The 72089-nt window shown below is 42.8% G+C and overlaps 2 protein-coding genes across 2 annotated transcripts in view; one reads left to right on the top strand and one right to left on the bottom strand.

The window, feature by feature from the left end:
- Positions 1-16826: 16826 nt before the first annotated feature.
- On the bottom strand, positions 16827-26384 carry RIMKLB (ribosomal modification protein rimK like family member B; the record flags this gene model as incomplete). The annotated part of the gene is made up of 5 exons (XM_080914962.1): positions 16827-17293; positions 18076-18279; positions 19906-19992; positions 20938-21168; positions 26210-26384. 5 exons carry the CDS (start codon positions 26382-26384, stop codon positions 16827-16829), a joined length of 1164 nt encoding a protein of 387 aa, XP_080771088.1.
- Positions 26385-66581: 40197 nt separating this feature from the next.
- The window catches only part of MFAP5 (microfibril associated protein 5), a 13474-nt gene continuing 7966 nt past the window's right edge, over positions 66582-72089 (top strand). The window contains exons 1-3 of the mRNA XM_080914187.1: positions 66582-67019; positions 67618-67677; positions 68666-68701. Coding sequence (XP_080770313.1) covers positions 67620-67677; positions 68666-68701 — 94 coding nt within the window. The 5' untranslated portion in view covers positions 66582-67019; positions 67618-67619. The remainder of the gene's footprint in view (positions 67020-67617; positions 67678-68665; positions 68702-72089) is intronic.

Below are 72089 nucleotides of genomic sequence, written 5' to 3'. Positions count from 1 at the left end.
AGGACTATCCCATTGCATTCAGCTTGGGGTTTGTTCTCTGGGGTATATTCATATCTTCTTTGAGTTGTCTGAGCAGAGTTTAACTCACTCTTTTTAATTCTTCGGAAGTTCTTCCAGGTCATTTCCATTGGGTGCCATTACTGTGGAGTTAGCAGTTTGGGGGAGGGACACATTATTATGGTGTTCCATGTTGCTTTTGGTTCCAGTGCTGGGGCTTGCACATCGGGGGCATTTTGTTAGTTGAGCACTTCTGTTCAAATCCCTGCTGTTGTCTTTAATGTTGCAACTCTTAGTCATTTGCATGCGTCTTAGTTAGGATTTTATTGCTGGGAAGGGACACCATGACCAAGGACAACATTTAATTGGGATTGACTTACAGGTTCAGAGGTTCAGTCCATTATCATTATGGCAGGAAGCATGGCAGCATCCAGGCAGGCATGGTGCTGGATCAGCTGCTACCCCAGATTGACACACTTCTTCCAACAAGACCACACCTGCTCCAACAAGGCCACACCTACTCCAACAAGGCCACACCTCCTAAAGTGGCACTTCCTGGGCCAAAAATATTCAAACCACCACAGCATGTATTATCAGAGCTCAGAGAGGTGTCCTGTCCCCATAGCTGGCTGGAGTTACATGCTGTTGAGAGCCACTCAACACTGGTGCTGGGAACCCAAATCAAGACATCTACAGAGTAGTACCACTGTAACTGATAAACCATCTCTTCAACTCTCACATTTCTTTCAGTGGGGGTGTAATTGGTGTTTAGGAGAAGACTAAGTTGAAGGGTAGATGAAATGTTATTTTCTTCTGTGGGGCTGGTACTGAGGGTTGCAGTTTCATCTTTTGAGACTCTACTGTGGGTCCTCAAGATCACCAGATCAGTACAAACCTGGTCCTCTCACCCACTGTATTCTGGTAGGACACTTCAGTCATTTCATTTAATTTTGATTTGTCTACTTTTCATATTTGGTGTAGTTTGCCAGAAACCTAAAAATATTACCAATTCCCCTGAGTCTAGGGCTTCTCCCCTGAGTTCTCAAAATCCAGCCTATATGCATCCTCTGACTAGCCCTGGGTTCATTATTTTGTCTAGCCAGAATGTAATCCGGCTCCAGCTCTGACCTTCTCTGAGTCTATAGTGGCTTTTTTTATTTTTTATTTTTTTATTTTTATGTATGTAAGTACACTGTTGCTGTCTTCAGACACACCAGAAGAGGGCATCAGATCCAATTACAGATGGTTGTGAGCCACCATGTGATTGCTCTGGAAGAACAGTCAGTGCTCTTAACTGCTGAGCCACCATGTGGTTGCTGGGAATTGAACTCAGGACCTTTGGAAGAACAGTCAGTGCTCTTAACCGCTGAGCCATCTCTCCAGCCCTATAATGGCTCTCTTTTTCAGACTAATAGTAGTCTTTAGAACAGAATTTAGATCATTAGACTGTTGAAAAATCAAACTCAGGGACTGTAGAAAACTTCAATGTTGCATCATTTCCTTAAGCATTGTGCCAGAAACTGTCTCCTACCCTAACTGACAGCTCTTGGGAGTTAACAAAGTATCTGACCCTGACTTCTGGGAAGTTTTATACTGGGCCTGCTGGTACAAAGTCAAACAGTCCTCTGCATGGGGAGTGAAGATGATTATAGGAAAGACAGAAAGAAGACTCAGAGACAAAAGTTAGAAATCAGGAGGGCTGCAGGTCAATACCACACCAGCCTCAAGTTTACTTCTCTTAGTCATTTTATACTTTGCAATTCCATAGGAAACAATGTTACAGGCTAGCAGAGACAATGGCTGACATGCATAAGCTATCTGAAACCATCCAGAGCCCTCCCTGTTCCTTCCATCAAGATTAATAAAACATTCAGCCCCTTGCTTTAAGCCTCAAGTGTAGCCCCTCTTACCATTCCCTGTGTCAACAGGCCAAGAAATCTGTCTGCAGACCCTGATCTGCCTTGACTCTGCCTGACAGGCAGGCTTTTACAGAAGCAGGCAAAAATGGCTCCAGACATCATTTCATCTCTGCAGGCAAGGGCAGAACATGGGTATTGTCTGCTTCCATTTGGGGGGATGTGACTTTATACTACTCTTAATTTATCTTTCTCTAACCAAACTTCTCATGAAGTCCCTGGAAATCAAACATACAGGATGTAGTGTTGAAGAGGGACTGGAAGGTGCAGTGTCCAGTTCTGCCCACGGACACTGGGGCATGTCCTACTTCCATTTACTTTCTCAGCCTGATGAATTCAGGGCAGATTAGGACAGAGCACATCCCGTGGGTAGGCTCTTATCCTTTTGTTTGTTTGTTTCCTTTTTTCTTTCCTTTTCTTTTGTGAGAAGTAGTCCTGGCTGGCCTGGAACTTACTCGCAGACCAGGCCAGGCTGAATTTGGAGACCCACCTGCTTCTGTCTCCCAAGTACTGGGATTAAAGAACCACTACCACCAGGTGAGAAGGTGATCTGCCTTGATCTCTGCCAGCACCCAAATGACTCCATGGGACCATCTGTAATTCCAGTTCCAGGAGATCCGATGCCCTCTTCTGGCCTCCTCGGACTCTGTATACGTGAGCTTTTTAGACACGTGGGGTCAAAACAAACACATAAAATAAGAATAATTTCTTTTGTAATGAAATGTTAATATAGAGGAAAAGGTGGAAGGGCATATTGGTAACTAATCATTAGCATGATCCAAACAGAATTTTTCTGTCACTGCGCCTCTGCAAAACTGCACTTCTCTTATTTTCTTTCTTCAAATCTACATCCCTTTAACTCTAGAATACAGCGAGTTTCCTACTGGTCTTCTACAAAGGTGTGCCCAACTTTCTAACTTTTGTTAACCCTCTACATGCCACTTATCATGTAGCGAGGTCCATTTTTCCCCTGCAAAGTGCCTTTGGTTCTATTGTCTTATATGTGCCTGGGTGTTCTTTATTTTTCAGACAGGCTCTCTCTCATTGTGTGGCACACAGGCTGTCCAAGCACTTACTATTGTAGAGCAGGCTGGCTTTGAACTCAGAGATCTGCCTGACTTTGCCTCTGGAGTGCTGGGATTGAAGGTGTGTCCCACCATGCCCAGCTACAAAGCTGAAATTTAGATTTAACTCTAACTGAAATTTGCTTACTAGGTCTGTTAAACAATTAGGTCAGATATTAAAGACTTGTGTGCAGAGACTATTGATTTTATTGGCTTCATTACAGAGTCCTTGAGCAGGGTCACCTGCATAGATGTACTCCGAGAATGATGTATTTATGCTATGTGTTTATATGCTTCAATCAGACTGACAGCCATTTAGTTTTTCATACAGGAAGTGGTCTAGGAGTGTGGTGACCCCGAAGCGAAAACATAAACTGAATCTGTTCCTTGTGGTCAACAAATATTTAACACAAACACATGTTGCTTTACTATAGGCTAGCTAATATTAGCGTTATGTTTTCACTTAAATGAATTATCTTGTAGATTTAGGAATGAAATAGGGGAACACAGTGAAAATATTTAGACATGGCTTTGGGACTGAGCAGCACTGAATTCTTGGCAGACTCTCTTTCCTTCGGGCTTCTCCTTATGATCTCACGCCCTCGTTAACTAAACACGGGGTTTGATTATATTCCCCAAGTGTGCGTTCAGATATTCAATTGATTTTATTAATCAAGTGCAAATGACTTTGCTCCTTAAGTTGGTACTTTGCAGGCTCCAGATGTTCACTGGACCCGGCAGCTCCTTACCCTGTCACGTTCATTCTCCTCCAGCTGCCTTAGGCCAGATCCCAGGAGAACTCCTATGTTAAAAAAGCAATCTCATGACCACATTTGACGTCCCCTTGAGACCTAACTACAGTGCCATTCCTGTTGCTCTCCACCGCTTTCCAGGTATTTTCTTTTTCTTGTGTTTAGCCTTGGCTGTCCTGGAACTCACACTGTAGACCAGGCTGGCTTCAGACTCTGAGGGACCCACCTTCTGCCCCTTAGGACTGGGATTAAAGGCACGAGCCACCACTGCCTGGCCAGGTGCTGATTTTCAAAGACAAGTATATAGAGTCCCAAACCCAAGGATTACTTACTTTTTCCAGAAATGGGAATATGTTCAAATAATTTTCTATTGGTCACCCTAATTAAAGATGCTAAATAAAGTAAATGTCCTTTCTTATATTAGAATCCTTTCGATGCATCTAAAAATAACAAGATGTAGTGAAAAGGGAGATTTTTTAAAACAGAACCAGTATGGTATTTTTTTAACTACGCCAAGGTACATTATATAGAAGCAAATACAGACTACCACGTGCTATTTGAAAATGTTGAGAGAGAAGTATACTTGCTTATATGACAAAATATCAGGATACAAGCTGCAGAACATTGCTTCTGTAATGATCCAGTTGGGTCAAGAAACACTATACACAGGTGTGGGGCACACCTGCAATCCCAGGTCTTAGGAGACAGAGGCAGAAAGGTAAGATGTGCAAGTGTATTCTCAGCTACACAATGATTTGAGGCCAGCCTTGGCTACATTAGAGCCTGCCTCAAAAACAAGCTCACATGCAAAAAGTAGTTTACAAGTGAGCCAGGTATGTCATTCTAGTACCTGAGACATAGAACCAGTTGAATCAAGAGTTCAAAGCCAGCCTCTGCTATACAGTGAGTTCAAAGACCAGCCTGAGATTGCAAGAGATACTGTCTTCAAATGAGAGAAAAAGATAAACATAAATATGCTAAAAAATAAGAAAGAAAATGCCAACCTTCCTTTAGATTTCCTTTAGAACAGTGGTTCTCAACCTTCCTAATGTGTAACTCTTTACTCTGCTTCCTCTTGTAGTGGTGACTCCCCAACCATAAAATTATTTTCGTTGCTACTTTGTAAGTGTAATATTGTTACTATTAGGATTCACAATGTACATATCTGTTTTCCATGGCCTTTTCTTAGATTGCCTTTGAAGAAATGTCTACTCTCAAAGAGGTCGAGACCACAGGTTGAGAACCACCGCTTTGGAGCATGGCCAACAGGAGGCAAGTAGCAGCGATTTGACTTAATAAGTTTTCTCCTATTGAAAACAGTCTACCATAGATACTGATGATTTCCTGCAATAAAATTCATTAAGAAAGAGTGGGGCTACAGTGTAGAGTCCCCTTGCCAACTCCCATATTAAAATTACAGCTACCAAATGACCCAGCGATTGCACTTTAGGATATTGACCCAAAAGAACTGAAATCAGTTTTCTTAAAAGATATATCTGTTCTCCTGTTTCTTGTACAATCTTTCAGTATAGCTATGGGACCAGTCTCAAGTTCAGTGACAGAGGACAAGAATGAGATGAAAGGTGATTAAGTTTTAACTTTTTTATTGTTTGTTTTGGGGGACAGGGTTTCTCTGTGTAGCCCTGGCTGTCCTGGAACTCACTCTGTAGACCAGGCTGGTTTCGAACTCAGAGATCCGCCTGTCTCTGCCGGGTGAGATATAATTAAGCTTTTAAAAAAGGAAATGCTTGCTTCCTTTCGGCCGCCGCAGCCATCTTCCAATTAACTCTCCAAAACGATGAACACAAAGGGAAAGAGAGAAGAGGCACTCGCTATATGTTCTCCGGGCCTTTTAGGAAACATGGAGTTGTTTCTTTGGCCACATACATGCGAATCTACAAGAAGGGTGAAATTGTAGACATCAAGGGAATGGGCACTGTTCAGAAAGGAAGGCTGCGGAAGTGTAACTACGGCAAAACCGGAAGAGTCTACAATGTCACCCAGCATGCCGTGGGCAACGTCGTAAACAAGCAAGTTAAGGGCGAGATTCTGGCTGAGAGGATCAATGTGCGGGTTGAGCGCATCAAGCACTCGAGGGGCAGAGACAGCTTCCTGAAGCGGATGAAGGAGAACGATCAGAAGAAAAAGGAAGCCAAGAGAAGGGCACTCGGGTTCGGCTGAAGCGCCAGCCTGCGCTACCCAGAGAAATGCGTTTTGTGAGCCGAAAGGAGCCTAAGCTGCTGGAGCCTGTTCCCTATGACTTCATGGCCTAATGTACAAAGAGAAATAAAGGACACAGACTGCAAAGTGTTTTCCCTAAAAAAAAAAAGGGGGGGGGGGAGAGGAATGCTTGGGCTGAAGAAATGGCTCAGTGGTTAAGAGCACTGCTCTTTCAAAGGTCCTGAGTTTAATTCCCAGCAACCACATGGTGGCTCACAAACATCTGTAATGGGATCTGATGCCGTCTTTGGTGTGTCTGAAGACAGCGACAGTGTACTCACATACATAAAAGAATAACATTCAAGAAAGCAGAGGCAGGTAGATCTGAGAGTTAGAGGCCAGCCTGGTCTGTGGAGCCAGTTCCAAAGCAACCAGACACACACAGTGAGACGCTGTCTCAAAAATAAATAATAAAGAAATGTAGTTGGCTAGCTGGCTTCCAGCTGCCACTTTTGGGATCCACTTCAGACCCAGAGAACAATTTGTTGATATCAGACCAGATAATACTGCACAGACTAGGCAATGCTCAGTTATACAATACACACACAATCCCTGATTGAGTAAATGTGGGTTCTCTTCTACCAAGAAAGAGAGACAGAAGTGCTCCCACAGAAGTGCTCCCATCCCTGGGGAGTAAACATTTAGCTTTGCTCTGGGGAATGGTTTAATCTTTGATATTCAAGTAGCTCCCACTTATTATTATATTCAAGAATATCCCTCAACCATCTACACAGTTTTAATCATAATCAAGTGTAGTCTGAAAATATAAAATGGAATATTCTAAGAGTCAACAGTTCCTACGTTTTTTTATTATTATTTTTTGAATGTGAAGGTCCTTGCACCTTACCACAGAGCCACACTCCAAACCCATTTCCTAAGGTTTAAGTAGCACACCTTTGTATCAAGACAGAACCCTGTGCGGTACTGCTGTCCAGTCTTCTGTCCTGCGCACCCACCCTGTGGACTACGTGCTTGCTCAGGCGGTAGCCGTCTTGGTTACTAAGCTGACTGCTTTATCGTTTACTGCTTGTTCCTTGGGAACCTTGATTTCATTTGAGAATGCCCCAAAGCTCAAGAATGATGGTGTACAGAAGTATCATGACAGGAGACACAGAAAGACAAGTCTGGTGCTGGGAGGCATCTGATTATACTCCAAGACCAGAATGCACAGTAATTAGTACTATCTGCTGTCTCAGCCATTCACTGCAGTTCTTGGGACATGATTAAGCTGTTTGGATAATGTATTACAGAACCCATTTTATCTGTGGTGTGCTAACTGGCTGAACATAAGGTAGCTACCACAAATCCCTGCTATGGTGTATTCTTGGTAGTTGCAAAATCTACACAGATGTAGGATTCTGCCATTGTTCTAATATTTTAGGAGGCTGGTGGTCAAGGGTATGCTGGGAAATGGCCTACAAATCAAAGAAATATGACTGCACTTTTCATCACGTGCTACTGGGAAATTAACAGTACTTGGTGATCACTCCAGGCGCAGAGGTAATCCAATGTACCCAGAAACAGCGCTTTAACCTTTCTTTGTACTCAGTGATTGGGAGACACTGCTAGGATTGAGAAAGGGCAGGAAATTCTAGGCGAGATGCCAATGGCTTTGAAAGTGGACTGTATGCAGCAAATCCTAAGAGCATGCAAGTGTCAGTGGTGATGGCACAGGGAATTTCAGGATTACGAAACGATGGGGGTTCCCTAAGTGTGAAATGTCTGTAGTATTCAGGGGCGAGACATCGTTGCCATGGCAAACCCCACCCAGGTCTCTTCAAAGTGGATAGGACTAACACCTGGCTGACAGCCTCTGGCACTCCTGCCCGATTGCACCAGGCTTCCTATGGCACGCCAGTCAGGCCATTTCTTCCCAAGCAGTACTCGAGCATCCTAATGGGGAACCTGCTCAGACTGGCAGGCTTACATGTAGATGACGTCTGTCACCCCAAAAAGCATTCCTGTTTTCCCCTCTCCTTTGTATCTTTTTCTCAAAATTGTTATCTCCTGACTATTCCATTTTTAAGAGCTTTGATTATCAGCTCTTACATGGTCTACACTGGGAATGGACTTTATAAACAAGGGCAAGGGCTGTTGCTGACTATAGGGAACCACTAAAACCAAACCCAATCAACCAAAAAAAACCAAACCCTGAATCTGTCAAAGGTCATGCATTTCTAATAAAGTTTGACATTTACTGATGTCTTTTGCTTATACTTGGGCATCTGAGTGGATTTCTATTTACAGGTCCAATTTGACTAATTTCCTGAGAGCAACTCCTACTCCTTTTAGCCTATGTTACCACCAGAGTCGTTTCATAGGACATTCAATCTACTCATTCAACAGATTTGTTCTACAAAACAGCACCTAAAATGACTTTTGCACTCCCCTCGGAATTTCAGCGCTGTGATATTGCTGAGTCAGGGATGCTTTCCATGGACTGATAACGGCCTGCTACCCGAGGGGCACTCTGTCTATACTGATGGGCGTGACAGGCAAACCTCCTGTACACCGATGAGGCATCTATCAGATTGGGTGAACTGAGGCGATAAGCCCCCCACCCTCACCCTTCACCTCAGATACTAGGTAAGCGCAGCCCTATCCCAACGGGTCCTGAACTGAAAACAAGTGGGGCAGCACGCATCGCTGCTTCCTGACGAGGATGTGCTATGAGCGGCGCTCCTCCCCTCCATGCTGCGGTGAGCTGCCACGGTTGGGTGGACTCTCACAGCAATGAAGTAACTAGAAGTACACCGGGTGTTCCACTATCCCGTTGTTTCTCCAGAACAATAAACATGCCTCTATCACGGACTTTCCAGACCTTGTTCTGGCCTTGTTTTATTTTGACTTTTTTTTCCCTTTGTGGCAGGATTTCTATGTGTGTCCCTGAACTCAGATCTGCCTGCTCCTGCCTGCTAAGGATTAATTGAATGGCCTGGCTTAAAAGAAGTTTTTCTGAAACAATCCAGATAACAATATGTGGAAAAAAATTTGAGTCTTGAAAAAAAAAATGTAAACCAAAGTCCCATCTAAGCAGAAGATCTTCTAAGAATTTAGACAGAAACACCAGTGTTAGGAATACATTTATTTCAGTAGAGTGCTTACCAACATGGGTAACACCCCATGTTGACTTTCTAATTCAGTAGTTCTGAGAAAGTTATCAATGACTAGATGCATAAGAGTGACAGTGTTAATTAATATTCAACTATGGGGGATACTGTTCCATTTATTGTCCTTATATGTTAACCTAACAAACTAAGTTCATTTACTGTCTTTTGAAAAAAATACTATGGAGACAGATGTGTCCAAAGATGTGAAATCTGAGGCCACAGCATTTTTCTTTTTCAAAAGTATTCTCCAGAGATTAACATACACCAACAGTTGTTCGGCAAGAGTACTCAGTGTGTGCAGAAAGGGACTGGGGAAATCATCCGACATTGCTGTAGTGCCTGCTTATGTAAAAGGAGTGCTCACCTCACTGGAGAGGCTGAGCCTCGCATCCTGGACCACGGTGACTAACATGATGCAGTGGGTACAGATGCTAAGAGAACAAACCACACAATTCTATTTCCATTCAGTGTTTTAATTTAGAAAAAGAAAACACACTGAATACATCAAGATATAAAGAACTACTTCTTTCTTATTCTGTATTCTTGCTCCACTCTACAGTGGTGGAGATCTGTCTTCGTCCAGAAGATTACTGGTCACTTGGAGAGAACCTGCGGGGTGGGGTAGAAACCAAAATTCATTAATGGGTAAAAGGGGAAGGAGAGAAAATGACAAAAGCCAACCAACATTATCATGTTACAAACTTCCGGTTTTATTACTGTCATTCTTTGACATGGTGATGTTAGTTAAAGATATTTAATGGTCATGATTTTTAAAACTAGAACCACAGGTTGCATTATGGTATTTCTTAAAGATAATAATAAATGTCTTAACATTTCTACATACTAGCCAAAATTGCTGATTGGTACTTAACTGTGTAAGGCAGTAGAGTATTTTTCAACATTTCATGTCTTTGACAGACTGTTTTCTGAGTCAAGGATGGAATGTGCAGAACAGAGGCAGGCTTCATGGTGGAAATGTCTTCTTTTCAACAGATATTCTAGAGAGCACAAAGGCATCTTTGCATCTTTCCTTACTCAAAAGATTTAGTTTTTTATTATGCATATGGTGTGGGTGTGTATGTGCGAATGTAAGTGCTGGGGAACGCCAGAGTTGGATCTCTGGAGCTACAGTTAGAGTTGACATGGGTTTGGAAAGAGCAGGAAGCACTTTTACTGTTGAGCCAAGCCAAAGTGCACTTAAACAACAAAAAACATGCATGTAAAACAAGTAGAGGGCATGTAAGCAGTAAACATGCATGTCAGTTACACAAAACTGCATTCACTATAGTTCTGACAGCATTAAAGGTCAGCATGTTTCCATGTATTGTGGGAATCTTAATTTTGCATAGTGCTAAATTTTTCAAAGAAAGAATGATGCACCAGTAAGGTCAGACTCAACCCAAGCAGAAAGTGACACCACACGGCAGTCATTGCTCCTCTGGGTTGGAAACACCTTACCATTCAGCAAAGAGGCAGCCTTCCTGAGTCCAGCTTTCATTGCTGCTGCTCTCGCTTCACTCGGTATGTCACATGCTGCCTCTTCTCCTATGTAGTTTAATGTCAACAGCCATCAGTCTGAAGAATTCCTTTCTCTGCTGCCACCTACCAGTCTATCTCTCTGCTGCAGCAGAAGGGTATATAGAAAGAGGTCTTGCTTACTGTTCAAATTACACAAACACCTTAGCATTTTCATATGTGAATCAACATGTCCGTATCTTGCCCATCCCACCTCAATAATCAGCAGAAAAAACCCAATCACAGAAAATAAGCTAGGAAAGTTAAAAATGGAAAGAAAGGAAGAGGACGATTATGCACTCCGTAGTCACGTGGTCATCGCCTCAGAGCCCGTCAGTTCTGCTGTTTCCCTTCCTTGCGTATTATATTCCTATGAACTATTAATATTAAGATGCAAAGTTCATCTAGGTAGTCTACAACTACAAATTTCAAATTCAGAGACTACCCAAAGAACACACAACGTAAAGTATTTAAAGTATTCTAGAAACTATGGGTATTAGGTGCTTTACCTGCTTGAGATTTCAATGTTCTGGACTGCTTATTGCCCAATGGCTCTGAATACATTAAAACACGAACACATACGCCACCTACATTTAAAATAGGGTAGCATTTGTATGCCCATATAAGTACTGGGTATTTTTTTTTTTTTTTTTTTTGGTAAGATTTAATATTCAATAAGTCCTTTAGAAAGGACTGACCATGAATGTATTTTCCTTAACTATTTACAAACACAGCAAAATTCAGGGGAGGGAAAAGAATGACAAAATGTGGTTCTAAGAGAGCTGAGAGTTAAACACAGGTTGATGCCGTCCACCTTTAAAAACCTAGTACTCACTGCTAGTCCCATTCTTTGTCACTGGAGTCTACATTTGAAAAGTTTGACATTACATACTGAGGAACTACCCCAGGACTGACTAGCAATAAAGGTTTATTTTCCACCCTCCCAAATGAATGTATGTACAGACTTGCCAACTTAAAACGAGCAAACACACTGACAGAAGCACCGAAAGCTGGTCAACAGCGGCACTGCAATGCCATAGCTTCTAAGTTCTCGTTCCTTCCCCCATCTCAAGCCCCACCCTTTTGACCTCTGCATATGGGATGAGCCTGAGCAGGAGAAGTTGGTGATGCCAGGACTGCGCCATTCCCACGGATGCTCCTAGAGGCCTGCTGTGCTTCTGGGAACTGAGGCGCAGGGATGTCTGTCTGACTGAAACCTAAAACAACAACAGTTCACCCCCCCTCATGTTCCCCAACCCCCAAATAGCAGCCAGGTAAACATACTATATAAGGTCCACCTAGTAAACATACTATATAAGGTCCACCTAGTAACTTTGAGTACAATAAAATCTAAAGCAAGATTCCTTACAAGTCAGTAGTATTTAACAGGGCAGCAGAATAGAGGTTGTTTAAATAAACTCTGCACACCCTATGCTACGCAAACATTGTAACGGTAGTCATTCTCATCCAGAACAAGGGTCTCCTGACTCCTCAGAACACTCCATACATCCCTAAGGGATTCCTGGACAAGTAATTATCAGTTCAACAGATAATTATCTTAAGGTGCTAGAGGATGTCCCTACCTCACGTGTCAACTGAAGCATAGAATATGCCTAATGATAATTTATTGCACACCTCTATTTAGATGTAGAAAGCACCAAGGGTTGTGTGCTTAGGTTTCTTATTCACTAACTAGTGGTTTGCTGAATGCTTACTCTTTGTATAGCACATTAGATAAAATGGTACTGGATAACATCTGTGAGATTCTCTATTATAAAGAGATCACTGTAAAATACAGGGACTAGCTTTTAGAGTGGAAACCTTAGAGAGGACAGGAAGGGAGGAAACAAAGTAGACAGTGAGACTAAAGGGAAGAGATGACTAATGAAAGACTACCAGATCATACAGCTACACTCTATTCTGCCTGGCTGTGCTTCAGAAACATCCCTTTTCAGATTCAAGTCTATATAATGGGTATGCTTTAGAATCTGGCAGTCTTTACTAGTCCCATTTATCCTGTTAGGGCTAGTGCATCAGGCTACAAGGATTACTTCTGTATACATTAACTCTAAAATAACTGCTTCACAAGTTCCTTGCACTTCACTATGGCCAAATAAACACTAAAGAGTATTTAAAAACAATATATATAACCTAAAGCCTAATTTACCTGTACACAACTCTAGTTTTCCATACCTGTCAACTCCTAATTGATGTCTTTAAACTGTGAGCTCACTGTGTATTCGGAAACACCAAGCCCTGAAAAAGCTTAAGCCAGAGTAGCACAATGGAAGAAACAAACAAGCCCACAACAAAACAAAGCCAAAAAGTCACACTCTGAAAACTTAATTAGACATATATGCAAGGAATGGAGAATCTAAATGGCTAAACAAAATCCCCACATCCTGAGTTCATCCCAATCAATTCAAACTTTACCCCAAACTCTTTACAATACTTGCTACCATATTTATGCATTATTTGTAAAACCCAAGTTATGATAAACTTGATGCTTACTTTGAAAGTGTTACAGAAAGAAAACTTTAAAAGTAAGATGTTAGCCTTCTGATAGAAATTAGGAAAAACCAATTACCTGCCAACAGGCTGGGCTGGGCATGGTCCAAGACACTGCACTGAGCACACACTGCGCAGCTGCGTTACTGGGGGAGGGGAAGTTTAGAAGGGCACTGACCCCAAAGCTCTCAAAACGTCTCACTCATCAGCAGGAAGGGGGAAGAAGGAAAGTATTTTCTCTGAGTATTTTTTGTTTGTTTGTATTTGTATATTTTGGCTCCTGAAAAGGCTGGCAAAGAACAGTAACAGTGCAAAATATTAGAATATTTCTTGAAAAACAATTTAAAAAATGTAAACATTTAGGAAATTTTAAGAACCAAATTTTTGTTAACATAGAAATAATACTTTCACTAGAGTTAGACAGCCACCCCAAAAGGCATGGCAGGTACACTGGGATAAAGAAAATAAAATACTGCAGAAACCCCAAAACAAAAGGAAAACATTTCAAATCTAATCTGGAAGACTAGATGATTCCAACAGCAGACTTCTATCCATCACTAAAACATTCCAAGGCGCCTACATTAAGTGAAACTTTTCTTTCTTAAGAAGCAAAAGAAAGCAGTGAACCTGGTTATAAATCCTGCAATATATTACATTAAAAAAAAATCCTAGCACAACAAAAGTAAATTGTAAATAAAAGCCAACACACAGACAGACAAACAGCAGCAGAGGTTACCTGTCTGAGCACCTACATGTTCTTAGGAGGGGACCGTGTCTCACCAGCCAAATAGCCCACAAACCTTCTCAAAAACAGCGACCAGGAGAAAGATACGACACAAGATTTCATTTCACAGTGTCTCTAAGACCCCCCAACCCCAAACTGGGGTTCACTGAATGAAGAGCTTTTCTGTTTCCGCTCTTCTCCTTGAGAAGATGGTTGATAGCCAGAGGCCTTTTCCAATGCTGCCAGTGCTTTCTCTCAAAGTCAGATCCCGCGCTCGATGGAAGCAAGTCTCTTGCTGGGTTTTTTCCTAACGTTCCAAGGTAGTTTCTTATTGATAGCATAGAGAAAGATTTCCAAGTTCATTGGAGAAAAGCCAGCAGAAATGAGCAAAGTATCAAAAAGTAATTTACTCAAATTAGAGTTTAAGTGGCATAGTTCATAATGCATGGATCTGAGTCCAATAACATAAAAACAATATCAGAATCAAAATACAATTAACAATTACAATTTTAACAGTGTTCAAAAATTTACAGTAATTCAGATTTTTGGCACGATTACACAAATTTGATACATTTTCTCACAGTCGTGATGAATACTATACAAAAGTCAACTCTCACTTGTTTTCTTAGTTCTTCCAGAACAATTGGTTTAACTTACTTTGAGAGAATTCAAGATGAGCACCCTTCCTACTTTCAATGTGATGTGAGTGTGATGCCCAGAGGGTGGCTGTCTTCAACACAGTGGCTGCATGACCAGGCGTGAAACTGCTGGGAAAACTTCTTATAGTGTTTGCTTTAGAAAAATGGCTAATTTTCCTGTTTCTTTATTATTCCACCATAAAAAGTGCATTTTCAACAAGTGAAGATGTTCCATTTGTTTTCAAATGCATTAAGTTACATACATGTATATCATAATGTATGTGGCAACCAGATGGTCTTAGGATCTGATTACACAGCTGTTCATTTATTTGTCTCTACCAAATAGTATGTACCCTCCAAATATGATCACTCAGCAAAGTACCAAGTACTTTTATTCTGTTAATAAATCAGAGGTATATAAATATATGACTCCCAATAATCCTGTGCAAATCAGAACGTGCAGATGAAATTAGAGTACCCTAAAGATAAATTAGAAACTTTTTATGTGTCTCTTTTGAGGTGAAATGAGAGTGCACAGATTACAGGTACTATTCTATTTGTCAATAAAACCTTTTACTCCATTTTAATATTATTTAATTCTATGGGGAAAACCAAGTTTTATTACATTCCTTTTTAAAATGGGAGAACTATATATACAGTTAAGCATGATCAAAGCTCTGTTACGCTGGATAATACTGATGTTTTATTATCACCTTGAAGTCTCTAAGTCGTGTCCAAGAAATTATGTTAAGGTCCATCTGAAGAAAATCAGCACTGGAGAAGCAAGAAAAGCTTGGGGAATTATGTTGACCCCTGAAGCATCTCCACTTCTCAAACATCTTCCAGACTCATCACTAGATTGTTTTATTCCTCATCTTAAAATAAAGGCTCATATTATATGCAGTTTGGGGTTTTCATCAATTCAAAAAAGGAACAGTGGTCAGTACTGCAGGCCGAGGTGTAGGGCTATGAGACTCAATACTTAAATCCCCCAAAAAACATCCAGCCCGCCTCCCTCCAGATCTTAAGCATAAAAAAGAAAATGCACAGCCATAGCATTAAATAAAAGCATGTAGCCTTGCTTGAATAAATCATACACCAAACAGTGTACAGAAACAAACAACACACACACACAAAAGCCTAAGAAGCGTCTCCTCCTGTCTTTAGGGGAGGATCACCATACTACTGAGGTCTGAGGCAATTCATCTCTTTTGTTTTAAGTAAAAAACTGTTTCCCATCATGCCATTCTCTAGAATCTATTCTTTCTGTTTGGTGTAAACAAAGAATAAAACATGTACACTTGCATGCGACATATATACTCCTGTCTATGTGTATAACGTGAAAACTGCAAACACAAAAGGTTAGCATTAAGAAATCTTTCCAGCTTTATACTCAATAACTTTAACTTGCCTCCCCAAAATGTCTTTTATATCCTTTAAATGTCTAACTCATCAAGAGAAAAAAGGCAGGGAGACTTTTAAATGTGTATGTTGAGTGGTGTCTTGTAAGTAGCATTTTGTTTACTTTGGCCGTTGTTAAAGATGCAGTCATAGAGTAAGGGTGTTACCAGCATGTATTAAAAACGCAACATTAACAGAGCATATATCCTTCAAAAAAAAGACTAACACTAACAAATACAAGTCAATGCACAAACTTTTAACTAGTGTAACTTTATCTACATTGAGTAAATGTTACTTTGTATACCAGACATTGCAATACTGTTCATTTCCCTTTCATCATGCAAACATGCCAATTTTGTTATTAAAAATCTTTATTGGATTATAGTCACATTACCCTCCCACCCAAATTAAGGGGGAAAAAAAAAACAAAGACAAACATGAAAATAATAAATTCCAGTCAGAGCCCCTTAGAGTTTATAAACAACTATATGCTAAATGCTAGCTGAGAGAAATGGCAGAATTCAGATTACTGTTTAAAACATTTCTGTATTTTAAATGGGTGTTTTCTTTTTACAAATCTTAAAACTCAAGTCATGCTACCAAGTACTTAGATCAAAATCATTCTACATAAAAAACAAAAGCAAGAGACCATGAGGAGAAAAAAACCTTTCATGTTTCTCATGGCCTAAGAGCAGGGTTTTAGTAACTGAAAGGGTTAACATGAGAGCCTGCCATTTCTATGTGTATCTTGTATTCCTTTCTGTGAAATCTGTAGACGAATCAGTTAAGTATTACTACCAGGGGTCTCATCTATTTTTCCTTAATGAATCTTACTACACCTTTATCCCAACCTTCTAAACATTCTCCATGAACAGCATTGCAAGTTGGTTAAAGGGGAAGGGGATGGGGTGCAGGGAGACAGTTTTACAAGGGTTTTTTGTTTGTTTGTTTGTTTGTTTGTTTAACTATTTACCAGTGGAGTCACTCCACCAGGAGTTTGATTTCATTGGCTAGCAGCTGGTTCATGTTGAACAGCCCCCCTGGGAGCTTGGTGAGCAGCTCCCGCTCGGTGGTGCTTTCAGGGTCGCTGTCAACAGAGCTGGAACTTGCGCTCATGTTGTCGACAGCAGCGCTGGCAGGGGGACCGAGCTCCGGCTCACTAGTTTCACTGGCAGTGGACACCACAGAGAGCAGGGACATGCGCCGGGTGAGCCGGCCAGTGGGCAGAAGGGAGGCAGCATAGTCTGCTATGATACCAGCTACATCTAGATTACAAGCCTTATCAAAGGCGATGAAACCTACATTTGCATTGGCCTCGCAGACACAGAAGGAGCCGTCATCTTTCATCAACAGGTCGATGCCACACACATCCATCCCCAGGATGTTAGACACCTGGATAGCTAGCTGCTTCCCCTGTTCACTCAATGAGCACATCATCCCCACACCGCCTGGGAAAGACAAGAGGTAGAGAGTGACTAACTTAGAATTAATACAATTCTAATATCTACCACAGCTAGATCATAATTTTCTAGTCCAAACTGCCTCACATTCATGATCCTTTGCCTCAGCCTCCTGACTTTTGTTTTTAATCTTCCAGAACATAGTTTTTTTTTTTTTTTAAAGTGAAGAAGTCTTAGGAAGACACTAAACTTCCCTTAGGGTCTATCCTGCTTATGATAACATAAACCAAATAGTATCCTTCAGTATCACAAGGGAAGGTTTCCAGAATCTACAATCAGAAAGAAGGTCACAAGCCCTTAATAGTCGACTTATAACCTGCCACACACTTTAAATCAGGAGTGAAATGCCTGATACAATGGAAACAATGAAGTTTTTAAAATGTTATTGCTTAGGAACAGTGACAGCATGTTCAATGCAGGAGCAACCGTTATAGGCTCAACTTTCCAGTTCATAAACTGGCTTACTAGAATACAAATTAACTGCAGGGATGGTGGCCATGGTATTGGAGGATCACTGCCTTTAATCCTACCTAGCACTTGTTGCTTTTGCAGTGATAAAGGGACCAGTGGAATAGAGGCAAGGAAAGCAAGAGAAGCTAGGTATGAGGAATCTGCTATACATACAATGTATAGAAGCATGAAAATCTTGAAAAAAAAACAAGTTATCACAAAATGCAGAGTGAATTCGTGACCAGTGAAACCTACTTACTAACAGTGATGGAAACCATCACTCACTTTTATACCAACAGAAAATGCTGTGTTGTTTTTACCTAGGGAACAGTTGCTTTGCATCCTTCCATCTTTTGAACAACGTAACATGGTGCCTACTACTCGGCCTCCCACAACAATGACTCGTACATCCCTTCCATGAGACTCTTTAATATATTTCTGGAACAAATACGGAGCTTCATGCCGAATAAGATGGCTTAGGTCAGCTAAATGGTGTTTATCTCGTGCCAAGAAAACAGCTTTGCCTAGAATTTAAAAAGAATAAAAATATACAATACATGCAAGTCATGAAACTGGATACACTCTTGGGACCCAATGAACTCCAATGTACATTCATTCTTTGACTAAAGTGATTTGGTTATGATTACGGAGATACTTAGCTCTTTCTTCAGCAGAGCCCCTTTACTATGACTTAAATGTGCATAACTATTACATATTAACAATCTATTACACAGCAATACTGTAGGCAGATTGTTTCTCAATTGTCTGATCTGCCCTGTTGCTGTTTTGCTTTATGCCTGTAGAAGTTCTTTCCCGGGGAAACTCTGCATTCTTCTCTGTTGACTTCTAGCACTAAGTCAGACAGTATGCAGCTTTTTTGTGTATTGAGCGTTCATCGAATAAAAAACAAACTCAGTGGCTTTAGCCATATTATGAATCACATATTTTAGTCAAAGAACTACTTGTCATATCCTTGCCTTTACTACATTTTCTGCTTAGAAGTCAACAGTGCCTACCACAGTAACAGGAGCAGGAATGGCTGCAGCTGTCCTGGAAACAGCCTAGCTTTGGAAAACACTGAGTAAAAGAAAGGTGCAACAAATACAGCAGTGGGAGAATCAAATTCTGTAAAGGAAAGAATGTCCAGCAGTCGGGTAGGCAGAACAGCAATGTGGGATACGCATGAAAAGCTGACACTTCTGCAAACATCTTAAGGTAACAAACCATGGCAGTTTTATCATAGTACAAGTGTTGTCACCGTGCAAGTGTATGAAAAGCCATGTTCTTCAAAAAAGAATGGTATACAATATACCGATAAATATTGGGGGACGACAACCTGACAGTGACCAGAAAAAGGACCCAGTAAAAAACATCATTCTCTAAAGAATGAGTCAAGGAAAACTACAGCTAATAAAGCAGCACTGAGTCAGAGAAATACAACCCATGAAAATATTACTCCAAATATGGATGTCTGGGTCAAGCATTTATCAAAGAAATGGAAAAATGACTAATACAGAACACTGGAACCAAGACTCTACACACTGCTGATAGTGCCTCTGACGTATGTAGTCAGGAGCACTCTGGACTGCTTCAGTGGAACAGTCTGGAAACACAGGAAGACGTGTGTTCATTATGCAGCTCTAGAGATGCTACAGCAGGTCACGCTCACCAGGGTCCAGGTGGCAATGAAGACTACTGGGAACTGGAACAGAGGCCACAGATGTGGTAAATCTGTCCATGTCCTGAGACCTCATGTCATTTTGCATTTAAAGGCGACTGAAAGGTTAGTATAAGGCAGAAATTTTCAACAAAGCCAGCACTTAGGATGCAGTATGATTAATTTACTAAAATGTTTTATCGATTCTGTCTTAGACATTCAAGTTTTCCAACTGGACGGCCTGAGAGGTGGGAGTGTCTAGGTAGCTATTTATTCCTGGAGAGGAATACTTAATTGGGACTTATTTATGCCTGCTAACACCTCTACTATAACCTCTAAATGGAAGCAGCACCTCACCAAATAAATGTTTTGGAAATCTGTAAGTTTGTGGTCTCATATACTTGTTGGATCATATGTCCTGATCCAAAATCCTGCTCACTAATTTGCAAAAGCAATTTCAGCACTAAATACCACATCCACAAGTCTTACGCACCTCTATGACCCCGTGTGTTCTTCACTACCATGGGGAACTCCAGCACTTCTGCTTCATCAATCATTTTAGAAAAGTTCTCATGGCCACCTGGTTTGAGGAAAAAATTAATTAGCTAATAATGAAATATGTTGGGACCAATTTTAAGCACAGCACAAGGGAGGTAGAAGGTTAACAGACTTATAGATAATTTCTGTTTTTCGTGAAGAAATTGTTGAAAACAGCATCTTTGGAGGATTGAGAGATGGCTCAGTAAAGAAAAACTTTTTAAAAGAAAAACCCTGTCTTAAAAAAAGAATGAAAAGAAAATGATACTTCTGTGGAAAGCTGAGTGACATGATACAATGCAATAAGCTAACACCAGAGCCAGCAGCTGGAAGGCTAGAGGGAGGCCTGGTTACAGAATGAGTTCAAGGCCAAAGTTAACCTGGTAATATGCAGGTGCCTCTTGTAATGGACAAGTGATCAAGCACAAGAACCAGGTCTACTGTGGCTGTGATATGATCCCACTTAGTGTTACTGCACATCAGTTTAGTGTTGCTTTAAAGCATATCACCCACCCTTAATAAGGCCATTTTCTTAAATGGTATAAAAATATTCAGCTATGAAAATCCCAAAAAAGTAAAATATATGCAGCTATAAAAAAGCCTGTGAGGTATTTCTGATCTACTACTTGATTTTACAATAAAGTTTTATCTGAACACAGAAATACTCATTTGTTTAAGCACTGTAGCCAGCAACTTTCACATTACAAGAACAGTGCTGATAGTCCCGACAAAGAACTTCTGGTCTGTAAAACTAATGATGCTTAATAACTGGACTTACAGAAAAGTTGTGCTAAACCTTTTACACCTGAACCTGGAGCTAGGCTGGTAGCCAGTGATCTTCCTCCACCCTGCACAGCCTGTGGCTACAGGCTACATGAACACACCCTTTGTTCACAGGAGTGCAGGGTCTCAACTCAGGCTCTCACTCTTCTTACCTGTGAGCCATCTCTCTAGTTCCCCAAAAGATGCACATTACCCGTGAACTCACCGTAAGAAAAGGTATCTGGCAGAGGTACTCCATGGCCAGCTAATTCTTGAAATGTCCAGAATTTATTAACACAGTTCAGGATGGCTTGAGGTCGGTTTATCAGCCGGCACCCCATTTTCTCTAGGTGGCGCAAAACAGTGATGTCGCTATCACTCTGCACCCATGGGGTTGGAACTCTTACTACCACCACCTGCGGGTAGGCAGTGATTAGCTCTCCACTGATCCGCAGACCTGAAACAGAACAGTGAAGCTAACATCACTGGAAGGAGGACTGACAAAGGGACGTGGCAGCTTGATCCTGTGATCCACTCCTGAGACAGACCGGTGGGTCTGAGCTCAGGGCCAGCACTACAGAGTGGGATCCTATCTTTTTCTTTGCAAGTTCTTTACTATTTAAAAAGTGACAATATATTCAGTGTAATCCCAACCCAAATCGCCATCTCATTCACAGAAATAGAAAAAATGAATCTCGGGTTCTTATGAAACCACAAAAATTCCACACAACCAAAGCAAACAAACAAACAAACCCCACTGTAGGAGTGATTACCGTTCCAGATATATTGTCGAGCCATAGTAAAGTAAGAGTATGGTACTAGCAAAAAACAAAAAACAACGCAGATCAATGGAACAAGAAGGAGTACAAATAAACTCAGCCATTTAATTTTATGACACCAAAAGCATTTGCTGAAGAAAATAAAGCATCTCTAATAAATGGTGCTGAAAAAACTGGGTGTCCACATACAGAAGAATGAAAATAGACCCCCATCTATCTCCTCACATAAAAACCAGCCCTAAATGGATCAAAAACCTAAGCCTGAAACCTGAACGTGCTAGAAGAAGCCAAACAGCATCCTACAGGACAGGTGTATAAGGACTATAAGGAGTGCTCCATTTGCCAAAAAATCGAGACCAAGAACTGATGAGTAGGACTTGTCACAACTTGTTCACAACTAAAGAAGCAGTCAAACTTTAAAAAAAGGAAAAAGAAAGAAAACTGCGAAGAAGCCCCAAGAATCTATTTCTGATAAAGAATAACTAAAGCACACAAACAGAACAACAATGGGGAGAACAAAAGACAAACAAAAACCAAGGAACCCATCTGAAGAAAATGGGCCTGGGAACTGCACCTGGTCGGGGAAGCACATGCCTTTAATCACAGCACTCAGAAGGGAGGGGCAGAAGTTCTTGTGAGTTTGTCGCCAGTATGATCTACATAGCAAGTTCCAAGAAGTTAGGGCTACACAGAGAGAGACCCTGTCTCAATAGATCTGCAAAAAATGTTTACTGTCCCTACCAATTAGGAAAATGCAAATCAAAACTGTGATTATTTCTTTTCCCAGTCTGAATGGCAGAGCACAAATCCGCGAGGGGTGAGGGAAACTGCAATACAAAATGGTCCAAGCACTCCTGCACTATGGGAATCAGACAGCTAAACATAAGTCCCACACAACCCACTCCGCTCTGATGCTGCTCAGCTATGTCACCTGTCTCTAGTCACAACACAACAAACAGCCTGAAATCCTTCAACAAGCGGATAAAGAAATTCGGTACATGTATACTGTGGAATGCTGTTGTGCTACAGCCATTTCCAGCACAACTGTCAGCACTGAAAACATACATACAAGTAACATTACATGGGTTGAGCATGTATTTTATGTATTTAGCAATAAGTATGCATATATAAACATACACATATATCCATGTACCAACAATTAATTAAAGGGGGACATGATTTTGAAAGAGCAAGGAAGGGTCTATGCAAGGATTTGGAGGGAGGAAAGGAAAAAAATACAGAATGCAATTTTATTATAATCTCAAAATTAAATAATATTTTGAAATATAAAAAGAAATACTGATATAGAGGAACAATAAAATACCAAAGCTTGTATCACAAAATCAAAAGCACTGTGTTATTAATACTAGATTGGGATACATTCTTCCCAAAGAAAAGCAAAAATTCTACCCTACCTTATTAACTAAATTATGGTGTTCATGCCACTGTGAAACTTTTGCACTGCCATTTAAAGAGAGTAACAGTTACATTCAGAAATGAAAAGTCCAAATATAATGAACTATAAGGGAAAATTTGAAAAGATTTATTTGCACAGATATAAATAGAAAATTTCTGAAAGAATAAATTATCTGTGTCTTACTGTGAAGAGACAATATTACAGCAACTCTAATAAAAGAAAAGGTTTAACTGGGTCTGGGTTAGAATTTCAGATTTACTAGTCCATTATCATCATGATAGAAAACATGGCAGCCTGGCATGGTGCTGGTCTTCGTGACACAGCACAGCATAGCAGAGAACTCCTGGCTCTATAGTTGTTCCTGGAAGGCAGGAGCAAGGGGATCTTGAGCCAGCCTGGTCTACAAAGTAAGTTCCAGGCCAGCCAGAGCTACAGAGAGAGTGTGTCCCAAACATATACATAGCCATACTGAAAACAAAGGGCCAGATATGCTGGAATACCCCTGTAAATCTAGTGCTTTGGTAGAAAGGGAAGGAGGGTCAAAAGGTTCAAGGCTAGTTTCAGTTGCATAATAAGTTTGAAAACAACACTAGTCACCCAGACCCAGCCTCAAAAACAAAACAGAACAGTTTCATGGAATCTTATCTTCCAACATGTGCCCTATACCCCCTTCCAAGTGGAGGCACTGTCTCCTACAGAACAGTAGTAGAGATCTTACTTGCATTGTTCTGGTCTATCAGAGAACTGAAAGAACTGATTACTGTTTCACCTAAGAAGGTTCCCTGGTAGGAAAGTTAAAGGCACTGTTTCTGAAAGCTGCCGGGAAACAGTTACCTGAAGCAAGTTATACAGGAACAGAGCAATAGCCATGACCCTGTGGCTGTGCTGCAGTGAGGAGCTGGGAAATGGAGATACCCAAGCCAGGGAGGAAGTCAAAACACACAAATCTAAGCAGCTCAGTTACCACGCTATCCAATGAGACTTACCTACAGAGTGAGTACCTGCTAATCTTACTAACCGAAATGATATTCAACACCAATAATAACTAGGAGAATGTAAATCAAAGCCATGAGACAGTATTTTATATTCATTAGAATGGCCACTATCAAGTAAGTTGAACTGGGCATGCAAATCAGTGGTATGCATTTATAGATTGCAAAGCCCCAAGTTCATGTCCAGAACCAAAGAAAGAAAGAAAGAAAGAAAGGAAGGAAGGAAGGAAGGAAGGAAGGAAGGAAGGAAGGAAGGAAGGAAGGAAGGAAGAAAGAAAGAAAGAAAGAAAGAAAGAAAGAAAGAAAGAAAGAAAGGAAACAGAAGCTGACACAGATGTTCAATACTGGAACCCTGTGCGCTGCTGATATGAATCCAAGCTGTCTCACACTGTAATCACAGCACTCTCAGAGTCCAATTCAAAGCCAGCCTGCCCTGCACTGAGTATCAGACCAGCCTGGTTCACACTGAGACACTGACCCCTACCAAAAAATAAAACATGCTGGAATAAACCAGACACAAAGGTACAAATACTGTCAGTTTTAACAGCCAACTTGACACAACCTAGAATAACCTGGGAAGAGAGTCTTAATGAGGGCCTGACTGTGGGCATGTCTATGGAAATCTGTCTTAATTACCTTTAACCAGTGTAAGACTCAGATCACCAAGGGCAACACCATTCCCTAAGCAGAATTCCTGAGCATAAAAATCAAGCTGATCAAAGCAAATGAACAGTCATGCATTTCACTCTACTGGTGACTGGCCATCTGAAGTTCCTCCCTTGTCTTATCTACAATGCCAGACTCAACGTTAGGCAGAAATAAACCCATTTCTCACCTGAGTTGTACACTGGGTTTTGCTGGTTTTTTTTTTATTACACCAATAGAAGAGTGAAAAAACAAGAGAAAGCAAACAAGCATTAGAAACAGAGATGTCAAAGAGTGTCAGATTTTAAAACACTATTAAGCTGTACACAGTGGTTCATGCCTCTGATCCCAGCATAAGAGGTCAAGACAGGAGAATCACCTCAACTTTTAGACCAATCACATAAGATCTTCTACAGAACAAGCAGACTGGATAAAATAGACAGAAACAAGCACAACTGGTACATTCAAAAAATAAAGGCCTTTGGTAGAAAGTTCTACACTGCACTTAGCTGGAAAATTAACTTCAGAACTTAATAAACATGACAATCTAAAATGAAAGGTAATTGTCTTTCTTTTTAAAGTAAGATTATTCAAAAACTAAAGGGTGACAACAAAAAATACAATCCATATGTAGCAGATGTTGCATTAACTGAAAATTAAACATAAAAATTTTAAACTATGAATTTTCCTCAATTAATTGTCAGGTGTCATTTCAGAGCAGAAAGCTCACACACACACACACACACAAACAAGGACAGAAACAAATATTAACACCACATAAATTACGTCTAGGAGAGCCACATGTGGTAGAAAAAGGTCAGACATTTGGAGCCAACCTGGTCTACAATATTTCACATTATATATAAAAATCTGTCACAAGTTTGACAAGGGCTGTTTTCATTATCCTTTCTACCCTGACAGGTCAGTTGACACAAGAACTTGACCCAAGTATGTCAATTTTGAAAATAAGAAACCTTGCTATCAAACTGGTGGCTTTGAGATGAAGCAGGGCGCCTGAAGTCAAAACCACAGCCAGTAAAACTGAGATAAGCAGGGAAAATAGAACACTGGCAGCCCAAGGACAGAGCCCCACAGCCCAACTCCATAGTTTGGTTTTTCTCTGTAATTAGTTATATACTGAGGAAAATTTTCCAAAAAAAACAAATACTTAAATAAAAATAATAGAGTGCTGTGAAAGAAGCAGTTTCGTCACCTCCCTACAAGAGGATGGTGTTTTGTACACTATTCAGGGAGGTGAGTTGGTTCAGCAGTGAGGAACACTTGTTGCTCTTGAGGAAAACATGTAAAACACATATACCACCTGTTGAGGCAGATCATAAGATTACCACTTGAGAAGTTATTTAATTAATGAGGCAGATATTCTCTAAAGGAAAATAAAAATCAGACGAAGAATTCCCATTAATTAAAAGATTTTTTAAGAAAGATGTTATTTAAATTTTGTAGATAAATTCTCTGTGTAGCCCTTGAACTCAGAGACCGTCTGCTCTTTCACATGATACAATTGGAACTATTAGAGCTCCTACATCTTCTATAAACAGACCTGCAATGTGAGGGTAGTACTTATGATAAGGCCATTATGACGTCACTTGTCCTCATTATTCCAAAAACAGACTAACTACAAAAGAGCATCTGTGATAGTCTTACCCAGATTTCCTTGCTCGACTGTCAGCACCACCTCGTCCATCACTACAGCCCTAAAGTCCAATTCTTCTTCACAGCATTTGGCCTTCAGAGCCCGTAAGATCTCTTTCTGTGGGTAGTCTTCTCTGATGCGGCGATCTGTCAGGAACCACAGCTTACCAGCCACGGTGCTACACATCTCGGTCTGCCTGTTCTTTCTTTTCTGGGTCAGTTGATGTAAACTTATCTAGAAGGAAAAGAAAATACACATGAGACTGATGAAGTCATCTAGGTTTTCGGATTTCACAAATATTTTGTAGTTTTATGCTAACTAAACATACAAGAGGCATATTTCTAGCTAATCTGACTACTTGGAGGTTAGGCACAGGAGGATTGGGAACTCATACTTGGCTGCATAGAGAATCTAAGGCCAGCCTCAGCAAACCTGTTTCAAACAAATGCTTTCTCCCTTCATACTACCACTAAAAATAAGGACATCTCAGAAAGTAAGATTTCTCCATTTCCCCTGGGGAAGCTAGCAGGCCACATAGCAAATCCTTCAGTACAATTTCCCTGTATTATTATAATATAATTTTGGCCAGGTATATACTTAATCTGATTGCCTATTTCTGTTTTTACTGTTTCACCCTTTCCTTAAAGTTTCAATTCTTGTGGACTGGTTCAACAGTTAAACAGTTCAACAGTTAATCCCAGCACCTACACACTGGCTCACAATCATTCATAACTACAGTTCCATTCAACACCCTCCTATGACTTAGTGTCATGTGTGGGCAACAGGCAAGAACATACTGCCCAAGTGTACATGGCAAAACATTTAATAAACCTAAAAAAATTTTAATGATAATGCAAAATCTAATTCCAAGTTGAGCATGGTGGTGTACATACACCTTTAATCCCATGTCCATTAACTTTTTACTTTTATCTGTAGTTGTATAAATTTCCCGGAGAGCTCCACATAATGCGAGCCAACACCCATGCCCATCACTGCACGCCACTATTCAGGGAAAGCAGTCTTACTCTGTGTTTTGTTTATGTTCCTTATTTAAATGGAACAATTGAAACATTTTACCAGAGTGTGAAAAGTGAGGATGTCTTACCAACAGTGTATCATTTCTCTGAGTTGAAAAAAATGCCTTCCTGAAAAGCAATAGTTTATCACTCACTGTTTGATAATAAAGACAACCAGTTCGAAGCCAGTCTGCTCTACAAAATGAGACCTTGTCTCTCCCACTCCAAATAATAATAATAATAATAATAATAATAATAATAATAATAATAATAATAATACAGCCCTAAAAACCTTCCAGAACAACTGTCCTTGTCCACAGCATCCTAGATATAAGGGAGGGCGGCTCCAACCCTGCTCACATCCCTCACTCCCATCCAGAGCACAGCAGTTTACTGATGTTCAAGTATGAAGTATACCACATACCCTGTACTCTAAATCACCTCTAGATCAAACACAGTACAAATGAGAGGTACAAAGAGCAGGAACAAAGCATATTCACGTTCAGTACAGACAACATTCTTAGTTGAAGCCACTGATGCAGACAGAGCATGTGAGTAAAAGTAACTATGACTGCTCAAGATCATGCCAAATGGCATGGAATTCAACCCAAAAACAATGGTCAAGATTAGAAGGCAGCAAAGCAAGGCAGATCAGCAGCTTCCTGAGCAGCAAGACAGAAAATTGTGCTATCTGGGAGAGTAGGGAAGGGTCAGCACAATTTTTATCACATGGCAAAGCAATTGTTGTAAGCCAGAAGTTAATCTCTGCTACATAGAGTAATATCTCAATTTAGGCTAAGAAGAAATCCAGCCAACAATACCATATCATCCCCAATTTTGGAAAATTACAAATTACAGTGATTGTATAGTTTAAGATACTTAAATCTCATTAAAATTAACTATAATAGAAATACAAAATTTTTTAATTTTCCCTATAATATCCTATAGAGCCTACAAGATACAAACTCAAGGTTTGTTTTGAAGGTATGTGGTATTGTTTTGAAACAAGGTCTTACTACCATAGTTGTGGAAAAGTTCGAAAGCAAACCTGCAACGGTCATTATCTTCCCTGCAAAGGACAAATGTTTCTTCTGAGGGGTAATGCTGTACTCTCCTCCCTGTGGGCAACCACAGAAGGCCAAAGTGTGTACCCCAACAGGCATACTTTTGCCAGGCAGATGACAGTACTCACTAGTAAGTCATGATCACACATGAAAAACTCTCGCTCAGAAAGACAAAGTCAGAACAGTATATCTAAGAGATGAGCTTCCCTTCAGAAAAGAAAAAAAAAAAAACTTGTATTTTTAATACTTGTATTCAGTATAAACTTTCACTGACTTAACACTCCAGAGCCTATGAGTAGCTGGTCTTACTTGGTTCCTGAACCTCATCTTTTAATGGATTACTAATTTTATTACATGATGGGCTGCTGCTTTAGCAATCCTGATGTTTTTGAGAAGCAGAAATATTTTGTCAATAAAACTTTATTTATAGGTTACCTATAAATAAAATATTAAAATTCTTAAGTTTTTCCATAGGACGTCTCCAGATAGCAGGTATTGAGATGTTTGACTTGTTTCCCAGTCTGAACCTCAGAAGCAGTCTCACAGAAGGGTAAACCTTAGTTGCTGGCATCACTGGGGAGCTGCACGCTCAGCTCTCTGACCAGAAGCACAGTAGGTGCTTATTTAGGGAGGGCACACACATTCCTGGGCAGTTACACAGCTAGAACCCTAATCCCATTTAAGTCCTATAGTTCATTCTTGGTTCCTAGGCAGGGAAAGGCCTATTTCTGCCTTATATGTTCAAGACTAATTAATGCCAGGCACATGAACTATTTGGAAGATTTACTACCTTAGGACAAGCACCTTTACCTGCTAAAGTCATCTCACTGGCCCTAGTATTTACTATCTTAAAAGAATAGAGTTTCCCCTGTAAAATGAAATGGCTACTTTTCCTACAGGTGTAAGGTAAATAGAATGTTGGCATAGTGGTGTTACCTCCACCACCCCAGCCCCTTTATACCACTATCTCACTAAATAGACCACACTAGCCTTCAACTAGCAGTCCTTCCATTTTTCTCTCCAAAATACTGTGGGTATGAGTCATCTACATGTTTCCCTTGCAATGTTCAGCATTAGCATGCCAATAAAAATAATCACTGCCTAGCACAACAAGACTTAAAAAAATTTAATCATAGGAAAGTTATTGTTTTCAGTGTTTAAGACCGCCTAGATCATTTTTGAAAAAAGAAGAGTCTCAATATGGCCTTGATCCCAATGCTTCTCCCACCCCCACTTCCAGGGAATATAGGCAAATGATGACTTAATTTCTGCAAGTTTCTACTTCTCATACTACACTAAAGCTAAAAGTTACTTTTTTCACCTTTCAAATAATTTCAAAAGCTCAGGCATTCTGGTTCGTATTTCCAATTTCCTTAATAAAAAATATTCTCAAAACTCAAAGTTAAAATTCTTGAACTTTATGAACACGTAGAATTTTCAACGAGCTCTAACTATCCACTGCAGAATGATGCCAGTTTTCAAGAAAAGTATAACATTGAAAAATTGAAAAAGCTCTCTGAATGTGAGGTCTCAAGGGTTTAAAAAAGGAGAGAAGAAAGGCAGTATATTAATATGAAACAGGATTTGCATATTATAATGGACAATACACCAGTTAAACAATCTAGAAATTGCTACAGGTTGTGTTCATCCACTTGTGTGTGAGAAATGGAAGCTAGACCTGTTTGCGGAGATTAGTAACCATATCTGTTGAGCTCAGGAATTCCTGCAGCTCTTTGTCCCTCACAGCTCTCTTGTTCATAAAACTCACACTTCACTTCTAAACCCATCTTCTACTACCTAAAAACGCTATTTTCACCCAGATTTCAGCCATTTTTGAAACATGGACCTTAGTATCTCATTCCAATTATGAGCTGAATTTTAGATTCTACTGAAATGTAGCCACTGGCTTCTCTAACTAAAGGCTATCTATCCTCTATTGCCGCACTGAGCTCATGATTTCTCAGTTCACATCTGCTTTAGCACCTATAACCTCCACACATGATCATTAAACTTAGTGAGGTTACAACACCCATCTGTTGGATCATATACTGTTCTATATGTTCAAGGTATTTTATAGAAGTGATTAACGGCTATAATCTACCGACTTTCAAGATTATGTGGAAAAGCCTCTGTCACCCAATCAACTGAAGACCTTGTTTAAATACAGAACTCTGCCTGACAGGACTCAGGTCTCACAGGAAAGTCATAAAATTCCCAACATACCTTTGGCCTGCTTAGTGTGCTCAAATGCAGCAATTCCCAACATTTGTATTTATAAACTATTAGCCTAGCCTTCTTGACAGATTTGGGTCTATTAATCTCACTCATTCATTTATATTTTTTCAGGCCAACAGTGGTGTGCACGTGTGTAAATGTGGCACTCAATTCAGAAAAAGTAGTCACCATTTTTTTTTTGCTTCTGTCTTATCTTTCTTTGCTACTTCAGGCACACATAGACACAATGTTAAGTTTTATTTCTGTATTATCTGAATTCCCTCTGTACCACCTCACTGCCAGTCTATTCTCTCATACTTCCCATTACTTGAAAAATCTACACTAAGACCTAGCTGAACTGTTACAATGCTACTGTTTGTTCTGGTCCTTCCTTCCTCTAGCAGTTTCTAATACACTGAAGATGCCCTGTCTATCACCTGTAGGCTAGCACTATCATACTTGGGGACTATGTTTTGTCACATTTATTGGGAGTGCCAGTGCACTAATACAGGTTAGAGGACAACTTAACCTAGTCAGTTCTCTCTGCCATGTGGGTTCTGAGGATCAAACTCAGGTTGCTAGACTTGGCGGCAAGCACCTTTACCTGTTAATCTATTGTGCCAACCACGTATTTTGCTTTCTGAAACAAAACCGTACCATGTAAGCCTGACTGGCCTGAATCCTGCGATGTAAACCTGACTGGGATTAAAGGCATGTGGCACCATACTAGGCTCCTACCCTTGTATATAAGTCAGATGGTCTAACATCAGTTCTTTAATGTACTTAACCCTCTGTATCTGCAAGTTCTATCTAGTGAATCGAGTGATTCAGTCCTCAGTTACAACAGGATTATATGGAAACTGAAAGGCAGTACAGCAAAGGAAACATTACAAGTGGAGACAGCCTTACAGAATGGAAGAAAATCTGTCAATTACACCTCAGATGATGACTGATTATCTAGACTATAACTGAAGTTCTGTTACACACACACACACACACACACACACAGCCTAAAGAGATGGCTCAGCCAGGTCCTGCACCTCACCTTAGCAGCAGGGTATAGTTGGCCCTGATTATGGAGGTGGGAGGGTGGTTGCAAGGCTGCAGGTGAGCCTGCCCAAGAGCCAGCAGGCTCAACTTCTCAGATACCTCTCAGGCCCAGATCCTGGGCTTTAAATTGGTCAACCCCCACATCTACCCCATGGATGAACTGCTGGAGTCATGAAGGGGCCGGTCCTACAGATCCTAAACTACAGGATCTCATGACAAAGGGCAACAACAAGATCTGCCAGAAGTCCCAGTGAGATTCCAGTATTGAAAGAATTGAAGTCAGACCAAGGACTCATTGCACTGAACATCTGCAAGCAAAAGGATGTGAATAAAAGGGAATAAAAACTGTGGCGCACTCACACTATAGCTTCCACAATGAAAATTTCCACCCTCTGTTGTGTGTAGGCTGCAAAGGTAGAGGGCGGGTATGAGGGGAGGAGCGATGAGTAGGGCTGGGCTACACGATGTGAATTAGTAAAATTAAAAGAGAGAGGGAGATGGCACACTGTGCGCTGCTCTTGCTGAGGTCATAGGTTCAGTTCCCACTGCCCACATGATGGATCATAACCATCCGTAATTCTATTTCCAGAGGTTCTGATGCCTTCTGGCCTCTGCCAGCACCCAGATACACAAACACTCATACATAAATATAACAAATCAAAAAATTTTTCCAAACGATAAATGAACTAATGAGAGACCCTGTCTCAAGGGGAGAGGAAAGGGGAACTAAGGACAATTCTCAGAAATGACAGTATGTTGTGGCCATTGGGAAATGGAAATTATTGGTTATCAAGTAAAGCAACAACAAATGATGCTGATGAGGTAGAATGAGAAATGGTTATCTGCTGTACAACTACAGCAATTGCTTAAACTAGTATGGAGATTTTCAAAAAGCAAGCAAACAAAAAAAAATGCACTATATGACCTAGCTATGCCACTTCTGGGTATATACCCAAAGAACTCTAAATCCTACCTGATAGCTGCATATCCATGCTAATAACTATACTATCACAAGAGCTAAGAGAGGGAACTACTGTAGATGAATTGTAAACCTGAAGAGTTTATTTATTTAGGGTATGTTCATGTGCCATGGGCTCATGTGGAGTAGCTTCTTGAAGAGGGAGAATGCAATCAGGATGTAACTGAAAAAGTCCGCCGTTCCTTCCACCATGTAAGACCCTAGGGTTGAGTTCAGGCTGTCCAACTTGGTGGCAAGTACTTTACTAACTAAGCCATGTCTCTGGCCTATAAAGCCAATCTAAAATACAGGAAAAATTTGGACTTTTTTTGTTGTGGTTTGTGCTTGCCCAGCATGCCCAAGTCCCTGGGTTCAAACTACCCACAAACCAGGTGCACACCTGTAGTCGCAGGGCTCAGGATGCAGAAGCACAGGTTCTCTGTTCAAGGTTATCCTTAGGCTACATGAAGACTGAGGCCAAACTGAGACATGAGACCCTACCTGAGTTAACAAATAAGTGGGGCAGGCTGGGAAGACGGCTCTGTGGTTAAGGTGTTTGCTTTGCAAGCACAAGTATCTGAGTTCAGATTCCTAGTACCCATATAAAAAATAGGTAAAGCGGTCTATAAACCCAGTGCTAACAGGAACCCAGATGGGCAGATACTGACCAGCTCACCTAGCTACTTGGAGGAGATCCCAGCACAAAAAAAACCAAGGTAGAAAGCAAGAGGAAGAAACCCAGATTCCATACACGTGTGCAGACTAGCACACAGCCACACAGCAGTGTTTGCGTGTTAATTATGTTTTTGGGGGACTATTTATTATTTATAAATTTCTCATGGCAGGGTGGCAAGTCTACTCCTTCAATCCTTCAAGGCAAGCAGAACTACAGAGCATTCCAAGACAGCCTGTGCTACAGCAGAGAACACCCTCCTCAAATAAACAAAGACAGACAAAAACAACAGAAACAACAGCTCAGGAGGTGGACAGAATAAAGGATTCCATTAATTCATGTTAGCATGTCATCTAAAATATACTGTATCTGAAGATATCACACTAAAGACAGAGAGAGCTAGACAGTGCTATCACATAAAAAACAAAAGCAAACCCTCACTGGGTAAAAAACACTAGCCATCTATCTGATGACCCAGCTTCAATCCCTGTGACACAGAATAGAAACCAAACTTAATCACTAACTCAGGACGGAGAGAATGCCCACCAAATGTTGTTCCTAGACTGACAGCCCATAAACATATAAACATAATATTTTAAATGTCATAAATAGTTTTGACATCACTTAAGGAAATGAGGCATGGTGTATGTTGAGTGATAACACACCTGAATTTCCATTGAAAGGAATGAGTTTGAGGCCAGGTTAGGTACAAAGACCCCAACTCATAAATTAGAGTGGAGCAGTTCTGTACACTGGCTCACTATTATTCAAAACAGCTGTGTGTGTGTGTGTGCGTGTGTATGTCCTTTTTTGTTTTGTTTTGTTTTGTTTTTCTGTGTAGCCCTAGCAGTCCTGGAACTAACTCTGTAGACCAGTCTGGCTTCAAACTCCCTCTACCTCTGGCTCCTGAGATTAAAAGTGTGTGCCACAGCCACTGCTAATACCACCATTACCAACAGTGGCAGCCTAAAATGTTCAGTTTTAAAAAATTAAATTTGGGAGGCTAAGTAGTTAAGAGCACCTGGGATTCTCAGTCCAGTTCCAGGTGATCTGACAATCTCTTCTGGCCTCTATGGGGAACCACACACACATGTAGTACATACACATACATACATGTAGGTAAGACACTCATAAACATCATAAAAATCACAACCTTTATAAAAAATGAAACTTTGATAAATGTTACAAGTTGAATGAACAGTGAGAACATGTTAAATCAAATTGACAGTTATAGAAAAACATAAATTACTTGTATGAGGCACCTATACTAGTCAAAATCATGAGCTCGAATATAGAATTGTCAAGTCAGTGAAAATGGAAGTGCTTATTGTAGTACACGAAAATTAGGTGAACTGCAAGTTTTTACACACTTCCAATGCTAATCAGAAAACCATTACCCTTTACTTAAGGTATATGAAGCTTTAGTTATTAAATGACTAGCCTTTTGTCTATCATTTATGGCTAACTATAAAAGAACTCAAGAAAAAAAAAATCAAACCAAAATTTCTGTTCACTTAATAGAGGATTGTTACAAAGTATCTCTACAAATTTGTAAAAGTTTCAAAACAAGTTTCTGAGGTACAGTGTAACTCAAAGTTCCTCACATTTAAGTCAAAATGCCAAACCTCCCCAAATTTCCTTTCTAGACATTACTGCCTTTGATAAAGGAATCTGAAAGCTACTCATTTACTGGAACCCAACAGCTTGAGAATTACTAATACTGTTGGGGAAAATTGTAGTTTTCTGATAAAATACAAAAACTGAAATACTACCCAAAATGGAGAGGCAGTATGAGACAAGAGGCCTTAAAGCAATTCCCTGTTTTTGTTTCAGACTTTATGTCTAAGTATTGAAAGCATGAACTAGGTAAGTTGTATCAAAAGGGGGTTAAAAGTACAGAAGCATTTAAGTGAAGAGTATATTTTTATTTTGTCATAACTCATGACATACTGACACTTTGTGGGAGAAAGGCTACAGAATTAATCCAGCACATAAGCATAAACATAGGTTGTTTACCAGCTTATCAACTAAGTTGGTATGTCATGAGAATCTGACACTTTACAGACACTGCTGGGAAATCAGGCAGATTAAAAAGTACCACCATCAGCTGGGTTGTGGAGGCAGAGGCAGGCTCATCTGACTTTGAAGCCAGACGGGTCTAAAGAGTGAGTTCCAGGACAGTCAGGGCTATAGAGAAATCCTTTCTCAAAAAAACAAAAACAAACAAACAAACAAAAGAACCTTAGTACTGTGATCAATGAAACTGGACTGCAAACTCTGAAGACAGAATTACATCTGTTTTACTCTTTGCTGTTGTCCCCAGTGGTTGACACAAAGCACAGTATATATTAGACTGACAAGGGATAAGATTAAGAGCTATGTGTTGGGGTGCTGGAGAGCTCAGCAGTTTACAAAGTGCTGGCTGCTTGAGAAGACCAGAGGGGTTCCCTCCCATGTGTCAAGTGGCTAAGAACCACCTGTAACCCCAGCTCTGAACCCTCTTTGGGTCTGTGAGCACCCCTACACTTGCTATATCCACATACCACAGACAGATAAAAGCTGTGTCAAATGCCAGACAAATGTGTATCCCATAAAGTTTAAATGTAACCATCTCTGATGATTATTCTTCATTGTCAATTTGGATTTAGAATCTCCTAGGAAATGCATCTCAGTGTGTCTAAGGGGATGTTTCCTTAAAGGTTCACCTGAAGAGGTAAGAACTACCCTGAATACAGGCAGAACTGATTTGAATAAAAAGGACAAAGTAAGCTAAACACCAGCATTCTTCTTACACTGCTTTCTGACACACACACACACACACACACATCCCACCCCAGCGCCAAATTAAATCTTTCCCTTAACTTGCTTCATGTTAGGTATTTGGTCACCTTAAAAAAAAAAAAGGTAGTTAAATATACTGCTAATGTTCATTCTTTATTTTTCCATTTTTTTTTTTGTTAAAGATTTATTTATTATGAGCACACTGTAGCTGTCTTCAGACACACCAGAAGAGGTCATCTGATCCCATTACAGATGGTTATGAGCCACCATGTGGTTGCTGGGAATTAAACTCAGGACCTCTGGAAGCACAAGTCAGTGCTTTTTTTTTTTTTTTTTTTTTTTTTTTTTTTTTTTTTTGAACAACTTTATTTTAAAAAACAGTGATAAATGTACAGATTTTAAAAGCATCTTAGCATAAAGGTATATGAATACATTTTTGTCAGTACTTGATTTTTTTAAAGGTTTGATAGTATGCATTAAAATCTTACTAGTTACAACGAGCATAAAGTACATGTAAAATAAGATGTAACCTGGAAATAGTCAGAGTCAGTGCTTTTAACCACTGAACCATCTCTCCAGCCCTTCCCAACTTCTCTCCAGCCCTTCCCAACTTTTCTTAATGAAGGGATCAGTGACTAACATACACAAAGTCCCAGGCGCATGTCTAGCACTGGCGGGTGGAGAGCAGAGACACTGTTTCATGGCAGGAGGAATTCAAGTGCAGCCTGGTCCACACAGTGAGTTTGAAGCCAGAGCTGTCTAGTGTCAGCCTGAGGTCCCTATCTATTACCACCTCTCTGATCCTGAAATAGTTTTAACAGTTAAAGTTGGAAGAACAAAACAAAACTTTAGGAGGGAGCACATGGGGAGGGCGTTTCCACCAACTCCAGCCAAAAAAGGAACAGGGGGTAACCAGATTGTAGCTTGTGTCTAAGGCAATTTGGAGGAGAAAATACCAGAAAAAAAATTAAAAACGGAAAACATTAAAAACAGCCTGGCATTCATGACTATGAATTCGGAAAGTGAGTGAAGACGGTTTCTCTAAAATCGGCACTTAACCAACTGCATGTCAGCACAGCATTTCTCCCTCAAATTTTAACAGAACGAAATGGCTAATTTCTTAAGTTTTTAATGTTTATGGTTTGGGATTACAGAGCACTCTGAATTTCACCTGCCATGAGTCTCCCTAGGAATCCACATTAACAAACTCAGACACTTTACAATAAAAATAAAATAAACCCATCCTCTTCATGTTTGCTCTCTCACTCTTTAGTCATAGTTTTACCTCCACCCACTTCTCTGTTTATGCTCCTAAAGCTACTGCTGCTTCTCTAAGTGAAGAAGCTGCCCCAGTCCCCGCCTCAACGTTCAGGGCTCAGCAGTTCAAAGGGGCAGGGGAGACAACGTTTTACTGACAATCTGACCCCCATGCAACTACTGAAGTGTATATTCAATAGGGGCTCAAATTTTTTTCACATAAAACTGTCCAGTACAAACTACCAGAAGCCAGACCGTAGCTGGCAGACGAGGGCAAGAGGCTAAATTTAGGTTAGCCACCATGTTCCTTGAGCCATGTGGAAAGACAGGACCCAGGCAGTTGGCGGAACCACGTGACTGGACTAGCTCTTAGCTGTTTTGTCAGAATCGAACAAAACACATGGATTCCCCAACACATGGACTCCAGTACCTAAAGGAGTTACCAATAAACAGAAGGAAACAGGGAGAAGGAAATAGTTTGCCAAACTAAGAAGCAATGGCACAAGGAACTACTAGGAAAGACCAACAACGATTTGGGTTACAACTCCAATCCCCATGACTGAAATTTCCATGTTTTCATCCAAGTACCGTAAAAAAAAAAAAAGAAAAAAAGAAAAAAAAAAAGTCAGTTGTTTTATAACAGACGATATAACCCACAAAGTACCCATTATGAAGAAGAAAAGACTTAAAAGGCATCTAAATCTTCATGGTTATGGCTAATAATTTAAAAATGTCCACAAAGAAAGCAAGCCAAACAAACAAAAAACAAAACAAACAAACAAACAAAAAAACCCTCCATATTCAACTGTTATACTTTCCACACAGATTTGGAACTTAATCCAACTTCAGAGACATTGGGAAAACTGGAGCCAAATGTTGGGAAAATAAATCATTGAAAGAATCCACATTCAAGGTTTGGCCAGTATAGAAACCTCATTGATTAGCACTCCGTCTCTATTCGTGAATACAAACCTTACAGAGAACAGGGATTAAAAACCTGGGATGAGAAACACTAAATTAATAGGACTGAAGTTGTTCTCTCTCTGAATGTGGGGGGAGGGGGGTCTACTCTAGTCAAACATTCAATTATTTGGTAACCTCCACCCTTCTTATTCCAATGGTTGTTAAAGAAAAAAGAAAATGGAAATAGTCGACCGCTACTCTTAAGTTTTACTCCTTGGGAGGGACCTAGTAACATCGCAGCATCCTCCTGCCTCGGTCACATCAAAATCTACGGAGGAAACAAGGACAGTGGCGACAACCACACCCCTGAGGCCAGCCCCGCAGCCGGCAGGTTTTACTCCAAGCAGCATTCCCAGGCTTACCACACCCCCTCGGCGACACGGGAAAGCAGACAAATCTCACGCCGCGATCGCCGCCTCACGCCCCCTCCCGCACGCAGCCGACTCTCCTCAGCTTCCGCCGGCGGTGGTACCCAGCGACCACCGGCCTCCGGCGCCCGCCCCCGCGCAGCGCCGCCGCCGAGCTCGGCTCCAGGTCAGCGGCCGAAGCCTCCGGATCCAGGGCGCGCCCCCCAACACCCCCACCCCCGGCCCAAGCCCCCCGCCGTCGCCGTCGCCACGGGCGGCCTGCCGCTCACCTGGCCGCCGGCTCCTCCCTCGCCTGGCCGGCCAGCCGCCGCCTAAGAGCAAGCGCGGGCCGCGGGAAGTCCGCTGAGGAGGGGGAGGGGGCGGGATGCCGGGAGCCGCCTCCTTTCTCCTCGCCGCCGGCTCCCGCAGCCAGGCCGCGCGTCCTCACCCACTCGCCCACTTTCTCACGGCCTCGCGGTCGGCCGGCCTGCCTCTCCCTCCCCCCCCACCCCCAGGCCCGCACTCCCGTTCCTACACACTCGCTCACGCCCGGCCGCCGCTCGCCTCCCCTCACTTCGCCTGTCGCTCGACCGCGCGCGCGCGCGCGCGACCCCGCTCACACACACTCGCACAGACACACACACACACACACCGCGCACGACGCCGGCGAGGCCGCCCCGCGTACCCCAGACCGAGGCGCCGCGCCCCCCCTACATCCCCCCCCAGCGGAGCACCCGCGCGGCCCCGCCCCCAGCGCCGCACTCGCGGGCGGGGGTCGGCGGGGGGCGGGGCGGCGAGCGCGCTCGGCCGACGGACACCTGCACGGAGACCGCCCGGCGGCCGGAGGGGGAGGCAAGGGGCGCGCGCTCGCGAGGGTGGGGAGGCACGCGGGCGCTCTAAGGACGCGCCTGGCCACCCGCCCCCAAACCGTCCTCTCGGAGCCGGGAAAACGGGTGGGGGGCGAGGTTTGTTCCGCTCGGCACCGCGAGAGTAGGCCCTGCCGTTGTGCTCCCTCCCGCCCGCGCAGCCCCTCCTTGGGCCGCAGCCGAGTGCGCTCTGATGCCCGCCGACCCGGCCGAGTCTCCCCGCGCGAGGTCTGGCCGGGGGACTCGCGTGGCCCGCACTGGGGCTAGCAGCCCTCCCTCCCGGTCGTCCTGCCTCGCCAGAAGGCAGAGATTTGGGGACAAAGATGATGGTAACTGTAATAGTCCTGATCTGCGAACGCACGGAAGACAATGCCTCTCTATGGAAAGGCGGCGCGTTGACTGCAGCCTCAGCGGAGCTTGGTATGCTAAGGGAGGCTGAGGCAGGAGGATCACAGGCAACCCTGTGCCACAAAAGAAAATAAGCGACATTATAAATTCTATGGGTTGGCCAGGTTCAAAGATAGACAAGGAAGCTAGAGCCAGCTTGGCGAGTTGATGTCAGAATAAACATCGTAATTAGGAGCATTTCCTACATCCTGAAACCTCCTAAATAGATCGTCCAGAGGCTAAACATTTGACCACACTCCACTACTTAACTCCCTTTCTCTGCCCCATGAATAAAACCAAGGGTGGGTTGTGATGTCCTTCTTTACCTTGAAAATTCATTCCTAAATATTTCAGTCCTCAGAGATCCCAGATAAGAGCTACAATTCAAGCACTTTGTAACCGGTGTCAAGGCACTTAAGCCAACAATTTCTTAATCGTGTTGGGGGGCGGGGTGACTATGGTCACACCTGCTAATTTCAGATACTGAATCCTGAAGACCAGCAGCACAGTCCATCCAGCCTGTGGGTCACCACCCTTTCATAGAGCTCACCTAAGACCATGGTGGGGGGGGGGGGATATTTACCCTGGTGATTTTAAAAACGAGTTACCTGCTGTGTTAGGGTTCTCTAGAGTTATAGAATTTATGAATGTCTCTAATATATTAAGGGAATTTATTGTGATGCCCAACAGCAGTTGTGAATGGTAAGTCTAGTAGTTGTTCAGTCCCGGGAGGCTAGTCTCTTAAGGTGGTCCCCATGCTGATCTCCTTGTCCGGGCCTAAACTTTTTATGGCCACAATATCTCCATGCCAAGATCCAGGTCAGAAACCCGTTTTCCAGCCCCAAGATTCGTGCCTCAGGTGTGTTCTCCAATTCTGGATTGTAGTTCGTTCCAGACATAGTCAACCAGGAATAGCCACACCTACTTTATTTAGAATTGTCATAAGGAGCTAGTAAGCATAGCAGTTCAATATCCATGGTAACTTAACCTAGGACTCTTAGGGATGTTCAAGTTGCATATATAAAATGGTAGGTAATGTTTGCATAGAATACACACTGCCTAGTCCATCTCTAAATGCTGCCCCACTGAATACAGCAAATCTACAAATGACAAGAGTAAACACCTGATCATGTTTCCAATTGTTTTTAATATACAGTTGGTTCAGTCCAAAGAAGTCTGATTGTACATCGCATTCTGCCTGCCACAGAGCAGTCGCTAATTGTGAGCGGCTATTCTTTGTTATACCACAGACACCAACCTAAGCTAACCTTAAGGAGACAATGTAAAGTATGATATACAGCTGTAAGAAACAGGGAAGAAGCTACTCTGATAGTCAGCCCCTGGGGCATAAAGCATGCCCCAAAGACTGCCTTCTATTGTAATAAATAGACACTTAATCACGAGTGAGAGAGAGAGAGAGAGAGAGAGAGAGAGATACTTTGGCATAGGGGAAAGTTGTAGAGCACGAACAGCTTGTTCCTTCTATTGTAACAGAATCCAGCTGATAGTAACCATATACCTTCCAGAAAAAGTAGGTTGTGCAGGTGAAGCTGTAGGTGTGCTATCAGCTCACTGGCCACTTGCAATTTTCAAAAGCTGCCCACCATCCACCATCTAGCCCTCCCTGCACAGTCTGAATATGCACAGTGCCGGTTTTGGTGCATACTACGGTAGAGACAAGAAGAAGTAGTGTTTTTTAAAAAAAAAAAAAAAAAAAAAAAAAAAAAAAAAAAAAAAAACAAGCCAATGCATCGCCTTTTGTCTTAATTTTTTAGTGTTAGCATGTTTAGAACTGAAATAGGACCAAGGCACACATTAGGGACGTGGAAAAGACTGAAAAACAAAAAAAAAAACTATCTTAAAGAGAATGCCAGAATTCTGGTCTAAATCCTTTGAAACTTTTCCTTAGTCATATCTAAAAATATATCATTTTATGTTCATAAAAAATCCTTTGAGGGTTAGAAAACACAAGCCTAGCCCTTTAAGCTTAATGTAATCAATACTTCATATAAGCTGATACCCAACTTTACAACAGTTGACTCTCACACTGGATTCCTAGAGCTTCTTCATGGAATTTTACAGATGACCCAAGATTACCCCAACTCGGGTTTACTTAAGAATATGGCTCATTTTAAACTGTGGCTAATGAACACATAATCATTTAACTTTTTGAATAATGTAACAGTGCTAAAACCTCCCACCTTTCCCATCTGTGAACCCAGTTCTAAGAATGGCCATCCACAGAGGCTTCATGGTCAGTATAGCTAGACAGCTCTCATCTCAGATCTCCTTTAAAATATACTTCATTATAAGTATTTTGGCTTGGCTTTATTATATTCCCCACTGTTTGTTTTAACTATTACTTTATTTGCGTGGATGTTTAGCCTACATGTGTGCTGCCCCAGTCCCAGTGGGAGCAATGGTCACCAGCCTCCTAGATAGTGAGTTCACATTGCTCTGAAGGTTATAGGGTAAGCTGAATCCCCTGGAAAGTCATACTATGCAGGTGACACTATATGCCCTTGGAGTGAGATAAATCTTACTTGACATCCCAGCTAGCTGTCTGGGACTATTGCTTAACCTCCACAAACCTCTTTTTTCTTTCTTTCTTTCTTTCTTTTTGTTTGCATTAGTAAGAGACAGATCTTAATGCTGCTTTATTTAATTCTGAGGGTTAATGAAGTTACCCAAACTTAATACACTTTATCATAACTCAAGACAGTAACTCTAATAAATATTGGCCAGCATTCAAGCTGATACCAAAATAGTAGAGTAGCAATCAGAGAAAAATGTTTACATATGTGTGACAGTAAGGCAAATAATTATATTTGAATGTATACCCTGGGCTGTGAAGCCATTAGTAAGTTTGGAAGTGTTTGGTTAAAGGAAAGACTAGCTTTTGAGTACATCTCAAAAATATTACCCATAGAATTGGATCTCCGATTATTTCTTCATTATCAGGTAAATTTATCTGCCCAGAACCAACCGACTCTGATTTTATTGTCGCTGCTTTTTTGTTTGAGTCTTAGTCTCACTACTAAGTAACCTAGGCTGACCTAGAACTCATGATCCTCTTGCCCCAGCCTCCAGAGTGCTCAAATGACACTGGGCTCTTTGTTGTTTTAGTGGTCTAGTTTGGCTTTGAGGGGAACACGGTCTTACACAGCCTAGGCTGGTTTCAAACTCCCTGTGAAGAGTAAGGATCACAGGCATGGATCACCACACCCAGTGAGATCCTGGTAACTCCAGGTTCTACTTCTCTGCACACACACGCACGCGCGCGCACACACACACACACACACACACACACACACACACACACACACAAACTCATACACATGCACACACAGCGATCGACAGTAAATTTGTGGAATTTTTTTTTTCCTAGCTTGTAAAACATGGGGAAAAATCTTAAGTGCCCCTAGGCACCATCTGTTGCAAATCTTGAGGTTCAGGACAAGGAAACACGAGCTGGGATTTGATTAAAAATGAAGGGCTCAAAATAGCAAAAGAAAGCTGCAAAGTAACATGCATTCTCTGAATCCTAGGGTGGTTACCAGCACCTAAGTGTTTTCTTTACGGCAAGTCTAACTGCAAAAGTCACGTGGCTAGAGAAAAAGTGCTGAGTGCCTTATGTCAGAACCTCCATTGGCAAAACAAGGAGTTGCTGAATCCCCTTCTTTCTGCGGCTTCCTCTGCCAGAGTCAGCCGGCTAGAACCAGCCAGGCCGACTTTGCAGTTAGAATAGCTAAACACTGGTCAAGCCTTGCCCCGCCCACACCCCTCCTCCTTTCTCTTTTCAGCACATTAAACTGTGCACCTCTTTCTAACTATGCTAATGCACAGAGCCTACACAAAGGGAGGTGGGTCAGGAAATGAGAGAGTTCTTGTAGTCGCAGAATCACAGAGTGATATAGCTGAAAGAATGAAAATCTTGGTGGGGGGATCTCCCTCCCTTTCTTTAACTGCATCTGACTGCGAGATTTCCTCCCGCCCCAGAGGAATCACCTGGGATGCTTGCTTAAAACTCGGGCTGTGTGTTGTCCCTACCTCGGACCTAATCTGCGGCAGCATTTAAGCAACTAAAGCTTCTAAAACTATTCCCAATTCTGCATTTTTAAAATAACCATGCCAGTGATTAATACGCACAGGAAAGTTGCTAAAGAGACCGAGGTAACCATTTGCAAATGCTTATTTTCCAAAAGCCCTCGACATTTAGGAGTCTCCCGAAACCTCTTAAGGTTGAGTGAATATTGCTAGCCCCTCCCACAGGAGGTGAGCTGATTAAATCCCTGGTGATAATTTCCTGTTCTCCGGACTGCTGGTGCTCATCCAGGGTATTTTCTAGTGTATCAATTTTGGAAGACTTAAGGAAAACAATAGGATGAAGAAATTTGCAAAAGGCAACATGCATTCTCTCCTAGTAAGAGGTAATAGCAAACAGCGGCAGAAAAGAGAAAGGATACCTCACTTGGTGGCAGAAAACAAGGCTGACTGGGTAGACAATTCACCAACGGACAGAGACAATCACTCATCTACCAAACCAGCAGCAGGCAATGGTAATGACCATACACAGATTAATCAAGCATCCTATAGAGACTGGAGATACTGTGATTATACTTAGATTGTACTTCGTGTGCGAGTGTGTGTGTGAGAGAGAGAGAGAGAGAGAGAGAGAGAGAGAGAGAGAGAGAGAGAGAGATGAGGGAAACAGTGCTGTCTGAAGTTCATGTCTTTCAGTCAAAGAAAGTTTGTTCTGTCCAAATCCTTCCTTCCTTCCTTTCCCTTTCCCTTTCCCTTTCCCTCTCCCTTTCCCTCTCCCTCTCTCCCTCCCCCCCCCCCTTGATAGTAGGTCTCACTATGTGGATCTGCCTGACTCTCCCTCCCAAGGGAAAAATAAAAATCAATGAGCCATCTAATTTTACCTCTGTTTTTCGATCAACTCCAGAATCCATTGGCTTCCTCTTGTCTTAGCTTCCTTTCTTCTGTTGGAGTTTTATCCTAAACAGGTAAACGCAAAGCCAGATGGTGAGGTAAAGGAAATGTGAGAAGAAACAGCCGTACTTTCCCTACTGACTTTGAGGCTTAACCTAAACTACAAGGTACCCCTGTGCCAAACAGCAAACAACTCAAACGCAGGCGTGCAACGAACGGAGGGAACTAGCTAGATTAGCCGCTGACGGGTCACACACCTGTAACCTCAGGACTCAGGAAACCCAGGTTCAAGGCTCAGTGTTTAAGACCACTACTGGTTGTTGGTCCAGAAAACCACTGTAGCTCCATTTTGAGGGGCTCCTTCCGAGGGTGCCAGGTTCATGTGTGGTACACAAACATTCATGTAATGCAGATACAGCACTCACTAGGAATAAAGATAAATCTTTGGGGCTGGAGAGATTGCTCAGTGGTTAGGAGCACTGACTGCTCTTCCAGAGGTCCTGAGTTCAATTCCCAGAAACCACATGGTGGCTCACAACCATCTGTAATGGGATCTGATACCCTCTTCTGGTGTGTCTGATAACAGCTACGGTGTGCTCATAAATAAAAAATTATACTCTTGTTTTAAAAAGATGTCCACTATTTTTAAAAATAAGTCCAGATTTTCCACAAGAGAATCCATTAGTCACCTATAATAATTCAGCAAAAATTATTAAAGTGCATGATTCTTCATAAACGTACAGGTTCTGTTTCTGATGAATGATAAAATGAATCTATTTAAGTCATAAGGGGATTTGCTTGTGTTTAGCACTATGACTTTCACTCTTCAGATATGAAAAGTAAAACTTTTTTTCAGAGTCTGTAAAATACTTCAAGGTGTCAGGGGACCCGCTGACATGTGGGGAGCAAAAGGGGTTAAGCAGAAAATCTAGTTGAGTAGAAAAACCAGGATTTAGCATCTAACAGACTGGCTGAAAGTAGGTCAGGATCCTTGACAGTCACAGCTGGTGAAGAATGATGTCACGGGGCAAGTGGGGGGAAGGGTGGAATTTAAGGTGGGAAGTGTAGACACTGTGTGAGACCTGGGGCCTCAGAGAGAAGGTTGGGTTAGGGACAGCTTTAAGTCTGCCTTTGGTAGGAAAAGTAGTTGAAGCACAATTTCCTCTTCTGCCTCCCAGGCCTGTTCCCTGCCTCTGTCTGCATTCAGTCCACTGGTGACAAAGACGCTATGAATGACAAGGGAGAAAGACAAACCTGCAAAAAGTTGAATTGTGGTGAAAAAAAATAAATAAAGAGGGAGAAAACGGATGAATCGATAACCCCCCCCCAAAAAAAAAAAAAAACAAAACAGAAGACTAGAAGGTTTAGGAAAGGAGAGTAGAGGAGATTAAGGAACAGAGCAAAAGCCAGCTTGGGGTGTGTCGTGATTTCTAGTGTTCTAGGTTTAGGACGGAGGGGGAGCGCTGGGGAAGGAAGGCCCCACAGACTGGAGAGTCTGTAGTTAGCAGTGAGCTAGCTGGGCATGGTAGAGTTCACCTCAATTTCCAGCACCAGGAGAGACAAGTGGATCTGAGTTCGAGGCTAGATTGGTCCACGTGGCCCGTTTCAGGCCAGCCAGGGCTACATAGTGAAATGCAGTCTGCAAAAAACGGTAGCCCCACAAAACTAGAACCCCTCTCCTCCATCCTCTCCCAGGGAAAGATCTACTCTCTGTGGTTACTGTCTGGTGTTAGACTACATAACCTACATCTCCTTCCAGGTGTAGACAGCCCCTGTTAAATTTAAATTTAAACCAGCAGTACCCCTTCCTGTGGAGGCTTATCTCTGCTTTTGAAATAAGCCATATGCCTCATACATTATCCATCACCAAAACAATTCTCTATCCTGTTCCATGATTCATAGATGAAAATCAACACCCTTCCACTGTGTCCAGTCACTCTTCCATATTACCGCCAGCAACAAAAACATCCCCGAAAACCTGCATAACAGCCTGGAGGTGGTGGCGCACACCTTTAGTCCCAGAACAGGGAGGCAGAGGCAGGTGGATCTGTTGACTTAGAGGCCAGCCTGGTGTCAAGGACAGTAATTCATAAATCCCGTCTTGAAAAACAACAACAAAACAAAAAACAAACAAAAATCCGGAAGAAACATACTTTTTTCCGATTAATTAACACCCTGGTATAGCCAAGATATACACACAGCCACATTAAGATATAGCATGTCAGGAAAGAAATGAGGTAGATGATTTCCCCAACACCCAAGTTTGAAAAACTGGATCCATTCTGCACCGGTATCTGAAGTGAGCAAAGCTTTTCCCTCCCCCTCAGAAGTGTCTCCCCCTCCTAAGGAGGCCATTTGTTGCTTATCGTCTACTTTCTCGTTCCCTTTCCTTCTAGAAATCTCCCCTTCTTGTGCCAACTTCTGTTTCCACCTCACGTCGCCCCTATAGTTTCTTCTAAATTCTGACTTTGTTGTGTCTTGGCTTAATCTGTTAGCCGGCCACTAAACTTTGGAAGAGAGCTGGAACCAGTAACAGCATATTTGGCAAAAGGCCAGTCACACATACCACACGACCACAAACAAGCACTCGGACTGGACTGCAAAACCTTTTCAACAATCCATTCCTGTTTTCTTTTTCTTTTTTTTTTTTTTTTTTTTTCGGTCAGCAGTTCACACAGACCCATGATCGGAAAGAAACAAGGCACACATTCGAATACACGTTGCCTACACAAGGCCTCTGCAGTCGGCTCACAAAGGAACAATGTCTGCAGGAGGGTCTTTGCCGGCTGCAAACACAGGCTTCTCCACCCCTTCCTTAAACCGTCCTGACTGGCTCTTTCTTCCAGACACCTCCTCCTCCCGCTGCCTGGCAGCGGCTCTGCCTCCCCTTCGCCCCGTACTTCCAAGTTCTAACTGCCTGCTATCCATCAGTCTCCAGACAAATACTCAAGCAAAGCAATAGTTTCTCGAAGTTCCTTTTGCCCGGACCAGGAACTTAATCTAGCAAAAGGGCAGTCCCAAACAGAATCTCCTCTGGCTTATTTCTTCAGCTTTTAATTTACTAAAGAACACTTGTGGTTCAGGGGGAGGTGGGCGCCAGGGAGGGGGGGAGCAGAAGGAAGAAAACATACAGTTGGGAAGATAGAGAGGGAGAGAGCACCCTAGTAGAAAGTTCAGTATTGAGATTTGGGTAAAATCAGAAAACCAGCCTGGTGCAGGCCAGTATCCCAAGCAAGAGGAACAGTAATTCAAGGCTTGTCTGAATTACAGAGTGAGGTCAAAGTCAGTCTGGGCAAGTTAGTGTAACGTCCATCTCAAAATGTTAAGACCTACAAATGGAGGGTGTGGTCCTTCCTGTAGAAAAGGCTACTTAGCACTGAGGAGCCCGAGTTCAGTCCTCAGCACGGATGTATACCCGTGAAAAGGTCCAGGGAAGGGAACCAAAAATTCAAGGTCCTCTTCAGCCTTACAGGGAAGTCCAGGCCAGCTGGTGACGTGGCTCAGGATAGAACATTTGCCTCACATATACAAGGCCCTGAATTCTATCTCCAGTAAGGTGTGAGGGTGGGCTAGAGGTGGTTGGGGGTTAGGAGCACTTTCTGCTCTTGCAGAGAACCTGAGTTTAGTACGGAGCACTCCCTTAGAAATTCACACAAACACCTACATAAAAATCAAGTATTTAATTCTGGAAGAAGAGATACCACTTCTGTCCACAAGGTGGTGATCACCAGCTATGGATTAAAAAGAAAGAGGCAAGGCGGGTGTAAAAATTAAGGAGAAACAAAAGAGTGGAATGTGTGAAAGATTATAAATATTCTCCTGAGATTTTCATCTGAGGAGCTAATGGGAGAATTAGTACGGAAGAAAAAAATCCTCTAATACGATTATGTATTTTGAAAATTCCTAAAAAGACAAACTAGATAATCATCGCAAAGTACCTGCCTCAAGGGAGACTGAAACCACTATCTAAAGGTGTTTACTGATGCGTAGCGGGAAGGTACATTTGGTCTCAGATAAAGACGGTTTTTCAGACACTACAGTACCTGAGACAGCCTCAAAAATTACCTATTTATCTGAAATCCATTTAGCTGATCACATTGTATTTACCTGGCAAGATCTGTGTTTATCACGTCCTTGGGGGATTCAGACATCTGTTCAAGTCTGTGTGAGTAACTACGATGTCAAGAAGGGAAGCCTGCACACCTGAGTCGTACAGACACCCTGCCAAACAGCAGAGAATTAAGATCTTCCATTTGCATTGTGTGTGGTGGTACAGGACCTGAATCCCTGCGCAGGGAGAAATCCCAGAACATGAAAGGTAGAGAGACTGGAGGCTCAGGAGTCCCCGGTCGTCTTTGGCTACACACATTGAAGGCTAAGCGAGGCTAAACGAGACCCTGAGTGGAGTGAGGGGGAAGCACATGCCACTAAGCCTGGGACCTGAGTTCAGCCCCTGGAACTCATGGAGGAGAGAAATGAAAGGCCTCTAAACAAAATAAAAAGGAAGGGAAAAGCAGGAGGAGGAGGAAAAAGAGAAAGGTGGAAGATTCATTATACATTAGGGAACTTTGATGAACGTTTATAACGGATTCTCCACAAGTCTTCTAAGCAATCCTGCTAAGGGTCCATCGGATTCAATACTGCATTCTACATTCACCTTCTTCATCTGTCATATGTAACTAATAGCATGCTGTCTTCTTGTTGCCAGATGCCAGATTTGTATACAAAAGCTAATCACATCTGGGCATGGTGGTGTTCACGTTTTTTATTCCCGACAGGGTTTCTCTGAACCCACCCTGACTGTCTGTCCATAGACCAGGCTGGCCTCAGACTCAGATTTCCCCAGCCTTAGCCTGATTGTTGGGATTAAAGGTATTTCCCACCCCCCACTCAGCACTAGGGAGATTTGAGGCCAGCCTGTTCTACATAGTGAGTGTTCCAGGATAGCCAGAGCTATACAGAAGCCATGTCTCAAAAGGAAGATAGGAAAGAGGAAAAGCAAAAGAAGATTCTGAGCTACAGAGATGCCTGTTGATTCAGAAGCATCTTCCAGAGCACCAGGTTTTATTCCCATAACCTTAATAGTGAACCACAATCGTCCCATTCCTCTAGTTCCTGGGGATCCAACCTCTACTGTACTGTTTTCTGTCTCTGACATTACAGCATCCTACCAATATACCTAGTCTCACACAGAATACTTGACATATCAGACATACAGTGCTCTATTTTTCACACCAATTCCTCTCAATTGGGTGTCCTACAATTTGATACCAACCCTATCTACCTGAGGCTAGATCCCGGCTAATGGTTCGTTGACTAGACTTTGTTGCTTCTTCTGACCACACAAAGCCAGACTTCTTGGTCTTTCTGGCAGCCAGGTGTTTTGGGGACTCCCATATCTTTGATAATCTGCCACCATCCTCACAGAACTTACAAAGAAGTCTTCACTAACCCGATTATTGCAGCTCTCCCGAAGATGACCGGTTTGACCCGGTTTGACGGAAAGGTACCCAAGGCAGGCTCGGTTCTGGCAGAGTCAGGTACCGAACTCTGTCTGCTGGTTTGCACTAACCTCTTTGAGGGCAGACAGAACCAACCCAGAATTTATAGGTTTCTGAGCTTTTTATCCCAGCTTCCTGGAAGCCAATGGGTGAGTGAGTCTACAAATCCCAAGCCTCACCTCTGAGCCATTGCTGTAATTCCAAGGACTTCTTGACTCAGGCTCTCATAATCTCATTAGCATAAATTCAGGAGTGAACATTGTGCAAGATCAAGAGCTTATTGTAATGACAGAAGATACTATTAACACTAACGAACTTCCAAGGACTTTAGGCCTAAAAATAAGATATACTTACTATGTCATGCTTTTTTTTTCAATCATTTTTAAAATTCACCTTACAGCCTGATCGAAGCCCCCTCCCAGTCCCACACTTACAAATCCCTCCCATAATTACTCCTTCCCCTCAAGGCATCTTTTGTTTGTTGGCCCTCTTCCTTGGCCCAAGCAGATCTGGAATCACCATGATGCACTACCACATCCAGTGCCTCTGTTGCATCCACATTGGACAAGGCATCTGTCCATCGTAAATTCACCTTTTAAATGGGTTTTTAGGAAAGTCGTCAAAAAAGTTTGATTACCCAAAGGAGTTTTAAAGAATAGGTAGAAATTGGCCACTGGCTAGAATGCGCTGCCATAGTCCTAGGACTTACTGGGCAGCAGGTATGACAGAAAAGGAGGTTACAGTTTCAGTAACTATTTCATTCCTGTAAGCACTGGAAAGTGGAATCATGGGAATCAAGATTTCAAGGTCAATAGGCTTTAATAGCCGAGCCTTTAATCTAAGTGGAGACAGGTTTAACTTGTGAGTTTAAAGCCACCCTGGTCTCTATATAGGGAGCTCCAGGTCAAAGAAAATGCAGTCTCAAAAACAAACAAACTGTGAATAATAGACTGCTGAGGAGGGATTTTATCATGGCCTATGGTTAATAATGATGAGACTTTAGTTTGGGGGTTTTTGTTTGTTTGGGTATTGATTTTTGAGACAGGGTCTTAATACGTAACCTAGAGGGCCTGAAACTCCCTATGCAGATAAGACTGGCCTTGAGTTCAAAGAGATCTTCCGGCTTCTGGCTCTCAAAAACTGGGATTAAAGGTGTGCACCACCACACCCAGCTGCCTTCATGGATTTTAAACCAGACAGTAATGCCCAATCAAGGCGTGCAGCTTATAAATGTTATAACTGAGTTGTGTGTTCTTTGCACAGGCTTATTGGAGTTGGAGGTTTACTGCAACAGAAGATTTCAAAGTGGATAGAGAAAAAAAAAAGAATGGATAGATGAAATTTTGTCTCTTGAGACAGGGTTTCCTGCCTCTGCTTAGAACTGGGATTAAAGGCAGGAGCCACCATGGTCTGGGCAGATGAGGTGAGTAAGACTTAGAAAAAGTATTACTTAGCAAAAACTTGAAGGCTACTTTTGGCAAAAGCATCAACTTCTGGGCAGGAGGTAGTGGCACATGACTAATCCTAGCAGTCGGGAGGCAGAGGCAGCGGGATTTTGAATGTCAGGCTAGCCTGTGGCTAGATTACAAGACCTTGTTTCAAAAACAAATCAAAAAAGTACTTTTCTATCAAAGGATATGCATATCTGATGGAAGCTAAAACAAGGAAAAAAGCGATCGGCATCTCGGTCTTATGATGTCTGTTTTCTTTGCTGACTCAGCCTTTGAGTCAGACTCCTGTGTTCTTTATAGACATATGTTGCTCACTTGAGAAATGTTTTGTCTAAGGCCTCGCTACAGTATTAATGTAGTGCACTGCCCACAGGGGCAGGTATTTCTTCTGCCCTACTTTTGTGTCTTGACAGCTCAAGCGTGGAAAGTACCTCTGCCCCATCATAAAGCCACAATATTTACAGAAGATGATGACTCTAAGCACCCCTTGCCTCAAATTGTAGCCAGTATCTCTCTTCAGTCCATACTACATACAGTACCAAAGAAGGCAATGGAACTGTCTTGTAAATGAATATGGTTTGGTCTCATTTCTGCTACATCTATAAGATCCTGCCATCAGAGAGATGGCTCAGAGGTTGAGTGCACAGATGCCACGTGGTGGCTCACAGCCCGCTGTAATGGGATCTGATGCTCTCTTCTGGTATGCAGGCAGAACACTACATAATAAATAAATTTAAAAAGATAAAAGATCCTGCCTTCAGGTTTCAGCATAATATTAGAATTAAACATTCAAGCTGTTTGGTCAAGGTGATGCAGATTTTACCTCAGCAACAGTGAGGTAGAAGCAGGTGGATCTTATCAGGTTGAGGCCAGCCTCAAACTTGATCTACACAGCCAGGTCTAGTGCAGCCAAAGCTGCACATTGAGACTCTGTCCCAAAACAACAACATCAGGCTAACTGGGGAGATGGGCAGGACAGGAAACTCCATTTTCTTGTTTTGTTTGTTTTATGGTTTTTTTTTGTTGTTGTTGTTATTGTTTTGAGAGTTTCCACATGTTAACAGTTCTATGTCAGGTTTCCCTGGAATTCACAAAGATCTACCTGCCTCTGCCTCCTGAGTGCTGGGATTAAAAGCGTGTCCAACACTGCTCTTAGTACGGATTTTAGCAGGCCAAGGTTCAACAGCCCAGTGATGACATACTGATTTGGAGGGTAGCCTGTGTTAGATGAGAGGGTGACTTATTGTCTTGGTAGGTCTGACTGGGAGCTTAGCGTAGGACAGGCCTCTGCCCTTCCCTTCTCTGCTCACGATAAAGTACCACAGTGCATTCAGCTCTGAAGCCAGTTTAGACTGGAGTGTATAGCTGGGGGCGAATGTCCAAATGGCAAATGCAGCCACAGGGCACACTAATGAAGGAAAAAGAATGAAAAAGATTGGGGATGTAGCAGTGTTTGAATGCAGCCCTAGCAAACATGAGTCTTGGAGTTGAGTCTCCTGTACCAGAAACAGAAGAGGCTGCGACCAGAAACTATGAAACTCCCCAACATTTAGAGGTAAGATGAGCTGGGAGGTCTTGGGGCACAACATACTTGAGAAACAGAGGCAGGCTGATCTGCAAATTCAAGGCCAACCTGGTCTACAAAGCAAGTCCCAGGACAGCCAAGGGCTATCGAGTCAAAAAAAAACGAAAACAAAAAGTCAAAAACACACAACTGTCTTGAAAAACAAAACAGATGAAAGAAAAAGGTAAACACAATATAGGAAGAGCTTTAAGAGATTGAATTCACATGTCAAAATCACAGAGCAGCCAGTGATCTTTACTGGAGAGCTCTCCAGCCTATCTTTGGTTTTTCGAATCAGGGCCTCTAATCATGCTCTCAATCTCCCTCTATTGCAGAGGTCCTATCTTAAAGAGAGAGGTCTAGAACCAAGTAGATGACTGTATTGGCAGGTTCTAGGCAGAGGGGTATAGGGGCAGGAAGGAGGGCACTAGCTGCCAGTTTCTGGGGTCTACAGTGTATCCTCTTTCCTGGTCACCATGCTGAGAGCAACTCTGTTCTACCAACCCCTCCAGCAAGGAGGGGCCAATGCCTTTGAAAAGGTGAGCAAAATTTAAGTTTCCCGACACTAAATTCTGTTTGTTTGCCTTTGAAGACAGGAGTCTCTGTTAACAGCCCTGGCTGTCCTGGAATTCACTAGAGACCAGGCTGGCCTCAAATTCAGAGAACCACTTGTCTCTGCCTCCTGAGTGCTGGGATTACACATAGGCCACCATGCCTATTCTTCATTAAACTCCTTATGCCACCTGGGCATGAGGGCACAAACTCTTGATCCAGAGCTCAGGCAGATCTGTGGGAGTCTGGTCTACATAAAGTTCTAAGACAGCCAAGGATACAGAGAGAAACACTATCTTAAAAAAGAAAAAAGGAGAAGGAGAAGAAGAAATCAGTTTATACTGGGTACTTTTGTTATGACAAGACATAATTAACATCAATGTGAAGAGAAGAGGCTATTTAAAGATATGAGTTGCAGCCAGCAGTGCCTAACACTAAAGAAAATACTGAAATGTTCCTTTTATTGAACAAAGAGGTCCTTGTTAACAGTTTCCTTCAGAATTATGGAAAGAGGTGAATTGGGTTTCAGAGAAGAGGCAAGATACAAATATTGCAAATTTGGCACTTAGCCTAGTCTGCTGAAGAGTCAACTTAACCTACTAGGCTCTCTGCTGGACTAAAGATAACCGTGCTTTTGACCCTTTCTTCCCCCCAGGGAGAGCTAGAATGTTCTTCTCTTTCCCTTTGATTGGACCAGACTGTGACTTATTTGGGCCATTGGCCCCCCCCCCCCCCAGCTTCAGGAGCATCTCTATTCCATACACACAGCTGTCTTTTTAATGCACAGTGATGCTCTCAGATGCCCCCAGGGAGCCAGGCAGAGATAGTGTGCAGAAGAGAACCAAGGCTCTGCCAACCAGAAAGCCCCACAGGGGCTAGTACCAACTAGTCTCTGAATCTAATTACTCTTTCAGCCACCCTGGCAGACCAGTTACTGCCCTGTAAGGAAGAATCCACCTCATCCACACAAAACTGTGGAAGATATATTAATATTTTACTACCCGTTTAAGGTTTTATTGCTGTGAAGGGACGCCCTGACCAGGACAACTCTTATAAAAGAAAACATTTAATTGGAGCTGGCTTACAGTTACAAAGGCTCGGTTCATTATCATGGAGGTATCCAGGCAGACACCTTGATTCAATGGTTCTGAAGCTGTTCGTATTTTAATGTTAATTCCACTTCCCCAAGAAGGGCTGCCTAGTCACCTACTCATGAGGTGACTTCAAATGAACCTTTCCATTTTAATTAGAAAAATAAAAGAGAGCCAGTGACTGGGCAGGGTAAGGAAGGTGGAGAGAGGCCAGAGGAGGGAGGAGGATGGGAGAGAAACTCCAACATGGAGGTCCAAAAAGACAGCTAGGTCCAGGTGGGCTTAATTGGCATTAAATAGCTATAAACATTAAGGATTTTATAGGTCTAATATCATATAGAAGGGCAGTTTGTATCTTTGTCTATTTGATGTAATCTTGTTGTGTAGAGGGTTTGTGGATTGAGAGTCAAATACATAAACCTGCATGAAAAACTATCGGGCTATAGAGTTGTGCTGTGTGGGATTTTGGGGTAGAGAAACACCCCGGGATGGAAGTGATAGGGAAGGTGGAGGAAAACCGCCAAGGAAGAGAGTTGTGCAAACGGAGTGAGATCTGGGTGGTGGCTTGGACCGGGCACCTGTAATCCTACTATATATATAGTTAGGTAAAGAGAATCAGGGCTTCAAGGTTAGCGTCAGCTATTCAGTGAATTTGAGGCTAACCTGGGATACATGGAATCCCTGTCTAGAAGGAGCTGAGAACAGAGATGCCCTCAATGGGGTATAAAGGTGCTTTTCCTGTAAGCCTAAAGACCCAAGTTTAATTTCTAAGGACCCACAGAAAGGTGAAGGGAAATAATTGAAAAACTGCCTTTTATCTCTACAGACAAAGTGTGGCATACACACACACACACAAACACACACACACACACACACACACTAATAACAAACAAATGTAAAGTTTAAAAAAAATGCAAGCAATGTAAGCAAAATGTTGTGTATTATTTCTGCTACACTCCAACAAGGCTAGTGTATAGAAATCCTCCTCCTTATTATATGACTAAAATAACTTTAATAATTGTTCATAGTTATTATTTGGGCACTTACTCACTTCATTATTAAACTTCACTCCAAAATAAATGCCCCACATGTTTTTTTTTTTTATGTTATCTCTTTTATGTTCTGTTTCTTTGTTATCTGTGTCTCTGTTTTCTTTTCGACCTTCTGGAAACTGTTTAGAAGAAGCATAGCCTAGACTAACATAATGAACACTCTATCTTTAGAACTTATAGAATGTCTCCCTATGTTAAAGAAATATAATGACTTACAGTTTGTGGTTCAACTAACCCAACAATGGGCAGTCCAAGAATCTGGTAGTTTCTCAGACTCACGAGGGGAGTTGTTTCAGCTGGTCTTCTATATAAGCTGGAATCCTGAAGAGGTGAGTTCTAACCAATGTGCTGGTGAGCAGTCCAAGCAATTGAAGAAGAGAGTGTCCTCCTTCTTCCAATGTCCTTAAGTAGGCCCCAGCAGAAGGTGTGGCCCTGGTTAAAGGTGTGTGTCACCAGGCCTGGATTTGGAATTTGTATTATTCCAGATGACCTTGAACTCAGGGATCTTCTTACCTCAGTCTCTTGGGATTAAAGGCCTGTAATAACTTGCCTTGGCCTAAGCTTTTCATGGCTGTTATGCCTCAAGGTCTCCATGTCAAGATCCGGTTCAGAAGCTTGTGTCTTCCAGCCTCAAGGTCTGGATCACAGGTGAGCCCTCCACTTCTGGATTGTAGTTCATTCCAGATGTAGCCAAGTTGACAACAGGAATGGCCATCACACGTTCCATAGATCCTGCCCATTATTAGGTCTAGGAGTGAGTCTTGATGAACTCAACCCCAAGCAGAAAAAAAAAAAAAAAAAAAAAACCACAGCAAGAAACAACAAAACCCTTCAATACCGGCTCTCATTGGCTTCTCATCTGTGGGGCTTGGAGAGGGGATTTGACGGGCAAAACACTTACTGCTTTTTCAGAGGACCTTATTCAGTTCCTAGCACCACATCAGGTGTCCTACAGCTACATGATTCTAGCTCCAAAGGATCTACCACCTGTGACATTGAAAGTCACTTTATCCTAACACACAAGCACACAAACACACACACACACACACACACACACACACACTTTTAAATGCCGAAGAAGAAGAGAAGCCACAGGCTGGAGAAGGATGTCTGATCACTTGTGCTGTGCTCTCCTCCTTAAATGCATCTATGAAGACCAGCAAGTGAGGATGGGGAGAATGGGGGAGAGTGGGGGAAAGTGAGGTTGTGAGAGAGGGTGAAGAACATTAGGCCACCATCTAATTTATATAGTTAATACAAAACATATGTATTAACTATATAGATACCCTGATGTCATTGATTGTAATCACAAGTGTTATTTATTAATTACGTGCATTAAGCACCTCTCTCTCTTCCTTCTCCCATATTTTCAAATTCCAAATTTCTCTCTCTGGAGTTTTTGGACTGTTGGGAATAAGAAATTGGATTTAAAAAAAAAAAAAAGCCTTTTGAGATTTTTGTTTTATGCATATGAGTGTTTTTGTTTGTTTGTTTGTTTGTTTGTTTTTTGCTTAAATGTTTGTCTGTGTACCATGTGTGTGCAGGGCCTTGAAGGCCAGAAGATAGCATCAGATCCTCTGGGGTGAGAGCTGTAGATGGTTGTCTGTCTGAGCTTCAGTCCCAGAACTCACAGCAGCGGTGCATGCTGGGAGCTGGGCCCGGCTCCTTCAGAAGAGCAGCCAGCACCCTTAACTGCTCCATCTTCTGGAGGTCCCCCTCTTGTAAATGAATCTCTGTCAAGTCTTCTATTTTGTGCTTTGCCCATTTAGCCAGAGCTGTTTACATTTTTTTTTTTTTTAACGTTGCTGAGAGTTTTGGAGTTGGTGAGTTGATCAGTTTTATGTTGCTTTTTGTTGAGACTGGATCTGAGTGGCTTAGAACCTGTGACCCGCTTGTGTCATGGTCCCAGCTGCTGGGATTGTAAACAGCATTATCTTATCTGGCTAAGTCGTATGTTTTATGTGAAGTGACTGCAACCCCCCTGACAAACATTCCTTTGCTTCTAGTATAGCTGTTGCTCAACCTCTCCACTCCTTTTGGTCGGCTGGCTTCATACTGCTTCACACATTAGCTACTTATTCCACTTGAGATCTCCCTGGGAGTTCTACTTCCCCTAAGACGTTAGCCTCTACCCTCTGCATTTGTCTGAGGTTCTGAGTATTTGAAGTAACTGTTTCAAGCCTCCAGCTCAACTTAATTCAATTAGTCAAAGCTCGGGTTCTCCTGCGCAAGCTATTGTGGCAGCCAGGAAAGAGTAGGGGCAGCCTCTGCCATCCAGGAACTCACAGCCTAATGGAGATTAGAGATAGGGGAGAGAATTTAATGAAAGGGAGGAGGTTTTATAAATAAAGCTAGTTCAGTAGAAACTCAGAGGGTACCAGGAATGGTTTGGGGATCGAGACAGCCCCCTTGGCTGAGCTTTGATGGACAAACAAAAAAATGTCTGTAGCCCAGGTTTTCTGAGGACATATGCGTGCTGGCACCTAATTCTAATTTTGCATTTGGCTGTTTCTTCATTGCTGGACACACACCACTCCCTCTTCATTCCCTCCACCCCGCCTCATATAATTCTTGTGTCTTTCCCTGCCTTTTAAGGAAATTTTTTTTGGTGTGTATTTAGCCCCTGGATTTAATTCACTGGATAGGATGTAGTAATGTTTCTGTACATTTGCCCAGTGACCCTCTGCTAATGGGTGTATTCTTTATAGGCCAATAAACAAATGAATAAGGCCAGCTTTCAGAGCAACTCCCATCTCTCTTCTTTTTCTCTCTTTCCATTTCGCTCATCCTCCGTGGTACTCTCTTTAAATGAAACATTTCCTGAGCGACTCCAGTAGACATTGCCCCTATTAAGCCGTTGTTACACTGACGGGTCCCTCCAATGGAGGGTTCTTCTTACTGGAAAATGTTCTTTCCCAGACTGCGCGCCAGCCAGCCAGTGTGGGATGGAAAGATGATCTGATGTCCAAAGATTTCTTCCCCTGGGGCCAGAGAAAACCTCAGAGCAATATAGGCTTATACTGGGTGTGGTAGCGTGAAGCTGCCACACTTGGGAAGCTGAGGCAGGAGGGTCCTCAGCGCCAGGCTAACCTAAAATTAGTCTCAAAAGAAAACAAACAAACAAACAAATAAGCTTATTCCAGTTGTAACCGCACACTGGCAGGCATGTGGTCCCGCTGCAGCCTGCAGTCTGTTCAGATTTCCAGATGCAAGAAGACGCCGGTTGCCCCGGAGAAGCAGCCTTGTCAAGGTGAGCCAGCCTCTAAGTCACTAAGCCAGGCTGCCGGACAAGTCACTGGAGCCGGTTCTGTTTCTGGGCAGGGAGGGTTTGCTAGCCGGGGAGTCTGTGTGTGTGGATGGTGGTATGTGGTCCAGATGCCCACCACATGAGAGCCCATCTCCAAACCCTGGTAGTTTATTACCATAAATCAATAGTTGTATTGGCTAAGAAGGAAATCAAAGAGAGCGCCCCTGCTTCCCACTCCCAGAAACCCCGAAAGCTTAGGGAATCCTAATGCCCCCTAGTGCTCACTACCATAAATGCTACTGGGAAGCCTATGACCCGAACCAAGATCACCTCTGTAATATAATGTAGGTTTAGCCCATGCTGACTTTAAATTCATGGTGATCCTTCTGGCTCAGCTTTCTAAGTGGCTTTATCTTCAGTTAGGAATGTGGAGTTTTAAGATGAGAAAGAGACATTCCACAGTGAGGTGACTCAGTGGGTAGGAGCAGTTGAGAGCCTCATGATCTGATAGTGATCCCTGGAAGGAGACTCACCCTGTGTCATGAGCATACCTGTACTCACACACATGTGATGCACACGCGCCCTCCCTCCCTCCCTCTCCCTCCTCCCTCCCTCCCTCTCTCTCTCTCTCTCTCTCTCTCTCTCTCTCTCTCTCTCACACACACACACACACACACACACACACACACACACACACTCCCCAGAAAGCATTTGCTTGTTGCTGGCCATTGCTGCTAATTCTGACTTTAGGTAACCAAGGGTTAGGCATTTAGCTCAGTGGCAGATTGTTTGCCCAGTAAGGGTTTAGTCCTCAGCTCGGAAAAAGGAGAGGCAAAATTATCCTAAAAAGCATAATAAAAAGCCATAGAAATAAACAACAACGACAAAACATAGCAACTGACTTGAAGTAATCAAATGATAAATTGGTAAAAATGGTAAAACAATTGACCTGATGCTCCCCTAACCTGGAGATAAGACCTTGGGCCTTAAAAGCAAATGAGAAAAAGGGGATTACCAGGAAGTAATGAAACTAGCTTAACACTGGATTTTTACATTTTTGATAATTTTGTTTTCTTTTTCTTTTTTTTAAACTGAGGCAGAGTCCTGCTATGAAATACAGGCACAAACTGGACTTTTGTTTGCTTTGTTGTTAAGGTAGGGTCACACTATGTAGTGCTGGCTAGCCTAGTCTGGGACTCTCTTCAGATGTATGAGGACACCACAATGTCCTCAAACCCTCCAAGATCCACCTACATCACCTCATCAGGTGCCAGGATCAAAGGCATGGTTCAAGACAAAATGGATTTTAATAATGCCTCAGAGTTGGGTCTGGTGGCTCAGGGCTTTGATCCTAGAATCCTTTGGGCAGAGGAAGGTGGGCCTTGATGGGCTTGAGGCCAGCCTGGATTTCAGTATGGTTCCAGGACACCCAGGGTAACATAGTGATGAAGACTCCACCTCAAAAGGAAGCTTAGTTTTTCTTTTTAATTGTGTATGTGTGTGTGTGCGCTCGAGTGTGTAGGTGTGTGCAAGTACATGTGTATACAGGAGCACAGAAGTGTGTGCATATATGGGAGAGAACAACTTTCAGGAGTTGTTTATGTGCTTTCAGGATTTGGGTCCTAAGATCTACTGTCGGTCTTCAGACATGCCCACACACACCCTTTGTGCTTACCCTCTCGCCAGCCCACAGACTGGATCCCCAAAGGTCTGTTCACCAAACAGCATGAGGCCGTTTCAGCTCCTCTTTCTGCCTTGCCCCCTATCTCTCCTCTTTGGGAGCCTCTCTCACAGCCTTGTTCTGAACATTTTGTTCTAGTTTTCACTGCCCCCGCCTCAGACTTCCTTCAGGGACCTGGGGACAGCACCCCCTCCTACTGTCTGGGGAGGTTCTCCCCAACTATAGCCTCTGGGTAGGCCAGCATATTGAGGTCATCGCCGTCTCCGCCAGATGATTGGCTTAGGTTCAGCTTTCTCATCCGTCTGAAGGGAAAACAGGATTGCTCACTGGGCTCTGCCCAATGCCTTAAATCAGCTTTGCATCCACTCTTGGTTCTTTCTCATCCTCACCTCTTCCTTCCTGACTTTCCCCAGACCAGAATCACTTCTGTTGTCCAGCCTCTGCAAGACATGGCTGCCTGCAAGAACTGGGTCTAATAGGTAGGTTTGCTGGAGGCACTAAATCTGGGTGGTTCCTTAACTCCCTTGGGGGGAATGAGGGGGCTTTTGGAGTCCGTCAGCATTTTCTACTGATTGTTTCTGTTTTTTTTTCCCTTCCTCCCATCTAGGCTGACCCACCCATCTCCTCCCCTCCCTTTCCTATTTGTTCCTTCTTCCTTTTAGGCTGTCCACTAATACTCTGCTCCCTGCTCTCCCACTTACCCGCTCACTAGCTTATCAGGGACGTCCAAAGCATAGACACAAGGTGCAGGACTGTCATCTCTCTTAGGCTTGACTCTCTGGCAGTCTGAGTTATCAAGGTTTTCAGTTATGGTTACTACTGCTCTGATGACACACCATGACCAAACAGCAAGGTGGGGAGAAAAGGGTTTATTTGGCTAAGACTTCCAGATAGTAATCCATCATTGGAAGTCAGGAGAGGAACTCAAGCAGGGCTGGAACCTGGAGGCAGGGGCTGATGCAGAGGCCATGGAGGGGTGCTGCTTACTGGCTTGCTTCCCTTCATTTGCTCAGCCTGCTTTCTTATAGATCCCAGGTCTACCAGCCCAGGAATAACACTACACAGAATAGGCTGGACCCTCCCCCATCAATCACTAATTGAAAAAATGCCCTACAGCTGGATCTCAGGAAGGCATTTCCTCAACTGAGGCTCCTTCCTCTTTGATGGCTCTTGATTGTTTCAAGTTGACACACAAAGCCAGCCAGTGCATCAAGTTTATCCATGTGTGCTTAAGTAAGAACTTTCTTGATGACAGGAGTGTTTTAGTCAAGGTTTCTATTGCCCTGATGAAACAAAGTTGCCAAAAGCAACTGGGAGAGGAAACTGTTTATTCCAGGTTACAAATAGTCCACCATTGAAGGAAGGCGTGGCAGGTGCTCAAGCAAGGTCAGAGCCTCAAGAGGAGCAGAAGCCACAGAGGAGTGCTGCTTACTGGCACCCTGCTTTTCTTTTTTTAATTTATTTATTATATATAAGTACACTATAGCTGTCTTCAAATACCAGAAGAGGGGATCAGATCCCATTACAGATGGTTGTGAGCCACCATCTGGTTGCTGGGATTTGAACTCAGGACCTTTGGAAGAGCAGTCAGTGCTCTTAACCACTGAGCCATCTCTCCAGCCTGGCAACCTGCTTTCTTATAGCACCCAGGAGGACCACCAGCCCAGAGGCCTCATTAGCCTCAACAAGCTGAACCCTCCTACATCTATGACTAATTAAGAAAATGTACTACATACACTGGCCTGGTGGTGGATCTTCTGGGAGTATTTTCTCAGTTGACAGTCCCCTTTCCCAAATGACTCATTCAGATATCGGGCTGACATAAATTTGGCCAGCACAAAAAGCAAATATAAATTCATCCAAATGACTGGGTCAGACAGAATGGTGTCTGCATGTTATATGATCTAAGGGGGGGGGGGAGTGACCTTGCCTCTCAGTTTTGGAAGGTTTCCTGTGACTTTTTTGTCATTGACATTCCAAAACCCAAGATTTATAACACAAGCATAAACAAAACCAAAAAAACAGGGGCAGATAGATCTCTGTGAGTCAGTCTAGGTATGGAGTTTTGGGCTAGCAGAGTTACAATAGTGAGACTCTCTCAAAACAAACGATATCAAAATAACAAAACAAAACACAAAACCAAAGACAGGATTAGCTGCCACCTTCTCTTGCAGAGCTCCTCCATATTTGAAAAGGATTTGGAAACTTGTAAATGCCTCAACGTTTTATAAGCCAAAGCACTCAGTCTCTTGGGCAGATCTCAAGTGATGTCTTCACTCTTGGATGTGAGAATAAGTAGATATTACAATGGGAAAAGCCAAGAAAGTGACAAAGACTGGACATTGGAGTAGAGTAGAGCAGAACATTCCTTTGTCCCGGCATTCCAGAAAGCCGAGGCAGGTGTTCCTGGCCAGCCAGGGCTACACAGTGACAACATAAGCTTTTGTTTGTTTTTTGAGACAGTGTTTCTCTGTGTAGCCCTGGCTGTCCTGGAACTCAATCTAGACAAGCTGTCCTCATGATCTGCCTGCTTTTGCCTCCTCGGGCTTGTTGTTGGGATTTTGTAAACCCTACCCATTAATTACCTCACAGTAGCCAGGTATGCTCCGCCCCAGTGACCTGACACTATAAAAGGGGCTGCTTGCCCCCTCCTCTCTCTCCTCTTGGCCTCTTGTATCTTTGCTCTCCCACTCCTACCCCTCCTTTTCCCTTCCCCCCCTTTCTACGTGCTTATGGCCTGCCTCTACTCCTCTATTCCCCCCCTACCTCTACCACCGTCTTAACTCTCCCATGACCTGAATAAACTATTTTGTGCTATACCGTCGTGTGGCTGGTCCCTTAGGGGGAAGGGATTCCCAACATGGACTCCCCAGAGGGATCTCCCTGAATCCAGGCCTCGCCCGCACCTCCATGGGCCATATGCCCATCCTTCCCCTAACATTGGTGCGGAAACCCGGGACGTCATCTTTTCACAACATTGGTGTTCCGTGACTTTTCCTTTCATTGGTGCCATCACCATTACCTGGCTAGACACCCTATCTTAAAAACAAACAAATCTGAGTGCCAGTGGCATAAGACTAATCCCAGAACTCTGGAGGCAGAGACAGGCAGATCTCTGAGTTCAAGGCCAGCCTGGTCTAGAGTGAGTTCCAGGACAGCCAGGAATGCAGAGAGAAACCTTGTGTGTGAAGCTTTGGTATTTTTGGAAACAGGATCTTTGAGAGTGATAAAGTACGAACAGCCACAATGGCTACAAATGGAGATAATGAGAAAAAAAAAAAAGACTGCTCTAGAAGTCAAACTTTGCCATCAAACTGAATACTATTTTGGAGACTTCAACTAGTTAGGGCATGAATTTTTAAAAGAACAGATCAAATTGGTGGAAGCATGGGTACCTTTGGAAGAAATGATAAAATTCATAGGCAAGAACAGAGGGTCTCACAATGACTTTAATCACGAACACACTGAGCAAATCTAGGGCAAAACTCACAGGAGTCGGTGCAAGCAACTAAAATGAGAAGCTCTCCAAGCAGACCCTTCCCCAAGGAAGGGCCGGAGAGATGTCTAAGAGCACTGATTGCTCTTCCCGAGGTCCCGAGTTCAATTCCCAGAAACCACATGATGCCTCACAACCATCTGGAATGAGATCTGATGCCCTCTTCTGGTGTGTCTGAAGACAGCTACAGTGTACTCATATGTAAATAAAGAAATAAATCTTAAGGAAGGAAGGAAGGAAAGAAAGAAAGAAAGAAAAGAAAGAAAGAAAGAAGAAAGAAAGAAGAAAAAGAAAGAAGAAAGAAAGGAAGGAAGAAAGAAAGAGAAAGAAAGAAGACAAAAACAAAACCATAGAGGAGCAGAAAGAACCCCTGAACAGAGAGAAGTCAACCAGCCGAAGATTTCAAGAGGGCAGAAGGGGAAACAGACTTGCCTATCCCGGGGGGACGTTGAAGGCAGAGAAGAAATGGACCTCCCTATGCTGAGGGGATGTGGGGTGAGGTGGGATGCTGAAGGCTCAGGGATGTTCCAGAGAGAGTGAAGAGGATGATGTGGTGATGGGAGCAAGAAGAGAGCAAGAGATGGCAGAGGGAGAGAAGAGCCTGCCCACAACAAGATGATAATCGAGAGAAGGGTACCAGAGACAGCAGTGTAGTAAGCAATGTTTTTATCCGTCCTAATTAGATCTTAAGCTGCTTTTTTTCTACAGGGGCATTTGTTTGCTTTTTGAGGCTTGTAGACAAGGCCTCTCTATGCAGTCCTGGCTGTCCTGGTGCTCCCTATGCAGACAATAGTACAACCAATTTACACATATCTTCTACTAGCTTACAAATAAATGAGATTCAGACTATGGTTCTTTTATTTGGCTTTGATGATTACTGGGGGGAGGGGTGGTAATCCCTAATCTAGTCTTCTAACTAGGTAGGCCTGGCTACCTCACCTCCCCAGTGGTGTACCCCAAAACTTGCTGTTTCTCCTGGCCACGTGCTCAGGGTCTATTTTCCCTCTCCTCCTTCTTCCTCCTTCTCCTCCTGGTCTCTCCTCTCTTCTCCCAGCCAGGTAACTCAAACCCCACCTACTTGTAATCCCTCCAATAACTGGCTGTAGCCAATTTTATTTATCCGATAGTTTTAAATTAATTAACGAGGTTTGCCCAACAAAAACTTGTAAACAAAAAAGAGAAATCTCTTGTAGGCCTAGACCTTTTGGTACAGAATTTAGCATTCCAACGCATAGCAACAGACTAAATCTCAACAGCAGACCAAGCTGGCCTCAGACAGTCCTGCCTCTGCCTCCTGAGTGCTACCACCTTTTCCAGCTCCACCAGAGGCCTCCCCCACCCCTTTGTTTTGTTTTTGAGTCAGGGTTTCTCTGTGTAGCCCTGGCTGACCGGGAACTCACTCTGTAGACGAGGCTAGCCTTGAACTCAGAGATCCGCCTGCCTCTGCTTCCAAAGTGCTGGGATTACAGACATGTGCCACCACCCTGCTGTCTTCAGAAAAATTTAAAAAGAAATGTGACTTAGGCCCTCATGTCACCTGTATGAAAGGAAGTTGTTTCTTTTCACCTGTCTTCTCATTGTTGTTTTCCAAGTTAAAGGAGAATGAAAGGTTTTGTTTTATTTTTTCAAATGATGTTTAGTGTTAGGATGATTCAAATATAAAAAGGGATATTCTTCATCTTTTCTTTTTCTTAATATTTTAAAGGTGAAGTTGTACTAGGAGAAACTTGTAAATTAAGTACTATATAAAATATCAAACAGATGAAGACCAAAGATACGGTAGTGTAAGCCTATAATCCTAGTACTTGGAAGGCTCAGGATAACCACCGTTGGAGGCTAGCCTGGTCTACATAACCAGTTCCAGGCCAGCCAGGAAAACAGGGGCTGGGAATGTATCTCAGTGGGATGCTTGTCTGGCAGGCATATAGCCCTGGGTTTAATCTTCAGCACTCTACAAACTAGGAAAAGCTGTACGTTCCTGGGAGGTGGAGGCAGGAGGATCAGAAATTCAAGCACATCCTTAGTCTGGCAGCACCAGGAGTTTGCAGTCAGCTGGGCCAACCTGGGCAATCCTATAGCAAAGGGGAAGAACAAAGGCAGAGGGACAGAGATGGGGGAAGAGGGAAATCAAGGGAAGAGAAGAAAGGATGAGAAATGAGACTCAAGTAGAGAAGAATGCCAGGGAGAGAGAAACCGAGTCTGGCGAGATTTGGGGAGCATGCCAGGGGTGAGAGTTAGACAGGAACTGGAGAAAGAAAGGCAATCGGGGCCTGGCACTGGGTGGGAAAGTGGACTGATGGAAGGAGGGCAGATGTGGGCCTGGGCCGGCCCTTTGAGGAAGCAGTGAGCTCCCCCTCCAGTGTGGTCATAACCTTTGGAATGAGGGTGTGAGTGACTTTCAAATTCCCATCTCCCTTTTCATTCCAACCTCATTGTAACACTGCTTTCTACGCCTCTGGTCTGGTCTGTTCTCTCTCTCCTTTCTCTCTCTCCCCTCCCTCCCTCCTTGCTCTCCCCCCCCCCATTGTCTCAGTAGGCCAAATTCGAAGTCTTTCCAAGGGTGTGGCTGTGATCATCTTATTCTCCAGCCCAAGTGGAACAGCGGAGAAGCCCGAGAGGGACGGACGCATTCAGCAGCCAGAGGCCACGGCAGACAGAGCGCAGCGCTGTAGACAGTGAGTTGTTTGTAAAACTATATGGGTGCGGATGTCTGCGAGTGCCTGTGGGGTGGAGAGTGACCCTGACTTAGACTTGAGCCCCTTCTCGCATGGAACACCAAGATGAGCAGATGATATTTGAAAAGGCACAGACACACAAAAGGCGGATTAGCTATTAGGAGTGTAAGAGGCTATGGGGCAGGGCCAAGGATAGCTTAGTCAGAATACCAAAGGTCCTCCTTGTCACAGGCCTGCATTCCCAGCTACACAGTGGGTTGACAAGGGTGGGATGGAGGTGGGATGGCAGTTGTGGAGGGTCGGGGAAATGGAATGAGCCCAGGAGTTCAAGGCCAGCCTGGGCAACATAATTAAACAACTCAGAAAATAAATAAATAAATAAATAAGCATTCTCTGTGGAATGAGGGTAGTGACAGTCAGAGGGATGTGAAGGCTGGATGAGAGATAAGGAAGGGTGTGAGCTTGTAAAGAGATATCAAGGTTTCTGGGGAGAAAAAGAGAGATGGGGATGCAAGACATTTTTTTTTTCCCCAGAAGTGAGAAGTTGCCATTTCTCAGCACGATCTCTGCTTCTCCCCCACCCCCACCCCTCTCCTAGGTATGCTGTTCTTTGGGCAGAAGGCCTTGCTGCTAGCCATGGCACTCAGCATCTCCTCTGGTGGGTCTCTCCGTCTTCATTCTTTTCTCCCTAACGCATCAGATTCTTAGTTCTCCATGTCCCTGGGGCTATGGGTTAGATGGGGGTGGGGTTAAGAGAATAGGGGCGTGGCATGGGGGCTATGGGTTAGATGGGGGTGGGGCTAAGAGAATAGGGGCGTGGCATGGGGCTATGGGTTAGATGGGGTGGGGCTAAGAGAGAAGGGGCCTGGCAATGGGGCTATGGGTTAGATGAGGGGACTGAAAGTGAAGGGTGTGGCATAGGGCTATGGGTTGGATGGTGGGGGAGGTGCTGAGACTTGAGGGTGGTTAAGATAATGTGAAATTACAATACAAGCACTTATTAATCCCTAAAAGAGAGTTGCATATCGATAATATGACTCAGCAAATACCAGAGGAACAAGTTACACACACATAGAGAGACTACTTATTAGGAAACGGGACCACCTTAAAACCCTTGAGAAAAAGACCACCTAACACTTGCGCTGGCAGACACACAAAAATATTTACATACACGAGGGAAGTATATGCTATACCTACAAACACAGGGAGAGCAGTCTTCACAGGCGGCATAGAATCCATCTTAGGATTGGCCATAGAAAGCAGTCTTGGACTTTGAAGAAACACTATTGTATTTCCCATCCTCTTTCTGCCAGATGCAGACCCCCAATGCACCTCTCCTGCCTTGCCCAGCGGTGCAGCTGATTCAGGGGCTGTGGACCATAGCCCTTGGGATTGAAGGCAAGAGAGGGTCCTGAGTCAGGGCAGAGCAACAGTGAGCTATGCGCTCGATAACTTGTCTTTCTGGAGTGGTTTCGAATGCTTGATCAATTTTGTGCGTAGCCTCGTGGTCTTGTGTGAAAATATAAAGGGACAGACACATCACAAAGATAACACAGAACAATTTCTCCATTGTATTCTGGCTTATCTCATAAAAGTGTTATGGTGGGGAAAACTGGAGTTATGTCCATTTTCTTTCTTTTTGACAGACTGGCTACCCCTAGGGGTCAGTGGTCAACGAGGAGGTAGGTGAAGTCTTTCTTATGAGTTCAGTTGGGGTTCTTATCAGAATGACATAGAATAATATAAATTGAAATAATATAATATAAATATAAATCTGTTCTAGGGCCAGGCAAGATGACACATGCCTTAATCCCAGCACTCAGGGAGTAGAGGCAAGCAGATCAAATTCAAGGCCAGCCAGGGATACATAATGAGACCCTCAAACTGACAAGAATCTGTTTTAGAGCCGATTCTCACAGCACAAGGTGGTAGGATTTGCTGAAGGAGGGAGAGGAAGGGAAATCATGGGTTTGAGGCCAGTCTGGGCTATACATTTTGCCAGGCGGTGGCGGCACATGACTTTAATCTGTTCTAAGACAGAGAGCTACACCTCCAAGGTGTGAGAAGTGGAATCAACTTCAGTAGTACCCACAATTCCACCACCCCTTTCATCAGCCTGGTCTCCTTTTTCACTCAGTGCCAACCTCTTCCTTTCACTCTCCTCTGTTCATTTTCCTTTTTCCTCTACACACTTTTTACCTCATTCAAGACAACATTAATCAGTCCTCACAGAAAACATTATTACTATATTATTATCTACAATCTTTTTTTGTTTGTTTGTTCATTTGGAGATTTTTGGGTTTTTGTTTTGTTTTGTTTTTGGATACAGGGTTTCTCTGTGTATCCCTGGCTGTCCTGGAACTCACTCTGTAGACCAGGCTGGCCTCGAACTCGGAGATTCTCCTGCCTCTGCCTCCAGAACACTGAGGTTAAAGGTATGTGCCACCATGCCTGATTTATTATCTGCAATCTTGAAAACTGAACCTAGGTCTTTACATATTAGGCAAGAGCCTACAGTTGAGCTACAACCCTATACCTACCACGGAGGCAGATCATTGAGTCCCAGGCTAGCCTGGTCTACATAGGGAGTTTCAATACAAGACCAGGATTATGCAGTGAGATAAAGTAAAGGGGGCTGGAGAGACAGCTCAGCGGTTAAGAGCACTGACTGCTCTTCCAGAGATCCTGAGTTCAAACTCCAGCAACCACATGGTGGCTTACAACCATCTGTAATGGGATCTGGTGCCTCCTGAGTTGTGACTTTCTAGCAGAGTTCTGGTGCAGCTATCCTGAGGTTCCTTTTCAGTGTAACTTTCCAGTCCTGATGAGAACATCTAGATGGTTGTTCATAAAGAGTTCTTTAAACTGAGATTGATGGAGGCCTGGGGAGCCAGCCCTGCTGTTCCCTCCCCCAAGCAAGCACACACACACTCCCAACTGCTCTGCTGAGACCTCACTGCTTTCCTATGTGTGACTAGACTGGAATGTGGCCTCTTGACGCTGGATCCAGAAGGGTTGAGGTCCACCCCGAGGAAGGCCAACTTCCTCTGAAGGGCCACTACTTATGATCCCAGTCGGTGACTTTTCAAATAGCCTCTGGAAATAGACAGATTGGGACTCCTTTTATCAGAACTGTTCTAAGCTGAGTGTGGTAATTCAGGTCAGCCTCTAAGAGTTATAGGGAGCTCAAGGCCAGTCTGGGATGAGTGAGTTCTGGGGGGGCGGGGCAGGGGGGAAGCCAAAGCTTTCTCCTGGCCTCCTCAGCATAGGGTACACGTGTGGTGCACAGTCACACAAGCAGGTAAAACACTCATACAAAGGAGAAAATTTAAAATAAACAAACCCTTTCTACAATTTTTTTAAACATTTATTTATTTTGTGTGTATAGATGCTTTGTCTGAGTGTCTGTGCACTAAGGGTGTGCCTCAGGCCCACAGAGGTCAAAACAAAACAAACAAACAAAAAAACAAAACAAAAAAAAAAAAAAAAAAACAATGGATCCCCTGGACCAATGGAAAGTCCTCTGCACCAGGAAGTGCTCTGAAGTGTTGAGCAGCTATGAAAAAACTGATTGGCTCTGAGTAGCACAGCAGGGCCCTTTCAGTTTCAGCCTCTAAACACTGCCACCTTTAATCGTGTTTTTACTTTCAGGAGTCTTGTAACTTTTTGCCTTTCTAAAATATTATGTCACCAGGCTTGGTGGCACACACCTTTCATAATAGCAGAGGCAGGAGGATCTTTGTGAGTTCTAGGTCGGCCTGCCTGGTCTATATAGTAAATTCTGGGACAGCTAGAGCTACATAGAGCTACCCTATCTCAAAAACCAAACCAAACTAATTAGCTAAACAAAAAGATTTTTTTACTGTGCAATCCTTGGGTGAGTGTCACCATGTCTGGATTAAACATTTTCTAAAGAAACTATTGCTAAAGTGGGGGTTGGTGGACATCTCACGCAGAATTAGAAGCTTGAGAAAATGGGCCAAAAAAAAAAAAAAAAAAAAAAAAGGCCAAGGCAAATTACATGAATTTGCTGACCTCTAGTGGGGAAAAGTGGGTTTTGACTCTAAACTACAGCTATAAATGGAATATTTCCTGAGTATAGTATTTTAAATATTATTATACTTAAAAGTTATATACAAAAGGTAACTGTGAGGAGCCGAGTACCTTGACCTGACTACTTGATTACAGTAATTATTTCACTTTATATGTGTATATCAAAAGATCACATTGTATAATAAAAATATATACTTTTGAGCCAGACACATTAAAATACATACATTAGCACGTTAGAAGCTGCAATTTGCATGTGTGAATCTCATGTGTGAATCTCTGGATTACTCCCCAGTTTAACACACGCGAGTGCGCGCCCACAGACACACACACACACTTCACTACAGTGTAAGCCAAACCTAAGTGAATTTACACTTATAATCCCAACATCTGGGAGACTCAGACAGGAGGATTTTGAATTTCAGGTGAGCTCTGGGTTCCAAGAAGACCCTGTCTCCGAATAAAAGTGATCATAATGCCGTTGGTATTTTGCATTAAGTAGATACTTCAGGGCTGGAACTGTAGCCTGGCTGGGAATGTGGTTACCAAATCTGCAAAGCCCTAGATTTGATCCCCCAACAACACATAACCAGGTGTGAGGACTCATGCTTGTTATCCCAAAATTTGGAGTCAGAGACTTGAGGATTTGGAGTTCAAAGGTCACTTCCCCCCACATAATGAGTTGCAGACCAGCTTGGACTACCTGAGACTCTGCTTCAAAAAAAAAAAAAAAAAAAAAAAAAGTCACCAATTACTTAGTCATTTGACATTTGCGTTTAATGGTTTAACTTAATTTTCATTTTACTTTATTTATTTACTTGTTTACTAATTTGTGAATAGATCACTTTATTCAGAGACTCGAAGCATATTCCAGACTTGAAGAAAAGGCTGAAGCGGCCCCCGGGATCCTTGCTGCGGAGCTTGGCAAAGGCAAATTTCCCAGGCTGGGCAGCACTAGAAGCCTGTTCCAGTTACGATATGCAGGCAAAGAAAAGCAGCCAGCAGATGTTTAGAGCTGAG

This window comes from Micromys minutus (genome assembly GCF_963924665.1).
Source record: "Micromys minutus genome assembly, chromosome: 3".
NCBI classification, from domain to species: Eukaryota; Metazoa; Chordata; class Mammalia; order Rodentia; family Muridae; genus Micromys; species Micromys minutus.
The sequence above is the reverse complement of the archived record's forward strand: the minus strand, read 5'-3'. Positions and strand labels throughout refer to the sequence as shown.